Source organism: Grammomys surdaster, unplaced genomic scaffold (assembly GCF_004785775.1).
Source record: "Grammomys surdaster isolate TR1022 unplaced genomic scaffold, NIH_TR_1.0 1164, whole genome shotgun sequence".
Classification (NCBI taxonomy): domain Eukaryota; kingdom Metazoa; phylum Chordata; class Mammalia; order Rodentia; family Muridae; genus Grammomys; species Grammomys surdaster.
Genome location: NW_021605583.1, coordinates 6109957 through 6179448, shown reverse-complemented (window position 1 = coordinate 6179448; position 69492 = coordinate 6109957). Strand labels below are relative to the sequence as shown.

Here is a 69492-nt window from a genome sequence, read left to right as displayed (position 1 = left end):
TTCATTTCTACAGTGAGGATAAAGGGATACCCTCTGAGAATTTTAAAATGGAGAATGTGATGCTCAGATCTGCTCAGATATGAACAGCTAAGAGACATTTTAGAGGATGTCGAGAGCACTTTCCAGACAGAAGATGGTAGGTAAAGGGTTTGGGTGGGGAGCAAATGACAGGGCCTGGAGTTAGCGAGGCTAGGCCAGCCAGGCTATCGACGAGGGAAGAGGGGTCTCAGGGGTGTCTTCCAGTCCTGGCTCAGGCAACTAAGGGCAGAGTTCTTATTAATCCAGAGAAGTTGAGGTGAATGTTCTGTTTTAAACTTGCTAATTGAGGGGCCTGAAGATACTGAGGCATGTGGCAGATGAGTGGGTGTGTGGTCTATGGTGAAGGCAGTCAGTCCCAGGGGTGGCCAGCGGGAACCTTCAGGGAGAGCATGTGCCAGTGGGAAGAGCCTGGGAAACCTTGACGTCTGTGGACAAAGGAAGAGTGAGGCTTGAGGAAGAAGAGGTTGAGAAGCTTCCTTAAGGGAAAAGAACATGAGGGATTGCTCTTCCTCGTGCTCAAAGAAGAAAGCCTACAGAGAGAACTAGGGGCAGCAGCAACAGCAGCAGGAAAAGCAGAAAGATTTGAAATCTGCTCCTGGCTTTGGCAAGGAGAAGCCATTGGGGAGCTCTTTAGACTGTAGGTGCTAGAGCTGAGACCATGGCTCACTGATAGAGCATTTGCCTAACATGCACTCTGTCCTAGGTTCAGTCCTTGGTAGTGCAAGATGACAGCTTGTCCTGGGAGACATGTAAACAAGAAGGAGTAACATGGGCATAGAGGATACTGAAGAGGAAATGTATGGAGATGGGCCTAGGGCCAGACAGCCTGGGGAGGACAGGATTCGAGGAGGCTCAGAGAAGGGTCTTCTCTCCTAAGCCTTATCATATAGTTTCTAAGACCTTCTAAGCCTCTGTGGTGCTTTGAATGAGAATAGTCCCCATACACTCATATATTTGAATGCTTGGTCTTCAGTTGGTGGAACTGTTTGGGAAGGATTAGGAGGCGTGGCATTGTTGGAAAAGGTATGTACCTGGGAGCGGGCTTTGAGGTTTCAAAAGCCTAGGCTGTAAACAAGTCACTAATTTAATGCTTTCTTTCTTGTATAAGTTGCCTTGGTCAAGGTGTCTCTTCACAGCAATAGTAAGAAAAATAGTAACAAAAGTAAGGAAGGGGGCTGGAGAGATGGCTCCAATGGTTAAGGGCACTGTCTGCTCTTCCAGAGGTTGTAAGTTCAGTTCCCAGCAACCACTTCTGCTGTGTCTGAAGAGAGCGACAGTGTATTCATAGGCATAAAATCAATAATTCTTTAAAATAAAGAATGAAGCAGGGATCTTTTAAAAAAAAAGAAAAGTAAAGTAAGGAAGATAGCCTCATACAGAGTATCTATAAGCACCTCTGATGGGCACAGGGGGGGAGATTCAGGAGCCTTCCTGAGATGGGGATGGAGTGTGGAGAAGGCCTGAATGCCTCAGCAGAAGGGAGCAGATTCTAGAGATAATAGCCATAGAAGAGTAGGACCCCATCTCCAGCCAAGCAGCCCAAGGACCCAAGAACTGCCTTTTTAAATTCCTCTTGAAGCCTAACCACTTCCGAGCCACTGCCACCACCAATGGGGACTTTCCAGTTGGGATGTAGCCCAAACCAGGCTCCAGCTCTGATAGTCCAAGGTTGCCACCAGGAAGAAGAGTCATGGGAAGGGGTCAATCCTGCTTTGAATCCTTTCCCAGCCTCCTGAGGCTGATGGGTAGTTTCGGCATGGCTGCCCAGGCTACAAACCTGAAGCCGTCCTTCTACTTCTCCAGACCTTGCTTGACATGCACCTCAGCTACTGGTGCCCTTTGCAAAGCTGTTATTTGTACAGAAGCCCAAGGGATGGGGAGAAAGGGAAATCGTCCTTCCTTCTTCCTTTGTCCCTGCCACCACTTCTTGCAGGGGGATCTGCAGGCACACACCACTCCTTGTCACTCTTACTGCCATGTGGACTGACACAGTGGAGGCTGCTGCTTTTCCTGGTTCCTCAAGTGTCCCCGTTCAAGCTCTGAGCTCTAACAACTGCTAGAAACAGCCTGCCCTGTGCTTCCCACTACCCTCTTCCTGCTCCAGGAGATTCTGAACCCAAGCCCTTCCTCCCCATTTCCCCAAGTCAGCCCTCAAAGCCTCCCACTGAGCTCTGAACCCTCGCTGTCTGTAGCATATAAAAAATGGAGGCAGACAGCTGGTTCTGAGGAGTGCGCCCTCTGATCAGCTCCCAAGTGTGCAGCCTGACTTAAGGTTAAAGGGAAAGCTGGAGAGTAGGAAGCAGGCTCCTGAGGTAAGCAGGGGACTGGGAAGAGGATGAATGAGACTAGAGCAGAGGGTCCAGCCCTGACCTTGAACTCAGGTGACTGCCTATGAACAGGGCTTGTAATCTCCACCTTACAGATAAGGGGCGATGCAAAAAGAGAGCCTAACACGGGGCTTGACAAACAGTAGGTGCTTAGAACAAGTTCATCTATGGACTTGTCTGAGGCTCTTTGGGGGCTCTGAAAGAAGAGAGGTGCTGCAAGAGGCGGGGAACACCCAGGGGTAAGAATGCAGGTGTAGTCAGTCTCCCTCCATGCTAGAGCGCAGAGCCCTCCACAGCCACTGCTTTTCCAGCCTGGGAGTGACAGCTGGGAAAGGTATTCCTCACGGGCTGAAGGAAGTCTAGTAAGAAGGCCTGGTAATGGGAGAACTGCCTTTGGGGTTTCAGCCCCCACTCCAGCACATACAAGATCCCTAAAATTCATAATCCGATTTATATTCCTATTCCCTCCTCTGGACCTGTCACCATGGCAACGGTCTTCTCAGTTGCACTTCATCAGCTTCTCAGCAAATCTTTTTCTCTGCCCCCCAAATCAAACTCTCTTTTCTCATCCGCCATAGGTCTGCTCTTCTGGGGTGCAGGGTGCTCACCTGTCTCCCCTCTCAGCTCCCCCAGGCTCCTCTGTCCTTCCCCCTGTGCAGATCTCTTCTAGGGACTTTCTCTCACCTCTCCCTTCTCCAGTCTAAGACTGCAGCAGCCGGTTGGGGTCTTTGGTCAGACAAGAACTCTGTCCCTCCTGGACAGAGAAGAGAGTCTCAGAGGGCCAGCGGTTCGATCCCAGTGGGTTCTGGACAGAGGTCTGCTGCACTGGTGTGTGGGTAGAGGGTGCCTCTTTAAGTCGACTGGACTCTGACCAGAAGGAAGGACGTGGGGGAGGGGCAGGCCAGCAACACTGGACAGTTTTTGTTTCTATGTTTGGTCAAATCAACCTTCTTTTGAGGGTGTCCTGCAGGATAATCTCCCTGGTTCACCCTTGGAAACACTCAGCAATGCCTTTCAGCTAACACCAGTATGGGACACAGCCCCTAAACCTAACCAGTTCTGATTTCAATTAAGCAACTTCATCCCTTCATTGATCATATCTTATGGAAGTGGGGTAGATGGGGGGGGGCAGGTTGGGTACTATTGTCATGTCCCAGTACAGGGACCTTAAACATGAATTGCCTTCCCCAGGTCGTCTCTCTGTATTTCCCTGTCACTGTCCCTTAAAAACTTAACTGTCCCTCTAACCTTGTAACAGAGAAACGGGATCCTGTGTCATCATATAACCTGTAAATAAAGATTTGTTTGGACAGGCATGGTGGTCCACACTTGTAATCCCAGAACATTGGGAGGTAGAGGTAGGGGGATCAGGAGTTCAAGGTCACTCTCCAAACATGAGGTTTGAGGACAGCCTAGCTATATGAGGCCCTGACTGGGAGGGGTATAGTATTTCATTTCTCAGATATGGAGTTGGAGGGACGCTACATGTGACCCTGCCGTTCTCCTTTCCAGTGCTTCTGGGAAAGGTCCTCATCTACCACGGTTTTGACAGCTCTCTGGATGTGACTACGTCAGGCATCCCACATTCTGCATACTCGTACTCACTAACATCCCAGAGGTAGACCTGGGCCGACTTACTCGTATAGACACACTTCAGAAGCTAGACTTGTCTTAAACACGCCGTCTATCCTTTTCTCATCCTCTCTGTTTTCTTCACCATTGAGGAGCTTCTGTGTTCCAGCCACTTCATACCTGGCTCCTCTCTTCGTCTTCAGGATGCTTGATCAGATAATTATTACTCCATTTTCCAAGAAGACTCTGGAGCTCGGCGCGGGGGTAATTTACTCACGCTAGTCCGCCAAAGAGCTGAGACTCAGATCCAGATTTGGAACTCCCCAAAATGAGTGTGTTATTTTTTTATTTTTTAATTTTTTGCCACACGGTGCTGTCCTCACACGCCTCTTCCAAGTCAGAAGGCTTCTGAGCCTTTCTGATTCCTTGGTCTCAGAATAGACTTTGATCTTGGGCCTTCCTGCCTTAGTGTCTCCTGCATGTATCTTACTATTTTATAATGTGACATGAACTTGGTGTGCTACCTGTCTGTCTTCATCTCTATCAACTAAAATTCTTTTTGTCCCCTCTCTCATTAGATTTGAGAGCCGAGTGCTTTACTGATGAGTCGTTTCTGTGACCCAGCTATAAGCGTCTGATCATCCTGCCCCAGTGTTTTAGTGCTGGGATTATTACATACCTAGTTTATGGGTTGTTTGTTTTTTAACAGAGTCTTTGTAGCCTTGTCTGGCCTGCGTATGAGGCTATGCTTGAATTCACCAAGAGATCCGCCTGCTTCTGACTCCTCTGCTGGGATCAAAGGTGTGTGTCCCTGACCCCTCACGGACCTACCATGCTCAGTTTATGCCTTCCTGGGTAGGGAGCATGCGTGCTAAGCAGAAGAAGAGAACCAACTCCACAAAACTTGTCCTCTGACCTCCACATGGTCTTTATGAAATTTGTGCCTGCCCACAAACACACCCCAAAGTAGATTCCGCCCCCCAAACAGGGTCTTTCTATGTAGCCCTGGCTGCTTAGCCACTAACGGCTCCTTGACAAGCATGCCCACCACATCTGGATCCCCAGAATGCATCTTTTAAAAAGCATGCTTTTGCCGGGCGGTGGTGGCACACGCCTTTAATCCCAGCACTTGGGAGGCAGAGGCAGGTGGATTTCTGAGTTCGAGGCCAGCCTGGTCTACAGAGTGAGTTCCAGGACAGCCAGGGCTACACAGAGAAACCCTGGCTTGAAAAACCAATAATAATAATAATAATGATAATAATAATAATAATAATAATAATAAAAAGTATGCTTTGAGCTGGCTTTTAAAGCACACACCTTTAATCCCAGCACTTGGGGGAGGACTCTGAGTTGTCTACGTAGTGAGTTAGTTCTAGGTGCTAGAGAGATGGTTCTGTGGTGAAGAACACTTGTTGCTCTTGCAGAGGACCTGGTTTCTGTTCCCATTAGCCACATAGTGGCTCACAAACATTTGTAACTCAAGGTCAAGGGCATCTAATGCCCTCTTCTGACCTCTGTGGACATTTTACATACAGGTAGTACACATAACACGCATGCAGGCAAATATTCATATACATAATTTATTCTTTTATTTATACTTATTTGTTTTTATTTATTTATTTATTTTTGGTTTTTGGTTTTTTTTGGAGACAGGGTTTCTCTGTGTAGCCCTGGCTGTCCTGGAACTCACTCTGTAGACCAGGCTGGCCTCGAACTCAGAAATCCGCCTGTCTCTGCCTCCCAAGTGCAGGGATTAAAGGCGTGCGCCACCACTGCCAGGCAAAAATTAAAAAAAAAAAAAAAAACTTTGCATAGAGAATTCCAGGCCAGCCAGGGTTACAGAGAGAGAGAGAGAGAGAGAGAGAGAGAGAGAGAGGGAGAGAGAGAGAGAGAGAGAGAGAGAGAGAATGAATCTTGGAAAACAAAACCACACAAAAAGCCCGGTTTTGGGTAGTCTAGGACAGACAATCCTTGGGCTCACTGGCCAGCCAGCCCAGCCAATGACAGGTTCTTCCTGCATAAAACGAGGCAAGGGACTGGGGAGATGGCTTAGTGGTTAAGAGCACTTGTCGCTCTCACAGAGGATCTGGGTTGTTTTCAGCATTTACATCAGCTGTAGACTGAGTTTGCTGCCAGACTTGGGTACATGAGTTTTTTGTCTCAAAGGGCTTTGGGAGAGAAGGGTCGGTTCTCACTAAAGTTCAAATATGTGTAGGGCTATGAACTAAGACTCACACTGTATGACCCACAAGGTGGAGGGAGCTCAAGAAGTCCAGTTGGGTGGAGATCACTGGGAGCTCAGAGTTCAGCTCAGAGGAAGGGAAGGCAGACCCCTGCCTGCTCTTAAGTGGAATTACTGTCTCGGGCAGAAAGCTTCCCGTTGGTGGAAGTGTTCAAGATGGTTCTGGAGCATTGCTCGACAAAGATGTTGGTAGGAAGTTCAGCGTCAGAAAGGATTTGAACTGGAAGCTGGCTCTTGAGGTCTAGTCCCACTGACATCTGGGATTGTTTCTGGTTTTGTTCCTGGTACCTCCTGCCACTCTTTTATCCCTCTAAACCCACTGTATAAATGCTGCCTCGGTACTCAGCATCCTTTACTGTTTGGTCATTGTCCCCATCTTACCTTTAGGCTGGGCACCTAAGTTACCAATTGTTGGATAAAAATGTACTGGTCAGCCAGTATAGTGGTACACACCTATGGCACTCCAGAAGTAGAGGCAGGAAGATCTCAGGTTCAAGGCCAGTCTGGTCTATAGACAAATTTGAGGCTAGCCAGGGCTATATAGAGCAAGCTTCTGTCTCAAAAACAACCAAAGGCCATGAATCCCATGAATCCCAGCACGCAAGAGGCAGAGACAGGTGGGTCTCTGAATTTGAGGCCAACCTGGTCTTTGTAGAGAGATCCAGGACAGCAAGGGATACATAAAAGACCCTGTCTCAAGTACAACAGAACCTTACTGATCTCTGATACTCCCAGCCTGCCTGCTGCTCTTCCTATCAAGATAATTTCATCCCTCACCTGTCGTAGGAACACCTTGTCTTGCTCTTCAGGGCTCTTGTCGAACAGAATAGAGAGGACAGGAGCTAAGAGTTCAGATGAAACAGGCATGGGAAAGTAGCTTTGTCTTGGAATAATGTGGAAGAAAAAAAAAAGAAAAATTTGTTTTTATGCATGTGGGTGTTTTGCCTACATGTATGTCTGTCCACTACTTTGTGTGCAGTGCCCATACACACCAGAAGAGGGCGTAAGATCCTCTGGGGTTGCACTTATAGGTGAATGTGAACCATCATCTGTAATAGCCAGTTCTCATAACCACTGAGCCTTCTCTCCAGCCCCTAAAACTGGAATTCTTTTCTGTAATTATTAGTATTTGAGTTATGGGGGCCCCACATATGTACAGCTCACATGTCTCATAATTTTCATAGAATCACACATGGGGCCAGAGTGTGGGTGCCTCATTAAACAGCACCCTAACCCTGAAGATACTGCAGCTATGGTCCTGAGGCTGTGGGATGCTGCAGAAAGACAGAAGTGTCAGCCCATTCCTTTGCCTCATGCTGTATATTTTTCTTGATGTATTGTTGTTAAAGACATGGTGCCAGGCCGGGCGGTGGTGGCGCACGCCTTTAATCCCAGCACTTGGGAGGCAGAGGCAGGTGGATTTCTGAGTTTGAGGCCAGCCTGGTCTACAGAGAGAGTTCCAGGACAGCCAGGGCTACACAGAGAAACCCTGTCTTGAAAAACAAAAACAAACAACAAAAAAAAGAGGTATCACATAACCCGGGTTGGTTTTGATTGATACTGGCCTTGAACCCCTGATCCTGAATGTTGAGATTATAGGCTTGTGTCACCATGTTAGGCCTCTTAGAGCCTCTTTCTAACCTGGGACAGCAAGTTACAAATGTCCTAGGTGTTAAAATCCGGTTATTGGTCTTGACAGATCTTTATGTGGCCTGGGAAGATGTGTTTGTCTGAAGTCACAGAGCTGTTTAGGAACGGCTGGGACTCTGTCTCTGCCTGGCCCAGGGCTTCCTCTAGAATCCAGTGATGCCTTAAAATGAACTGGAGAGCTACAGGGATATAAATAGGCCCATGACAAGAGGGGTGCAAGTGCTGGGAGCCCTGGCACCCTACACTCTGGGAAGGATCCAGATAAGGAGGTCAAGGCTGCCATTGCAGCTCCACGGGGAAAGGAGCCAGGTGCAGGAAGACATCCAATGGAAAGTTGGAAGCCAGCTCTGCCATGGTGTCGTGGGATGGAGTCTGGATGGAGATCCAGAAGCCCGGGTCACCTCCCAGCTATCCCTTGCCAGCCATGTGATTTTTGCATAAGTCTTTCAGCACCCTGCAAACCCTCTCTCTTCGAAAGGACACTTTTTTTTTTTTTTTTTTTTTTTGAGACAGGGCTTCTCTGTATAGCCCTGGCTGTCCTGGAACTCACTCTGTAGACCAGGCTGGCCTCGAACTCAGAAATCCACCTGCCTCTGCCTCCCCAGTGCTGGGATTAAAGGTGTTCGCCACCACCGCCCGGCCAAAAGGACACTTCTATAGCGCTGTGCACAAGAGCAAATTAAGCGGTATGTAAGCATTTTCTGAGAGCGCTGCCTGCTCCCAGCACAATCCTAGGAAGGCTCCAGCCTTTAACACAAGGATTAAATAGCAGGAATTACGTTTCTAAGATGAAGTACTGGCGGAACAGTTGGGCAGCAGGCCAACAGAAGAGGAAAGCGGCTACAGCTTTCTCCGGGTCCCTGCCTCTGACAACCTCTCTTAGGTTTGTCTTTAGGTTTAGCTGTGCTGGGGATTGAACTCAGAGCCCTGAACACAATAGGCAGGCACTAGATCTTGGGTCACACCACAAGCTCTTCTCTTGGGTTTAAGAATGCCATAGTAAAATTGGGCATTGGTGGTACACAACTTTAATCCCAGCACTGAGGAGGTAGAGGCAGGGGGCTCTCTGAGTTCAAGGCCAGCCTGATCTACAGAGTGGGTTCCAGGACAGCCAGAGCTACACAGAGAAACTCTGTGGGGGATTGGAGGGAGAATGTTCTTATAGTCTGAGCTCTTGGGAGAATTGCTTGACTCTAGGAGTTTGAGGTTAGCCTGAACAACACAGTAAGACCCTATCTCAAAATTGCCAAGTGTGTTGGGGTTAGAGAGATGGCTCAGCAATTAAGAGCAGCACTGGCTGTTCTTCCAGAGGTCCTGAGTTCAATTCCCAGCAACCACATGGTGGCTCACAACCATCTGAATGGGATCCAATGTCTTCTTCTGGTGTGTCTGAAGACAGCTACAGTGTACTCACATACATAAAATAAATAAATATCTTTTTAAAAAGGAATCAAAAAGGAAAGAAGAAAAAAAGAAAAAAGAAAAAAAAAACTGCAGTCAGGTGTGATGGTGCATGCCCATAAGTATACCACTTTGGATGCTGAGGTAGGATTGTAGAAAGCTTTCGGCCAGCCTGGACTATATAGTGAATACCAGCTCAGTCAGGCCTGCATAATAACACGGCCTCTTTCCCCAAAACAACAGATGAAACCAACCAATAGTCAAGTCAACCCAAGCCTGTTACTGAATTGTTTCTTCAGAGTAATGAAGCACTTACAGACCTGTAGAGATGGCTCAGTGATTTCAGAGCACTGGCTGCTCTTCCAGAGGTCATGGGTTTAATTCCTAGCACCCGTGTGGAATCTTACAATATCTGTAACTCCAGTTGCAGGAGATCTGACGCCCTCTTCTGGTGTCCATGGGCACTGCACACAAAGTGGTGTTCAGACACACACAGGCAAAACACCCACAAGAACAAATACAATCTCAAGATAAATATAAATAATAATAGAGATGCGCTTGCAATTAAATTCACTCGATTCTCCTTCCTTCCTTCCTTTCTTTCTTTCTTTTTTTGTAAGGTTTTTCGAGACAGGGTTTCTCTGTGTAGCCCTGGCTGTCCTGGAACTCACTCTGTAGACCAGGCTGGCCTCCAACTCAGAAATTCGCCTGCCTCTGCCTCCCAAGTGCTGGGATTAAAGGCGTGCGCCACCACTGCCCGGCTTTTCTTTTTCTCTCTCTCTTTTTCTCTCTCTCTCTCTCTCTCTCTCTCTCTCTCTCTCTCTCTCTCTCTCTCTCTCTCTCTCCCTCTCAACGGAATACCCCGGGGCCATGCCTTTAGTCCCAGTATTCAGAAGGTAGAGGCAAGCCGGGCGGTGGTGGCACACGCCTTTAATTCCAGCACTTGGGAGGCAGAGGCAGGTGGATTTCTAAGTTCGAGAGTTCAAGGCCAGCCTGGTCTACAGAGTGAGTTCCAGGATAGCCAGGGCTACACAGAGAAACCCTGTCTCGAAAAACCAAACCAAAAAAAAAAAAAAAAGAAGGTAGTGGCAGGCAGATCTCTGTAAGTTACCCAGAGGAACTCTGTCCTGGGGTTTGCGGGTGAGGAATGCTTTTCTTTTGGGTTTTTTTTTTTTTTTAAAAAAAAAAAAAAAAACAAGAAACAGGTCTGGAAAGTGATTAGGCCAGGGTCTTTCAGGCCAGTCTTTCCTTGAGAAAATGTATTATTTCCTTGAAGAACATTGAGAGAGAGAGAGACCTCAGAAATCTCTCTGGTAGAACTCTCCGGCTGCGGTCTCCTTAGGCTTCTAGCCTGTGTGTACTATCTTCCTGAGGTTCACAGAAGTCTAGATGTTGCTTCCAGGTTAGACCTTGCTCAAGGATCTTTGCTGAGAGCAGTCTAAACCACCCTCATACTGAATTGTAATTATCAGCATACTGTCTGTCCCTAGCCAGACTGTTGGTTGTGTGAAGACAAGGACCATACCTGTCGTATCACCAACATAAATCTAGTGTCCAGTTCAGTGCTTGGAACATAGTAGGTTTTCAGTAAATATTTATCGGATGACTAAGAAGGAAGAGTTGGTCAGAAAAGGAGTCCTAAAAGAAAAGACTGAGTTATCAAAACTCACAACCAGAGCTGGATATGTTGGTAGAGGCCAGAACCCAGCTACTGGATAGGCTCAGATTCCAAGCTCAGGGCCTCCCTGGGCTAGAGTGAGTTCAAGGCTATCTCAGGCAACTTTAGGGAGAATCTTTTTCAAATTTTTAGAGTGAGAAGAGGGCTAGGGGTTTGGTTCCGTGGTAAAGTGTTGCCTAGCACTGAGAGACCCCAGGTTCAATCCCCAGCAATACAAACAACCCACTCTCAGAACTACTTGAAAGGGTGCGATGCCAGCCCTTCTAAACCCTTGGCCTTGCTGACCCGGGAGGCTTCTGCATAGTCTCAGCCTTACAGGGAGGCGGAAGTGACTGTGTGCTGCTAGAAACCGTCAAAGTGGAGACATTCAGAAGACAGACAACTTGGCTAGAAGGGAATGAAGGTGATGGGAAGCCGAAGAGATTGGAATCTGGCGCTGAATTTGCATTCGATGCTGAGGCTGGAAGGTCAGAGAAGGCCTGGGGCACAAAAGAGGAAGCAGCAAAAGTGGGGGGTGTTCTTCCTTCTGACCCCCTCTATTAGGTGGAGAACCTCGGAGGAGAGGCCTCTGGCTTCTGCTCTGTAGCGCTACATTTGAGTACCATAAGGCGAATCCTACCACGCAGATCCTGGAAGCGGCTGAAACCGCCCGATGAGTGGGGATAGCAGGGCAAAGATCGTGGGGACTTCGTCCACGTCCCGGAGGATACTTTTTTTTTTGCTAGTGGTGTTAAGCCAGATCTAACCACTAGGGGGCAATAAAAACAACCCTTAAGGTCAGTATCCCTCCAAGACGCCACCTCCTCTCACCTGAGGCCAAGATGGGCGGTGCCTCACCTGGCTTTCACCTAGCGCTGTGTTAACCACTTCCTGCCTAGTCTGAAGTATCTCCCCGAGGGAGAGTCATATTCTTAATGGAACTGGGGGCTAATTTTGATCGGAGGGAAGGTGGGTCCAGCCAGGGGGTGGGGGTGAAGTCATGGTTTCCAGAACTAAGACCCTTGTCCTTATCTTAGCTGGAGCCCAGAGATGCTAAAGTTCTCTGCTTCAGACGAGTAGGTCTCTTTTCTAAACAGTGAAACCCCTGCAGGTCACAAGAGCCAAGTGGGGTGGTCCCCGCGCTGGAACCCCTGGCTTTCTTTAGTGGAGACCGTTCGAGTAGCTTCAAAATCCAGACTTCTGCCTCTCTGCAGCCATTTATCTGTCAAGGGGCTTCAGCAAGAGGGAGGGAGGGAGGGAAGTAGCCTACCCGTGAGGGGAAGACGATAGGGGATGGGAGCGGGAGGTAGGCAGTGAAGCCAGGGTTCGAGCGCGGACCGCTTTCGGCAGCTTAGCCTGGAGTTCCTCCTGTTACTGGCAGCCTTTCAGGGCTCAGATCCGCCGAAGTTCCGGGATTGCGTTCCGGGCCTTAAGGTGTTAAACTGTGGGAGTAGGGTCCGGAGTTCCTGCCTTCCCTCCTTCGCGAATCATGTGTCACCACCCCCAAGTCCACCAGACTGGCACGCTAGGAGTTAAGTCTGCCCGCAATCTGCAAGACTGGAGCCGGAGAAGGAGGGGGGAGACGGGGGGGGAGGGGGAGAGCAAGGAGCTGGGGGGGGGAAGCAGACTGCAGGGAGACAGCGCCTGGAACCCCCTCCCCGGGGACCTGGCCCTGGGCCCCCAGCCCCAAAAGGGGCCCTGCCCTCCCCGGGGTCGCGCTCTCTCCCCCCGCCCTGCCCCCGCCCTCCAGCTTTGTGTCCCCAGGAGGGTGGGCTGCAGGATTTCCAGCCAAGCCTTGGCTGCCTGCTCAGTTTTTCCAAACCCTCCAGTCGGAGAAGGCGGGAGCCTTGTCAGGATAAGAGTCCCTCCCCCTCTGCCCCTGCCAGCCCCCTAGTCCAGCTTGGAGTTTCCTGTCCCCGCCGCTTTCCAAACTCCTTTCCCTTTCCGACCCTGGCCCCAGCGCCCCCTAGCCCCACCTCCCTTGGTTCCCAAGTTCCAAGTTCAAGTTGGAGGGGACCAGGTGGACTCCACAATCTTAGCGAGGCGCTGGTAAAGCCTCGCTCTGCGGGCCGACCCAGGGACCTGCGGGGCGCCGGCCTGACTCCCGGCCTGGGCCCGCCCCATCCCAGGACTCTGGCCACCAGGGAAGGTGGCTCTTGGGGTCTCCCGCTCCCGGAAGGAGGCGGTGCCGGGGACGTCGGCACAGCTGGGCGGTAAGGTCGGTTCGGCAGATGCCAGGCCCTAAGGCATACTTCGAGGAGGGGCAGTGTTCCCAGCGCTGGCACGGCTCTGTCCAGAGTCTATTATATAATAATCACCATCTATCAGGAAGCCAGGCTGCTGGAGAGAGTGGGTAAGCCAAGAGGCCCGGATCGGCGCCTCATCCAGGGCCCAGAAAGGTGTCTCCATCAAGACAGGCGCAGTGTGGGGCAAAGCCCAGTGGTCGGATGATGATGGTGGTGGCGATGGGAGGGGGATTCCAGGGGCTAGTGGCTAGTGAGGGACTCTGGGCAATCTGACTGCGGCCTCAAAAACCCCACCCTCAGAACTCTGACGGGCAGAGCCCCGAGCCAATGATTGAAGTTACTCTGGGGCTTGAGGTTAACCCTTTCTTGGGTCCTTAGTTGCTTTAGACTATAGCGTCCCTTCCACATAACGTCCCACGACCGGCGTCCACCTACTCGGGCTAGTGCACGCTGGAGAGGAGTGCCAGCATTATTTGTGCGTTTGGATCACTCCAGAAACAGGAAGACGGCTCATCTCAGAAAACACCTCTCCCCACTGTCCAAAAGTAAATTTTATTACTAAATGCGGTTGTGGCTACAGCTTCCAGAAACGGGTTCGAGCAGCGCTGTCACAGGGACGTCTCGTCAGGAACAGGCACCTTCATACACCCATGCCGCACTTTTACCGGTAAAAGCTGACAGGGACACTCGCTGGCACACCTGTGACATCCCTCGTGATGCGGACACACAGAAACACGACATCTCTCCCTAGTTGGCCAGTAGAGGGAGCCGCTCGATTCCAGCAAAGGGCCACCCGCTTTCCTTCCCTGCTCTCTGGCTCCAGGGTTCCACCCACAACAGCCCAAAGCTCGGCTCTGCATCCAGACCTGGAACCTACACTGAGGGAATGAGTCACAGCCACACCCAGGGGAGCGCTCCACAAGGCTGCTTCACGGGACATACCAAACACTCTTGCGTTTTATTGTGTACTACATTAGAGACCCCTGCCACCAGCCACTGCCACTAGACTTTTGGTTGTGAGCCTAGCCATCTCTCCAGCCTGCTGTCACCACTATAAATACTGATTTCTGGACCTAGTATGAAACAGGGCTTATGCCAAGAAGAATTAATGGTACATGCCTTTAATCCTAGCATTCAGGCGGCGGAGGCAAGTGCATTCCTGTGAGTTCGAGTCCAGCCTGTTCTACATAGAGAATTCCAGACTAGCCAGGGGCATATAGTGAGAACCTGTCACAATGAAACCCAAGTGTCTTGTCATTTGTGATGGCTGTCACGTGGAAGGCTGATCCACATAGTAACTTTGAGAGTCACTTTGTTTGTTGGTCCACTGCCTGTGGTCAGCAGTATACCCTAGGGACCCTAAAGAGAGAAGAAAACTAAACCCAGATTTATGGTCCTACTCTCCAAAGTATGGGGATCACAGACATCAGCTTCTCTGGGCTTAAGTTTCTTTTCCTTTAAATGAAGATAAGCCTATTTCATAGAATTGGGGTGACTAAACCCTTAACCTAGCACAGTGCTTGATACAAGAGTTAGTACACACTTGGGGATTGTGTGTTGAGTGTGTTAAAATGATGATGAGGGGCTGGAGGAGTGGCTCACAGTAAGGAGCGCTTGCTGCTCTTGAAGAGGGCCGAGGCTCAGTCCTAGAACCCACATGACAGCTCACAACTGTGGACACCAGGCACACATATGGGTGCATACAAACACATAGGAACACACACACACAAACACACATACATATAAAACAAAAAATAGTTCTATTAAAAAAAAAACATAGTCCCTGAGCATAGTGGTCCATTCCTTTAATCTCAGCACTTGGGAGGCAGAGGCGGGTAGATCTGTGCATTCAAAGCCTGGTCTACAGAGTGAGTTCCAGGACAGCCAGGGCTACAGAGATCCTATCTACAAACAAACAAACAAACAAACAAAAGTCAACCCTAAAACATGGACATTTGTAATTACTCATGAAAGTGCTGTGTAAGTCATGTTATCATACACACAAGTTATAGAGTCATGTTCTAACTTCAGAGCTCGAGTTTATTTTTTTATCTTATTATTTATTTTATTATTTTAGACAGAAGCTCTTAGTTGCCCGATTTGAGCTCAGGCTCCATATGTAGCTGAAGATGATCTTGAACCCCTGATCCTCTAGCCTGTACTTCCTGTCACACTGAGGTCTTCTTCATTCAGTGCTTATGCCCATGCCCCCCATCTGGACCTCCCAGGTCTTGCCCAGTGCCCAGCTCCTGGACTCATCCACTCATTCAGTCAACATTCCCTGAAGCCCTACTGTGAAACCTGGCCAACACTAGAATCATTCCTGCAAGGAACACAGAGAGACTGGAAGCACTGGTTGATTTCATTCTAGGTGAAGGGGCACTGGGATAGAAAAGTGTCCTGGGATAAGAAGACTTGAATTCTAGTCCTAGGTTCACAATTCTAGTTGTGCAACTCAGTAATTCCTTAAGTCACACAAGCCTCACTTTTCTCATTTATGTAATGGGGCTATAACTCTTCCTTGTAAGTCGGTGGTAACCATAGAGATAATATATGCGATGCTTTTAAAAACTGCTTAGAATTTTTTTTTTCTTCCATGGGTCTGACATCCTATAGGATGGTGTTTGTGTGTGAGCTGTGAATGTGTGTGTGAGGTGAGGGAGAGTTTGAGAAGACAAAGGTCTCACTTCCTCAAACATTTTCTTAGCATCCAATTTGCACTGTTGAAGGTTTAATTGAAAAAAAAAAATCAGTCTATGTCCTCAGTGGGAGGGGGGAATGCTCTTGGTGCAGAATGGATGTAGGTGGGTACAATAAAGAGGGGGAACGAGAAGTGTGTGGTGTGTGTGTGTGTGTCCAGGCAACTCCCACTCTTTCCAATCCGTGCAGATAGCACGGTAGGTTTGTCAGATCTCTCCCTAGCTTACGAGGCTGTGGGTGCTACTCCTCCCTAGTCCTTAGGAAAGGGGGAGGGTGGCTCGAAGTACCCTTCCCCGCCCAGGGCCAACTGTCTCCTGCTAGCCGGTCGGGCGCCTTACCGAGTCAGACCACTGGGAGGCTGGGGGAGCCGGGTTGGGCGAGGAGTCGGGCGAGATGGGGGAGCTCTTATTTTGACAGGGGCCTCTCCCGGCTCTGGTATGAAGGCAGAAGGAGGCAGCCAGAGAGCCCCGATGCTTATTCAGGCTGGGGAGAGGAGCCGAGTGGAGGGGCGAGCGAGGCTCCGGCAGCGCAGGGGATCCCGGGGAGGCGGCGGCGCGCGGCGGAGCCAGTGGCCGGACATGCCCCGGATCCGGGGCCGCTGCAGCACCGCCGCCGCCCGGAGCCAGCCGGCCGGACGCCCGCACGCCTGGGTCCCCTGGCGCCGCGCCGCCCGGGGGCTGCGATCTGGACCCTCGGCATCCGACCAACAATAAGCGCCTAGACAGCCCCCTCCCCGCCCCGCGCCCGCCGTCCCCGCGGGCCTCGGGGAAAGTGAAAGGAGGAGGCGAAGGAAGGAAGGAAGGAAGGAAGGGAGGAGGAGGAGGAGCAGGAGCGGCAGCAGCCGGAGCCGGGAGGTTTGGGCCGAGACCCCAGCCCGGAGCCCCGGCACGGCGGTGCGCTAGCTCTCCCGCTGCTGCCGGCGCCCAGGACCATGCTCCGCGGTTGGGAGGCAGGAACCCAGGCAACCAGCGCCTCCCGGATACCTGCTCGCGGGCCGGGCTGGTATTAAGATCAAGGCGTCCAGGATCAAAAAGACCACCGCCTGCCCGCCTTCTCCGCGTCTCCACCGTCCTGCTGCGGGAGGATTCCAGTCCACCCAACGACCCTGACCTGGTTATGGCGTCTAGCTCCGGCCTGGCGTGAGGACCCCCGACCGGTGCGAGGTGAGGGTTGGTTTGGGGTACAGGGCTAAAGTCATGCCAGGCCAGCTGGAGCGCGCCAAGCGAGATCCAGTTTAAATTGGGGAGGGGAAGCGCAGTCTGATTGTCTCTTGCGTTCTAGCTCGCACCCCAGGCTGTTTAGGAAGCGGGGGGACTCCTCTAGGGTCATCAGAGGCTATTCCTAGGTCCTCAACCAAGCTGGCACTCTCGGAGCACTGCGAGAAGGGCTTAGTGGCAGCCGGGAGACCCTACCACCTTAGCGCAGAGAACAAGGCCGGCCTTGGGCCAGCTGGAGCAGGGAACTCTGCCCTGGGGGCTTCTGGGAGATGTAGTCCCCTTCTCAGACTCACTAACTCTTAGGTCCTAGCACCCTTACACTCCTCCCCTGTTCGTGGAGCCTCCTGGGGGAGGAGGGTTGGGACAAGAGTGAGAGGTTGGGTCCTCTGCCCCCAGGCACTGCCTTTGAGCCAGAGGAGCCTCCCCTGCCAAGGATCCTGAGTGATGTGGGCTTGGCTGGGGGTGGGGCAGTCACACAGTTCCTTGGAGGTTTCTCTGCCAAGGAAAGGTGGCTCCTGTCTTGATCCAAAGGAGCCCCTGGGAGGGACATATGAAGAAGAGAAGTAAGACTCAGGCCTTCTGCATAGCCGGACTGTGGTCCTACTCCAAGGGCTACTGGAATTTGGTTTCAGAGGATACATAGGTCCAGCGTCCTTCCCCCTCACCCCCCTCTTCCCTCAAAGTCTTGGAGTCAGGAGTGTCTCTCTGGAGCAATGAAGCAAGGATTAGCTTCTGTCTGTCTGTCCAGCTTCCTTCCTTCCGGGTTTTTCTGACACCACCTTCCTCCCTCCTCCTTCTGTTCTGTCTTCTGCTTGGTGTGTGTGGTGTGTGTGTGTGTGTGAGTGTGTGTGAGTGTGTTTGTGTTTTCATGTCTTGTCTGGGGAAACCTCTGCTTTAGGAGAGTGTCTTTTCTAAGAGAAGAAGACTTGGTGTTTGCCTGAGCTCTGGAAAAGGTGTCTGGGAGGGTCTGCGGCCCCCTTGATCTTTGCTCCACCTCTTTCCCTCCCACGGAACTGCTTGGTGTTCTGTTTTCCCTGGGAATGTTGTCTGTATCATAGCTGCTACACCACCACCTATGCCAATACCTACACTTCCTTCCCTCCACCCCCCAGCCTCTCCAGGGGTCAGTGTCTTCCTGAGGACATTTCCCCTGCTATTCCCCAGCATGGACTTGGGGTTGCCTTCTCTGGCCAAGATCTGTGATCTCATGGCTCTAAGGGAAGTGTATGTGTGCTCAAAGCTCTCAGGCCCCACAGTTGGGAACCTCAGGATAGGGTGAGAACGGTAGAGGAAGGTAAGAAACAGGAAGGGAAGCAGAACTCTGGTACGAGGAAGGAAAACACTTTCAAGTGAGCACCTATCTGGCCTCAAAGGACCAGGGTTCTGGCTGCATGCGTCCCTGAGAGAGTTTCTTTTCTAAACCATATCACCCATTCTTGGGGTGGAGGGGGGTTCATGAAGGGAGAAGTGAAGACCCAAGAAGGGCTGGTGGTTCACAGAAATCTGGGGTTAAAGCATCCGTGCTAATTGGACCTTAGTGATCTTTCACGTTCAAAGTACACAGAGCACTCACGACTCTGGTTAGCAAGTTCCTGGTACCTGGATTCAGCAGAAGCCTTAGGCCGCTGGGTTCAGCTTCAGCAACCAAAGAGGCCAGTAGCCTGCTGGACAGAGACCTAATGGGTGGCAGAGTGACAGTGTCCACTCGGCAAGAGTCAGAACACCTGGTACCTGCTTTAGATGAAAGGAAGTGTTACAAAGTGGGGGTGGCTGCTTTGGTGGGGGGGGAAGCAGCTAGGACCGTGCTCCACAGAGTCCTGGAGTCAGGTCGGGGTACAGCACCACCACCACCACACTAGAGTTGTAGGCACCAGAAACTCTGGTATAAGTAGGGGGAGTCAGCAGTCAACCCTGCAGCCTCTCTCCTCCAGGGAACCTTAGATAAGTTGCTGAGGGCACCCTCACCCTGCCTCTGGTGTTGCCTCAGGCTGAGGTTTTGTCCCAGAGCCCTGGGGCAGCTCTAGGGAGCCAGAGTGTCTGTGTCCAGTCTTCCCAGGATCAAAGGAAGCCCGGTAGGGGGTGGGGGTGGGGACTGATGCCGTGTTTACTTTCCCTGAGCTTCTCCATTGCTGATAGTGAGGTACCTGAAGGGCCCAGGCACCCAAGGATGACAGGGAAATGGCATCCCTTGCTTCCTTGTACTGAGGCCCTGGGCACTGCCCGGGTACTGACCTGGTGGGGGGAGGGGATAGAGGGGGATGGCACCGTGGGAAAGTGGGCAGACGTGGGAGCAAAGCGGTACAGGCTGGGTGCCCCAGGCAGGGAGCCTTTGCCAGGCCCGCTCTCCCTGGGGTGGGGCTGGCTGTTCCAGGGACTGGCTCAACCTGTTGAACGCCTGGCTGCCGTAGCTTGGCATCTGTGCCCCTGCTTGCCAGCCCCAACAGCTGCCCACCCATAGCCACACTGTCTATACTGCCCTCAGGGATCTGAGGAAAGAGGCTCAGATTAGTCCAGGGAGCTTAGTAGGGACTCCTTCCAGGACTGGGCATCTCTTCCAGGGATTGCTAAATTTTCCCAAGTCTGGACCTCTGAGTTCCCCAGCTGGGGCTGGAGGGCTGGGTGGCCAGGACCAGGAGCTGAGGGGGATCGGTGGAGATGGCCATAGCCATGAAGAGCTACTTGAGGCATGTCACTTGGATGGGTGGCCCTGAAGGCAGCCTGGAGTTACAGCCTGGAATTTCCTGCCGGTGCCAGGGCCAGGCCTCCAAAGCCCCACCCCCAGCCTGGCCTGACCTCCCCTCCCTCCGTCCCTCCCTCCCTCCCTCCCTCCTTCCCCTCCCTCCCTCCCTCTGTCTACTTTCCCTGGAGGTTGGAGGAGGGGCAGTGAGAACATTCTGGCTACCAGGGAAAGGTGACTTCCTGGGTGTGGGGGGTACTCATGGAAAACTGAGGTGATTGCTCATGAAGACTTCTAGGGGAGATGTTCCCTTAGCCAGTCCTGAATGTGGGGACATTTGTCCTTCATTGTCTCTCGACTCTTACTACATAGGGAAACAGAGCCAAGGGGCTCTTCTGGAGAAAAGGGATATACTCTCCTTGGTCTATGTGTAGGTAAGGGGTGTGGTGGCTTCTAACTTTCAGTCTTGAAAGGGCTCCCTTTGCCTCCCAACTTCTCCTGTCAGTGGCAGAGCCACTGGAGGCCTTTCCTGCGCCCTGCGTCCAGCAGGGAGGGCCCTCCCTTCTTGGTTCTAGGCCAGCTGCTGGTCCTAACTTGGTAGCCCTTTCCAGGTCCCCTTCTTCACTGGCTAAACCTCCTCTCCTCTGTCTGGCCCTTTTCTCCTCCTTGTCCTGGTAGCTCCAAATTGGTCTCTGTCCCCCACCCCCACCCCCACGCCCCGCTTCAGGAATGGCCCTGAATCCAGCATTTCCAGCATTTCGAAACCAGGATTGTTTTGAAATCCTGAGTGCTTCCCCGCCGCCCCCTCTGACACCCCTCCCCACTTACGGCGGCTCGCTATCCTCAAGTCTGACTTTTCACTGGGCTGCACTTTGAGGTACTCCCTCTGAGATTGTGTGCTTGCTTGCACAGGGATACAAACTGCACTACTCTGTACGCAGTGGCTCTGCCTGTGTCCCTTAGTGGAGTGGGTGTGTCTGTGTTAGTATTCTGTGTGACTGGCTGATGGCTGGCTGTTTCCTGAGCCGTTCTTTGATTGCCTCTGAATTTGCCCCTCTCACGGGTCTGAAGGAAAGTTTGGGCTATTTTAGGAGGTACCTTGAAAGTGCATCTGCTTGTCTGTCACTTGTGTGTGTCTGGGGGTTCTTTCTGAGGAGTGCACTGGAGGTGTGTCTCTGATGTGTGCTTACCGCTTCGCTTCTGTTCCGACTCCTCCTCCACCCTGGGAACGTGTCTGGGGGAGGGGGGCGGTGTAGTCACAGGTCTGCAGCTCCCTGGGACGTGGAGTCCTCTGCCCTTTGATAGGGCGGCTTCCTGGAGTGAGGCCCAAACTTCTGGCAGCTCTGATGCCTTGGAGAGTGGTGGGGTTGGGGAGACGCCTGGATAAGCTGTTGCCAGGGCCTGGTCCTCTCTTTCTCTGGCCTTGTATGCTCAGTGGTACCAGGCAACCCTGTGTCCTGAGGGTGTAGTGATGGCTGATAGAGGGAGCCTAGGGACTAAAGGGACACTTCTGCAGTCACCCTCATTGGAGGCGAGGAACAGTCAGTTACAATTTACCTTGGAGTGTGGTGGTTTCAGGTTCAGAAAACTTGACTTCTCCACTAACAAGTTAGTTGCTTAACCAAACAAGCTCAAAATCTAAGCCCAAGCAAAAGGCAGAGGGGCCTGGAGTGCAGGCATTTGGGGTGGACCATTGCAGCCTTGGTCCAGGGAAGTCTTACTGATGTCTTTCTCATTTCCTTCCTGTGCCAGTGAGGTTCTGCATGGGGTTGAGGGGGCAGCTATGAATGTTTTGGTTTTTGTTTCTTCTAGCTAAAGCCTGATAGTATACTGGTAGTATGTTTATGGTGGTTGGCGATATTCACTCACTGGGATGCTCTGATTCCTTGCTAGGACTCAGTTTCCTATCTTGGGATCTTAGGCAGTAACTGAATACTTTTCTGCACATTACAGGCAAAGATCAGTGAGGAGACAGTGGGTGTTTCTGTGAATGAGGGGCCTGAGAAGACCTCTTTCCCGGGAGGTGGGCATAGGCTAGGTTTCTTTCCCTGAAGTGTCCTTTGGTCCCCAGTACAGTGGGAGGAAGGCAGTAGTAGAGACCCATATTGATACAGCCCTCAGTGACCCAGCAGGAGGACGGCCTTGGCAAGGCATTTTCACTTTGTTTCTCAATCTCTGTCTCTGAGACATGCACACGGGCACGTCACTGCAGACACCTCTGGGAGTTGAGTCTAGAAAAGTCACCTAGATGGTGGTAGGGCAGGGCGGTAAAGATAGGAAGACAACATGTTGGTGGGCACACGGTGCTTGGTGCTTGCTGTCTCCTTCCTGTCTTTGGAAGCTGGGTGCAGTCAGGGTCCCCTTCTAACAACCCTATCTTGAGCCAAGAGCGACACAGGCTGCAGAGGGTTAAGCCTGGTTGGCAGGGACACCCCCCCCCCCCAGTGCAGCAAGAAGAGGGAGGAGGGGTGGTTAGCAGCTTGCTCTAGTTGGCGTCTCTCCCAGAATTCTTCGGAAAAGAACTCCCCTTTGACCCCCAGTACAAACTGAGCCCAGCCACCAGCCTCCCTCCCTCCTGCTGTGGGAGCTTCACCCAGGGCTACTAAACTGCTAAACCTTCCTCGCCCCAGGCCCTGGGACTCAGACCAGGTGCCCAGGATTCTTTTGTCTTTAGGAGACCAGGGTTAGAGCCAAGGAAACTACATAGATACATAGGATCTTAACCCCTTACCCCTGCCACAAGTTAACTTGGGGGATGACTGGTTCTGGAGGCTGGGTTGTTGGGCTTTAGCCACCCCTCCCCCCAGGTCCTCAGGCCAGGTCGTGGGAGTCCTTCACCCTCCCTCTCTCTGTGGGGCCAAGCTCTCAGGGAACTAAGTCTGAGGTCTTCCAGTGCCTTCTTCTTCCTGCTTCCAGGACAGGGAGGGGGAGTGGTGTGGTGGGCAGCTGGGTCAGGCCTGGCTCCTGGCCAGTCCACAGAAGTCCGTGGGGGGGGGGGTTGTCTGAGTAACTCTGAGACTTCCTGGAGCTGTAGGTTGTCTGTAAATTGTACATGATGGTGGCTGGGGAGGGGGCTGGGGTTGGGGTTCTGGGAGGATCAGGGGCTTAGACTGCCGGCCAGGGACTTTTAGCTGTAACCATTTCTCCACAGGGAGCCCCCATCCCAGACCACACCCCTGAGCCTGAACCTGACACATTCCTCAGAGGTGAGCGGGTCCATGTGTTTTGAGCTGCTTTTTTGGCCTTCCCATCCTGTCTGCAGTGGCCGCATCATCCTGGCTTAGTCTCCTGCTTGGCTCTTTCTGTCAGCTCCCTCCTCCTGGCTTTCTGCCCCTACTTGCATTCTCCTCTGTCTCTGGGTGGGGAATACTGCTGGTGTGTGTGTGTGTGTGTGTGTGTGTGTGTGTGTACACGCGCGCATGTCCCAGACAGGGAAGGGTTAAAGGTGGGTGCCACCGAAAGTTCTAGGCCTACTCTAAGCCTCTTCTCCTGATGGGAGGCGGGAGACTCAGAACTGTGTCCACCTGGAGGGCAAGGTAGATTTTATGGCTGTCCTAATTTCTTGTCCTCCCTCTTTGGCTTTGGCTTCTAGAGGTTGAGTCAAATCCAGGGTGCCCACTGGCCGGTCCACTGGCCACCAGCCACCACCGTAAGTTTGGCTTCTGCTGCCCTGGTTCCACAGGCGTGTGCACACACACACACACACACACACACACACACACACGCATGCACATAGCTTCCCTCCTCCCTCTCTCCTTACTTAGCAACAGTTCTACATTCACAACAAACACTCGTGTAGGCTCCTGTCTGACTAGGGAAAGCCTGAGGAAGGGAAGTGGGGAAGGGGGGAGGTGCTTCTTTTTCCTGGACAGCCCTCTGGAGGGAGAACTTCTAGCTCTTTCACCTAATCCCCCCCTACCCCCTTACCCCCAACTTTCCCTGCTAGAGGCCACTATCTTCCCAGAGGAAGCTGTCCTGCTTCTAACTTGAGCCGTGGAAAAAAATGGGAAGAGGAGAGAAGGGACAGGTGGGGGGGTCAGACTCCTGCCTTCTCTGAAAAGTCCCACTTGACCTTTGACTCCCACCTGGGGCTTGGGGGTGGGGGTGGCAGGACTTCTCATATACCTGGGCATCTCAGCAGAAGCCTGTGCTAGAGCACTAGAAACGGACCATGCTGACTTGTTAGGGACCTGGATAGGTGAGGAGGTAACGGACTGGGGGTGGGAGGAGCTAGAGAGGCCCTAGAACTTTGCTCTTTGAGATTTCAGACCTGGCTCAGCAGGGCACCTGTATAGAGGCCACAGGGTTCTGGACTCCCTTTGATCTCTTCCCCAGGCAGGAACTGTGTGGCCTTTAGTGCAGGACCTGGTACCCATCAGGCCTAGGAGGAGGGTGAGAGGGTGCATGAGATAAAGGCCAGGCTTGAATGCTGTGAGGAGCTGACAGCATGCTGCATCTGCACAGGGCAATGGCTAAGAACCCAATGCTGTAGTGTTGAGCTTCCAATCCTGATCTTTTTTTTTTTTTTTTTTTTTGGTTTTTCGAGACAGGGTTTCTCTATGTAGCCCTGGCTGTCCTGTAGACTCACTCTGTAGACCAGGCTAGCCTCGAACTCTTGAACTCAGAAATCCACCTGCCTCTGCCTCCTAAGTGCTGGGATTAAAGGCGTGCGCCACCACCGCCTGGCTCCAATCCTGATCTTGTAATGGTGGGCTGTGTATTTTGGGCGAGCTATGTAATTCTTCTTACCTGCAAAGAGGAAATAAATAGAAGGGCTTTCTAGGCCAGCCATGGGAATTCCAGCAACTGAGAGGTAGAGGCAGGAGGATCACTTCAAGTTTGAGGCCATTCTGGATTACAGAGTAATATCCAGACAAATAGACAAACAAACCAGCAAACCCCAAACACCCCAAGATTATAAAAATAAAGGCTTTTCTAAGACTGGCTGTGCTGGTAGGAGCCTGCCTGTAGTTCCAACTATTTTAGTGGCTAAGGGAGGAGCCCCTGTTCTCAGGAGTTCAAGGCCAGCCTAAGTAACACAGCAAGACCTTATCTCAAAAAATAATAAGGTAAGGGTATACTAGGGCTGTAGTTCAGTTGATAGAATGCTTGCTTTCATCATGTACAGAACTCCACGTTCAAGCCTAGGATGGCATAAGCTGGACATAAAACAGGCTGGAGGTGCATGCCTGTCACCCCAGCTCTCTGAAGGTAGAACCAGGAAGACCGTGAGTCCAAGGTCCTTCTCAGCTGCATAATAAACTGGAAGGCTATCCCGAGATACAGGAGACCCTGAAAAAGGCTGAGAGCACCTTAGCACTTACACACACTCCCAGGCAAAGGCAGGAAGACTGCTGCACGTTTGAGGCCAGCCTTGTCCTCACAGTGAGAGCCTGTCTCAAGAAGAAAACTTTTTAGATGGTGATGTCATTTGCCTAGCAGACTCAAGGCCCTGGGTTCTGTCCCAGGACTAGGGAAAAATAAAAACAAACCCCAAACTTTTTATAGAATTGTTCTGAAGGTTAAATTGGGTAAAATATATAATGTCTGCAGAGGCTTGGCAGACACTAGAGATGCCCCTGGCTCTATTATTAAGCTGAGCTCTTTGCAGGAGCAGGGGCTTTGGTCTAAGGGAGAGGGTTTAGTTAGGGCTTAGAGAAAGACCCCATCCAGGTCTTTAAACTCTGATGCCTATCCAGAAACACCTTGTTTTTGTATTCTGAGGCAAGGTCTCACTGTGCAGACCAGGCTGGCCTTGAACTCACAGAGCTCTGCTTGCCTCTGTGTTTTGGTATTAAAGTCGTCAGGTACCACAGCTGCAAGACAAACCTTGTTGCCTCAGTTTCCCCACTTTTGCTGCTGGCCGCTACTGTGATTGCAAGTTTTGGAGTTGTCCTGGACCTAGAGAAGGACTTGAGTTTCCAAGGACCACCCCCCCCCCCCTTCCTTTGTCCTTGCTCTTCGATTCTGGGCCCAGCCCTACTCCCTCCCCCAGCCTGTTTGCTAGCTTTAGCTTTGGAGCCTTCCTATCATCCAACCCCCGCTGCTCTCTGTTCTGTCACCAGATTGGAGGAAACACTCTGTCCTTAAATGGCTTCAATGGCCTCCTTCTTTCCGTCCCGGTCTAGGAGTCAGGGACCTTCCTTGGGAAGAAATAAGGCAGCGTGGGGCCGTGAGGTGGATGGTAGTGGTTACAGCTACCACAGGTCTTAGGGTACCATCTTGAACCTTTTCTGAATATGGAAGGGCAGTGCCTGAGAGACGAGTTGAGCATGCCCGACATTTCGTAAAGGCGGGGAGGGCCATCCTCAAGTCTATAAGGAGAGCAGGGGCATGTTAGCACCCCTGGTATCCAGTAGGATACCCTTGTAATCCTTCTCTAAGAGTGTTGAAGAAAGTCCCGTGTGTCTCAGGGCAGGGGGGAGGGGATGTGAATACCAGGGGCAGCCAGAGCCCCTGAGCTAGGACTAGGATGGTAGGGGATGGAGCTTGGGAACTTCTGGGTGAGGAGCCATGGAGGAGATGGCAGGCTGGGTCGCCCACAGGAGAATCTATGTTGACAGGTGGTTAGGATCGTCTGTGGATTCGGGAATAACAGGGCTCCTGGGTCTGAGGCCTGGGCTTGCCTACCAGGTCCCTCCATGGTCTTGAACTAGGAGGGATGGACAAGAGCCCCATGCTGTGCTGCCTTCCTGGGACAGAGAGACCAGAACTTCTCATTTTCTGTGGGCTCTGGAGGTGAGGGCTCCTCTGCCTACACCATGGTACTTAACTGGTGAGCTGGTCATGCCTCCTGTGCCCAGCCTCTGGGCCTGTTCCTTGGGCAGGCTGGGGCTATTTTTGGGATTGGGCTGGGGCTCTGGGGCTGGTTTCAGATGTTCCAATGTGAACAGGAGAAAGCAGGGACAGATGGCTGGAGGGTTCTGATCAGTGGGTCCTGCTGGGAACAGGTTTATTTTTAGGACCTTGTTAACCCTTTTGGGGCTTTGTGGGGCCACCCTGAGAGGTATTGTCCTTTCTGGTTAAGAAGAGAACGGGCTTCTTCCTCGGGCCTCCAAGTACTCCAGGACTGTTTATCAGCTGCCCTTTCTGTCTAAGACCTCTTTAGAGAGAACCATGGCTCTACACTGCATGTATTTTCCAAAGGAGTCAGATTTGGGGGCTGTAGATTCCTGGAAGAGAAGACCCCTTCACTTACCTCCTGGGTAAGACCTGAGGCGGAGGGAGCTTCGGATGGCTACTCTCTGCATCCACACTCTGGATTGGAGAAAGTCAGAGGACTCAGGAGTGCTCAGGGATGCCTGTCAGTAGAGTGAACAAGCTTCTTCACAGAGTGCAGAGAAAGCCATGCCTTGGTGTAACAACACAAGTACAATGCCCATGGGCCCTGCCCACCTGAGTATTCACAAGGCAACTGTCTAGATGGTGCTTCTCACTGCAAATGGACCTTTGTGACATGCCACTTGCTTGGGTACTATGTTAGGAAAGGGAGAGTGCCCAAGGGACTTGGTTGAGGGCTAATGTGTCATAGACATTTTTCGGTAGTTTCTGGTAATGGACCTCACTTGGTGATTTTTGCCTGTGAGTAAACGGAGGGATGAAGATGGACAGGGTTCTGCAGTTTAGGAGAGGCAGGATGGGCATCCTATATGCCCGACTACAGAGCTGATTCTTACTCTGTTGTAACCCCATGCATGCCAGGATGCACGGTCAAGGGTACAGTAGGCACCGGAACTTGTCAGGAGAAGGTTTATGGAGTGGATGTGAGAAAGGAGGCCTTAGGGCAGGGGACCCTGCCTGTCACTGCTGTCTCGGTCCTGTAAGCCCTTCTTGCAGTGAGGGTGCCAGGAATGACACTAGAAACCCAGTTTGGCCTTCCTGTCTGCCCTGCAGGAGATCACAGGCACACATCCTGTCTCATCACCCCACCCCCACTAGCCCTGGCCCACAAGCCCCTGCTTCCTGGAGGGTCATGGCTATCTGCGTGTCAACGTAGACTGGACCTACATGGCTACTCAGGTGCTGCTGGTGCCAAGAGCTTGGGCCAGGCAGGCAGGGATGGATAGGTCTGCCTCTGGCAGCACCTGGGGGAGAGGACAGAGTGCGGCAGGCAGGCTTTGGGCGAGGTCCCGCCCGTGGTACGCAGACTGTGCCAGTAGCCTGCCCGCACTCCACTCCTCCCACAATGGGCCCATTGTTTCCAGTAGCCAGGCAGTTTGGAGGAGGTTCCTCAGTCACCCATGCCCCCCTAAATAGGGGCCAGATTAACCCCTTGGGAGACGCTGACCAGGTAAAGGCCCCCAGGAAGCTACCTGGCTCCTTTTTTTCCCCTGTTGGAGGAGTGCAGTTTGAGAAGTCACTCCTTACCCACGTGGGTACAGCAACAGGCCACCTCCTGAAATCGGGGTCTCCTATTAGGGAGAGGTAGCACCTAGACCCTCCCCCACCCCCACTCTGGTACAGGTGCCAGGGGGCAGGAAGTGCCAGTAGGGTGGCAGTGGAGCCCAGATATATTTGGGCGGTGGGGCTAATTCGAGCCACCACCGTTGGCTCTGCTGGCTCCTGTGCGGCCTTTCCTTCCTGTGAAACCAGAGCTGGGTTGGGCCTAGCTCAGGATTTCGGTGGATTTAAAGAGGCAGCCCATCTCTGCCAGCCTGGCTTCCTCTCCCCCTCCCCAGGTGGGGTCTGAGGCGGAGAGAGGCCTGGAGGCCTTTGAGCACCTCCTTTGCCCTGGGCTAACCCCTGGCCCGGGCCTCAGTCAGGGTACTAGGCACTTCTCTCTCCCAGAGCCTTGGGCGGGTGGGGTGGGCGGGGGTGGGCTGTGGTTTCCTGTGTTGGCTGTTTGTGCCTGGCCCAGAGTGCCCGCTGCCTGCCTGGGCTTCCTGCCCTGTCTTGTTTCCTAGTGCTCTGCCCCCTCCCCACCCCTCTCCCTAGGGGGAGGGAGTAACTAGGGATTGTGCATCAGTCTTTTGGGGGCACCCTTCTGCTAGGGCATGATTGCTTCCTGAGGTCTGGACTCATTGGGAACGGCTGACAGAGCCAAAAGAAGTGAGGTAGCCTTAGGCCTGGCCATCTGTCCCCACAGGCTCCAGAGGGACAGTGGTCCAGCAAGAGTAGAACTAATGTCCCACAGGCATTCTCTTTGAAGAGCCTGCATTGCAAAGGTCTAGGATCAGCAGACTTCATGGTCCTGTGGGGTTAGGATTGTGTGACCTTACCCTGGGGCTATAGGTGTGCCGGGCTGGAAACTCCCAGGTGAAGCCTCCCAAGCAAAACTGGTTTATTTGCATGGACTCCTGGGAGGGGAGTTGTTGCTAAGAACCAGGGCAGGGGGGGATCCCACCCCCCAAGCTTGGAAGTCCCCACCTAGAGGGTCCCCACTAAAATAACACCTTGGGGCCTTAAGCAGATTTTTTTTAAGCTAGGGGTCTGAATCCTGGACATCCCTACCTATATGAGTCACCACCTCAGAGGAACAATGTTACAAGGGACCTTTTGAGGACCAGGGGACAGACACCAGGAGAAAGGGGAATTGGGACATTCATTATCTTGGGAACTGAATCTCTTTCGGCCAGAGCCCAAGGACCCTGTCCCTGTGTATCTCACATTTTCTTTTCTGGAAGTCTCTGTTCACTGCGTGTGGGGGGCATGACCCTCTAAGCATTTCTCACCGTTCCTCTGTTTCCCTGGTCTCACTGAGATTGTACATAGGTCCTCTGATGACGTATTGGCTCTACTGGTAACATCATTGGCCCTGGAGTGAAATGTATTTTGGTTGTTGTCATCATAGTTGTTATATGTGTGCATGTGTGATAACATCTTACTACATAGCCCTAGATGGCCTGGAATCTGATATGTAGCCTGGGATGGTCCTCAGATCAGAAAGCCAGTCTTATTTCTACCTCCTGATTGATGGGATTGAAGGCGTAAGCCACCATACCCAAGCATAAATATTTTTGTAGAGAGAGTCTTCTTCTGGAATCTATTGTCTAGCTTGTGCTGATCTTGAATCCACAGAAATCTTCCTGCCTCAGCTTCCTGAGTGCTGAGACTCTAGGCCTGAGCCACCATTCCTGGTTTCCCTGAGATCATTGTGGGCAGGGCCTGAGATTCATGGGCTGGCCGGTCTGGTCAAGCAGTCTCCCAACGTGGAAACAGGCAGATTGCCTGGGGATGTGGATGCTTGCCCAACTGGGGGACAGTTGTGTTGAACAGGGCTGACACAAACCACCTGGAGGCTCTGGCCATGGAGCCAGCCTTCCTTGTCTCCCCCCTCCCACTGGGATTGTTCTCACTAACCCTCAACCTGTGGCCTACCCTTATCTTATACAGTGGAGGCCAGGGACAGCCACTTCGGGCTTTTTGTTTCAGAAGCTGCTTAAGTATCCCGAAGCTGGCCTGGGTCCTATCTCAGCCTCCCGAGTGCTGGGATCATAGACGTATGCCCATTGCGCCCTGAGTCTGGCTTCTTTGTGTCAGCTACTTTACTCCAGGCACATTCTCCTGGGTTTGCCTTTAGCCTTTCTTTCACTCAGGTGACTTGCACCTGCTCCCTGTTTGTGAGCACACGTCACCCTTCCCAGTCTAAGAGCCTGGAGTTCCCATAGCCCAGCCATCCTGACACGTCAGATCTCTAGGGCCTTGGCGCGAGGAGGCTCCTTACTTATTCAGTGCATAAGCACTTTCCTGCCGACCATCGGTCTCTTGAGGTCACACAATTCAGGTGTCTTCTGGGACTGAGCATAGAGGAAGAGGGGTCTTTGGGAGCTGGGGCCAAGTCCTGAAGGGCAGACAGGGAAATGCTAGACGGGAAAGCCCTGACTCATCCGTGCTTACCTCAGCTCGCCTTGCAGCTGGATGGGAGCAGGAGGCGGAGTCCTAGGGGGCGCTTTTCACTGGAGCCACTGAAGAGGACCAATTTCCTAACAGCCCCTCCCTGGATTATTATAGTTATGGCCCTCCCCCTCCCATCCATAGCTCTTTTGGGGGTAAAGTTTTCAGACCAAATCTTGCTAGGTAGTTTAGGCTGTTCTGGAACTCACAGGTTGGGCTTGAATTTGTCATCTTCCTGCCTCAGCCTCCCAAGTGCTAGGATTACAGCAATGAGTCACTATCGCAAGGTTAGAGCTCCAGTTTCGGAGACCCCTTAACAGAAAGTACTAGATGGCCAGTTCCCATCCCCCGTAACAGGTGTTAAGTTCTGGGGGCTCACATGGGAAAAGCCCACTGATTTGATTTAGACTGAGATGAACAGTCAGGGTTCCAAGGTACCTGGAATGGGGGTCCTGGATCGCCCATGCTGTCACGTGACCCAAGAGCACACAACTTTTCCCAGACCTCAGTTCCTCGTGAAATTGGGCAGGTGGCTTTGAGAATCAACCAGGGGTGGAGGTGAGAGTTGACCAGGGTGATTTCCCCAGGAGTCCTCAGTGAGTTCTGCCTCTCTGTTCTTCCCTGGTTGTGGTGTGTGTGTGTGTCTGTGTGTGGGGGGTGCTGTGCTGCAAACTAGGCCCTGGACTTTGGAATCTTTTTCAGAGACAGAGTTGGAGTGGGGGAGCCCAAGTGTTCTACAGGGGTTAAGGTTAGACGCCCACAATGTACCTGGTAGGGCTCCCCTTACTTGAAGGTCCCAGCCCAGCTTCCAGCAGCTGAGCAGGGAGCAGGAGTGTGTATGGGTGTGTCTAGCTGGACCTGTCACGGGAAGAGGCTCTAGGGCTCAAGACTCCTCCCCTTCCCTCCCCCACCTTTTACCGGGATCTCTGCTGGGGGCGGGGAAAGGGGACAGAGCAGGGGGCGGTTGGGTGAGGCGTCTGTGTTTGTGTAAGTCAGCTTGTTGGTGTATCTATGGCCCTCTGTGTATTCTTTGTGACTGTCGGGCTCAACTTTCTGTGGCTCCCTTGTGTCTGGGTCTCAGTCTTCACATCTGTTCAATGAGTCCGCCGGCTATCCCTCCGCCGGGTGGCCGGAATGTCTGTGTGCCCCAGGCGGCTCGGCGGCTCCGGCTGGTTCGCGCTGCCCCAGTCCCTCGGGCACACCTCCGCCGGCTGGCCGTGAGCGTCTCTATAGTTTCCTGGGCTCCGTGCGTGTCTTTGTCTCCCTGTCCACGTGTGAGCTGTAAGTGTGCGTGTGAGTCAGAGTTCGGGTGCTCGTGGGTCTCTCAAGTCCCAGCTCTGTGCGCCCAGTCTGCCCGGCCCGCTAGCGCCCGGCCAGTCCCTGGAGGACTGTGTCTGTCCATGTGTCTGTCTGCGCGCCCTCCAGTGGACCCGGGAGATCCACGCTGCAGCCCTGTCCGCCTTCCTCAACCTCGCTCGCTGCCTCGCTGGCTCTCTCGCTCCTAGCTCGCTCTGTTTCTACACTCGGGCTTTGCCGAAGGGGGCGGGGTGGGGGGGTGCAAGGGAGGGGGGAGGGGAGGCTCCTGCATTCTTGCGGTCGGGGAGGAATCTGAGCCAGCGTTACTGGTCTCCAAAAGAGCCCAGCTGCAGCCCCGGGGCCCCGCCAGGCCTCTCGCTGCCCGCCCGGGCCTGCCGGGATGGGCACGGGCTAGGCCTGGAGCTGGGGGCGGGGCAGGGCAGTGCGCCCACCCCGGCCCCTGGGAGGCTGCAGCGCCCGGGGACAGGGCGCAGTGCTGGGGCGGGGCGTGAGGGATTCCCGAATCCTGGGTGAGGGGCGTGTCTCGGAGCGGGAGTCCCCCCAGTGGGCCAGAGCAGACCTCGCAGCCGCCCCACGCGTCACTTTTGCGATCGAGCCTATTAGTGAATTCTGACTCTCCAGCCCTTGGAGGGGGGGGTGTCTAGGGTGGGGGGCTTGCTCGATCCTGCAAGCTCCCTGAGGACAAGGTGTGGAAGGAATGGGGACTGGACTGGTCCTTAGGATTGAGAAGTCCTCTCTTTCCAATCCTACCCTACCCTATCCAGTTCCTTAGTCCCGGGGCTCTGGGTTGTCCCCTTCCCTCCCCTTCATACACCCCCTCCCTAAGTCACAAGTTTTCTCTTTGGGGCTTGTTGCTGCAGTCCCTGCTCCAGTACCGAGTACCTGGCTGGGCCCTGGGCACGCACAGGGGTCGTAGCCCCACTGTGTGTGGGAGCCATGAGGATCCTGGCTAACAAGACAAGGTGTGTGGGTGTCACGGAGGGTGGGATATGTGTGTCTGGAGAGTGGGGAAGGGAAGGGCCCATGGTGATGGGGCCAAACTATGGAGTTGTGCTGGTTTGGAGAGGAGCCCCTTGGGCACCTGGCTTCCTGGCCACCAGTGGGTTGAAGGGAAGTAGAGTGGTAAAGTCTGGCCCCAGGCAGGAGCTGGCAGCCAGCCTTAGCGCCTGGGCCCAGGGGCCAGAGGAGACTGGCAACTAGCTTTGCCTGCTTCTGGTCCCTTCTTCCCTCCTAAAACCGAAAGAGCAGACCCTCATCCTACCCTAGTGTAGGGGGGTATGATGGCTCCCTCCAGCCTCAGTCTAGTCGGGGAGTAGGAGCTAGAGTGGGGGTGGTGCCTGCCTCCCTCCTCCCCAGGAGAAGCGGGCAGACAGGGCCAGGCGGCGGCAGCAGGACAGCAGGGCTGAAATAAATCTGAGCTGGTGTGGAATGAGGGGGGATAAATATCCTCTCCCGTGATGTGATCTTTCCAGCGGCTATTAATAGGTCTCCGGGGAGGGGGAGGCGGTGGGGGGAGCAGGCTGGAGCTTAAAGGGCCCGCAGCCTAGGCTGCAGGAATCCTTGGCTTCAAGCTGTACTCTTGTCTACTTGACATACCAGTCCCCCCGCCCCTCAATCCCTGCCTGCTGACAGGGCCTACTGGCCCACCCTTTTCAGGCCTTCCCCCTTAGGCTCTGGGGAGTCTTCTGGACCTGTGGGTACCACTCTCGGTTGTGCTTTCCCTAGTCCCCTAGGGAATAGGGCACAGGCTTGAGCAGTGACTCACAGGTCCTTTGGCCCTTCTCAGCTAGTTGTTAGGGCATAGTTGAGGTCTGGGGCCTTGGAAAGGTGTCTTAGACTCTAGTAGGTGCTAAGAATTCATCAACTGCTAGGCAGAAAGGCTGCTAAGGAGCTGGTAGACACTGGGGCTGAAGGTAGATAGATTCCGCCAAGTCAAAGCCCTGGGTTTCCATTTGAATTGAGCCTAGAAGATAAGGAAAGCTGTTCCATCTCCTCTCCCCGAGGTGGATCGAGCTTTGCTCTTATCTGAGGAACCACCCAGACGTAGGGAAGAGCAGGTGGGCTCAAGATAGCACCTAACCACCCCCTGCATCGTTAGGTGGGGCGAGAGAGCTAAAGTCCAGGCATGCCTAACTCCTTGCAGGATTAATCTTTCCCATTTTGCCTCCTTTTCCCCAGGTTACCCCACCCCAGGAGGAGAGAGGCTCCAGGGAGTCCTCCGCTGTCCCCTCGAGGCCACTGCCCCCCTGCCCCAGCCAAGCCAATGCACCCAGAAAATAAATTGACCAATCATGGCAAGACAGGGAATGGAGGGGCCCAATCCCAGCACCAGAATGTGAACCAAGGACCCACCTGCAACCTGGGCTCCAAGGGCGTGGGGGCGGGGAGCCATGGCGCCAAGGCCAGCCAGATCTCACCTAGCAACTCAAGTCTGAAGAACCCCCAGGCAGGAGTGTCTCCTTTCACCTCGCTCAAGGGCAAGGTGAAGCGTGAGCGGAGTGTGTCTGTGGACTCTGGAGAGCAGCGGGAGGCGGGAACTCCATCCCTGGACTCAGAGGCCAAAGGTACTGTATCCTCTCACGTCCAGACTTTAACATCATCTCCATCCCGAGACCCAAACTGGTCAGAGACCATCCCCTGCGTGGTTCTCATCCTGTATTCCTGTCCAACGTGTTTGTAGTGCCTCTTTTTCTTACCTCTACCCAGCCGTCAACCAGTTCATTCCAGAGTGGGGTTGGCTAGGGCCGGACAGCAGAGTGATCTGATCGTATGTCTGTAGATCCCACATTGGGAGAGGGAGATGTCTGGGGTGAAGATCAGCCCCCCACCCCCATCATCCCTGAAGCCTCCTGATGTCCTGGCTGGTGGGAACCTTTGGGAACATGCACTGGGGCCTGGAAGAGTCACAGTGGCTCCTCCCTGCACCCCCCCCCCCAGCCCTAATTAGAACCAGTTGTGGTTGGGATTATGCTGTACTGGGTGGGGGGAAGGGGAGACAGGCAGGCAGGGTTGGAGAAAGAAATCAGAAACAAATGGTGGTGTGGTGGGGGCCAAGGACTGGCAAAGTGCCCACCGTGGTCTGGGCAGTGCCCTTTAGGGTGGGGCACTCTGGAGAATGGTCTGGGAGGGCCTCTGCATGTGGAAGGGCCGGGCTACAATGCCACACGTTCTTACTCTTCCTGCCTGTATCCCGCCTGGGCAGAGGTGGCACCCCGGAGCAAACGGAGGTGTGTGTTGGAGAGGAAGCAGCCGTACAGTGGGGACGAATGGTGCTCTGGGCCAGACAGTGAGGAGGACGACAAGCCCATTGGGGCCGCCCACAGTGAGTGCCCATTGGTTCTGTGCCTTATGGTGCCCTTGCCGGGCTTGTGTGTGTGTGTGTGTATGTGTGTCCCCGTCCGTCCTAAAGGAACCTCCTTACCTAGGGCTTTAGGGGATTGTTCAAGAAATGGCAAGGACCAGGAGCCCAGGCTCTTCTTCAGTCCTGCTTTTGACTTTTTCCCTTTCTATAGTGTGTGTACTGCTCACATTGTCACCCCCTCCCCTCCCTCTGTCCCTTCCTCTCTCCCTCCCTCTCCTCTAAGGTCTCTCAGGTAATTCCTTTCCTGGACAACTCACCTACATGTCAAACAGATTTCATGGCCTATGCTGCCACCTACTGGTCAGTGGAGGATGGGCAGGGAAGGTCCTGCTTCTCTGGGAATCTGTTAGCTTGGCTTTGCAGAGCCTCGCTAAACTAAGCCTAGGTGTGAACTGATGCTTCACTGTGTCCCTGGTTCCTTTCTCCGATCTCTAAATGACTGATGCTCTGAAAATGCTCATGGTGCATTTCTAGGATGAGATGTGGGTGTCAATTAATGGCCGTCCCTCTCATTCCAGTCCATCTTTCTGTGCCTGAGACCTGAGATATCTCCTTGGTGCTTCCAACCTAAGCGCGTAAGAAACTAGCCAGAGAAGGTTAAATTGTGGGCTGTTGTTGTTCTTGGAGACAAAAATCTCACTGTGTAGCCCTGGCTAGTCTGAAACTCACTCTGTAGACCAGACTAGCCTGGAACTCACAAGAGATCCATCTGCCTCTGCTTCCCCAGTGCTGGCCCTAAAGATATCTGCCATTGTGTCTGGTGAAATTGTGTGCTGCTTAAGGCAGGAATTAAGGAAAGGAGAAAGAAAAATACACTTCCTACTGAGTCCTCACAGCTGCCTATGATGAATGTGTTGTGATGGCTGTCACAGCCGAGGAAGCAGTCAGCAAGTGGGGAGTGAGTGGACCCTACTGGGGAGTGTCCAGTAAGAAGACTCCACAACTGGCTGGGACTGCAAAGGCCCCATATGACTAACTAGTGCTGTATGAGCTATCTCAGTCTCTGTTTGGATGCTTGGGCCATAGAATCTTTTACTGCTTCTTGGGATCCTAACCCTCTTGTCACCCCAAATTTGTTTCTGTAACGTTAGCCTGTATCATTGTAGAAGCTTTGAAAGATACAAAGCGACAGATAAGAAATTCATAACATCCCATAACCAGCCTCTTAGGTGGAATGCTGTTCAGTGGAAACCAGGTTTCATGTAGTATAGGCTAGCCTCAAGCTTGCTATACAGATGAGGCAGGCCTTGAACTCCTGTACCTCCCAAGTGCTGGGATTATAGTCTTGTTGACACCATGGTGTTCAGGAGCGGTCAATCGTGCAGTTGAATTCTTCACACACAGCAAGGCAGACTGATGTAGCTGCCACTAGGACAGGCTCAGAGACCAGGCGCCTTCTCTTACATCTCAGGGGCTACAAACCTGAGAAAGGAGTTCTGGTTTCTCATCTATAGAAATGATCTTGATCATATAGGTTTGGCACAAGGACAAAGTGAGTGCAAACATATGACATACTGTGAAGAGTGGTAGCTTGTATTGCTGTTATGGTACTAGAAAGTTCCTTCTTGGGATAAACTCTGCTTCCCTCTCCATAGCTTGTAGGAGTCCACTGTGTGTTCCGATTTATACTGTAGGCCTCTAGAGGCTGCCACCTTGGCCAAGTTCTTGTGTTTTCTGGAAGTTCTGGCATGTGCTGCCTGTAGTCCGGGGGCTTTGACTTGTGTCTCTTAGTACGAGCATCTCCCTGTCACCTAAACCCACTGCTGTCCAGTCGTGGATCTTATCCACGTGAGAACGGAATGTCAGGCTTGTGACCGTGGAGCGAAATTTGTCTTGCTGCTGAGGAATATTCTGGGAATGTTCCGAGTATGTCGGTCGTTGCTGTTGTGAAATATATATTTGGTCTTCTCCTGTTTCCTGGCCTCCTGCTCTAAATCCCTGGGCATGTCCAAAGGGATGTGTGTTCTTTGTTGTTGTTCTGTTTTGTTTGATGCTGTGTTGACTGGTGTGTCTGGCAGCCCTGTAGCTTCTAGATGGAGTCTGGTGACTGGTGAGGTGAAAGGTTTGGGCTCTCGGTCCCACACGCCAACCTCGTCAAGGGAGTGGGGCTGAAGGTTGAATTGATCACCTGAGGCTAGTGGTTTGATTAAATATGACTAATGATTAATCTGTAAAAATCCAAAAAAGAGGGCTGGGGAGATGGCTCAGTTGGGAAAAACTTGTCTTGCAAGATTTCAGATTCCCAGAACCCGCACAGGAAGCCGGATACAGTGGTGCCTGCCTGTAGTGAGCCCAGCAGCGGCGACGCTCAAAGCAGAGGCAGGCAGCTTCTCCGGAAGCTTCACTGACCAGCTAATGTGGTGTGAATGATAAAGTCTGAGGGCCACCATTCACTGTTCTCTTCTGACCTCCATATGTGCCCTGTGCCCTTAAACTGTGTGTGTGCACACCTGTCCCTCCCCTGCAAAATCCGAAAGGACTGTTTCCTGCTCAGAGAGGGCACAGAAGCAAATGCCCTTTCTCACATGCCTTGCAAACTGTGTTCATCATACCTGTATCCATCTGTAGTGTCATTTTCATTTAGTGTGTGTGTGTGTATATGCACATGTATATGCATATTGTTGATGGGGACACGTCCATATGATTCTTGGTGATCAGGGTTGACTGAAGTCTTGTGTTAATCATTTTGTGAAAGCCTTCCTGACTCTTGCTGAAACTGATGTTTTGCTTTGTGGCTTAGTAACTATGTTTTGTATGTGTATATATGCACATGTGGTGTGTATGAGTGTGTGTGTGTGTGTGTGTGTGTGTATACTACATGGTGCATGGGTACGGTGGTCAGAAGTGGGGGTGTCAGTTCCTCCTTCTACAGTGTGGGTCATGGGCCCTCGGTGGTTGTCAGGGTTGACAACAGGTGCCCTTCCTGCTGAGCCCTCCTAGGCTCCTGTAGTGTCCTTCTGATAAACAGAAGCAAGGTATTCCTTCCAGCTGCTCTAGCATCTAGAAGAATCTAGAAAATCCCAATTTGGAGGTCCATCACAGGCAGACCAACCCGGACCTTGGCATTGGCAGTGAGGAGTGGGGTAGTTTTGTGGGCCTGAGTTTCTCAACTTGTGGGAAAAGACATACCAGAATTCAACTAACTTAGAGGCCACCCTGCCAGGCCCACTGCTGCAGGGAATGCTGACTGGTTGTTGATGGGGACACCTCTGTATGATTCTTGGTGATCAGGGGTGACTGAAGTCTTGCGGTGATCATTTTGTGAAAGCCTTCCTGACTCTTGTTGAACCAGATGCTTTGCTTTGAGGCTTAGTAACTATGTTTTTTTTTTTTTTAAAGACTTGTCCTCTGGCAGGGCACATGGGTGCTGAGTAGTGTTTCCATTTTGTAGGTGAAGAAACTGAGGCTTAGACAAATGCTATGTTTTGTGAAATCACAGTTAGTGAATCGTGGGGTAGGATGAAAATCTGTCTGTGGTTTGAATCATCAGTTACTACGTCCTCCCTGCCTTTGCCGGGTCATTAGACAGTATATTTACACACATACACACACACATACAGAGAGAGAGAGAAAGGTGGGGAAGCGAGCATAGTGTGTTCTAGAGCAGAACAGAGCAGAGCTGTGGGGTCTCGGCCATGTTTTCTCTTTCCTCTCTGTATGGTCATCGTTCTGCATTCTGGCCATCTTGGGCAAAGGTTCGTATAGGGCAGGTGCACTGGAAAGTCAGGCTGGTAAACACAGAGACCGTGGGGACAAATGACCCTCTGGGCCGGGGCTTGAGGCAGTGAGTGTCCCAGGGCAGGAGCTGACCCTCCTTTCCACGTCTGGGCGGCTCACCTGCTGTCCTTCTCTCTCCTCCTGCAGACTGTAATGTGGCAGACCCAGCCATGGTGACCCCACAGTTGGGTCCTGGCCAAACTGCCCAACTGCCCCTCAGTGACAGCAGTGCACCAGGCCCCCAACATGGCCCCCCTCCAGGCCTTCGGCCAGACGTTCCTGGGGGTGGCGGTGGGGGCGTCCCAGGAAAGCCCCCGTCACAGTTCGTCTATGTCTTCACCACCCATCTGGCCAACACGTAAGTCTTTGGGAGAGATGAGGGGTGAGGGGATTTCGTCTACCCACGCCCGGCCTGAGCGTATGGCGGGGGCGGCGCACATATAGGGGGGCCTATATGTGCGCCTTTGACAAGGTTGGTGGGTGATGGCGGGCCTGCTTTTGCCCGTCTCTGAGCTGCCCGTGACTGCTCCTCTCTGCAGGGCTGCAGAGGCAGTGCTGCAGGGCCGGGCAGAGTCCATCCTCGCCTACCACCAGCAGAATGTGCCCCGGGCCAAGCTGGATCAGGTGAGTGTGGTGGCCTGCCTGGCTCTGAGATAGGTTGGGATGTCCCCCTTATCTGTCTTATTCTTTACCTTTGTCTTCCTGCAGGCCCCTAAAGTGCCACCCACCCCAGAACCACTACCCCTGAATACGCCATCAGCAGGTACACCACAGTCCCAGCCACCTCCATTGCCACCGCCACCCTCAGCCCCTGGCAGTGCCCCTCCTGCTCTGCCCCCGGAGGGGCCTCCTGAAGACACCAATCAGGACCTGGCCCCCAACTCAGTGGGAGCTGCCAGCACGGGTGGTGGCACTGGAGGCACCCACCCTAACACCCCAACGGCTACCACTGCTAACAACCCTCTGCCTCCTGGAGGAGACCCTGGCAGTGCCCCTGGTCCAACCCTATTGGGGGAGGCCACGCCCACTGGAAATGGGCAGAGGAACCTGGTGGGCTCCGAGGGCCTGTCCAAAGAGCAGCTGGAGCACCGCGAGCGCTCCCTCCAGACCCTGCGAGACATCGAGAGGCTGCTGCTCCGTAGTGGGGAGACTGAACCCTTCCTCAAGGGGCCCCCTGGAGGAGCTGGTGAGGGAGGCCCACCGGCACAAGCGCCCTCTGCCGCTCAGCAGCAGCCTCCCTCCGCCCCTCCTGGGGGGTTGAAGAAGTACGAGGAGCCTCTGCAGTCAATGATTTCACAGACACAGAGCCTAGGAGGCCCCCCGCTGGAGCATGAAGTGCCGGGGCACCCTCAGGGTGGGGACATGGGACAGCAGATGAACATGATGATGCAGCGGCTGGGCCAGGACAGTCTGACGCCCGAGCAGGTGGCCTGGCGCAAACTGCAGGAAGAGTACTACGAGGAGAAGCGGCGGAAAGAGGAGCAGATTGGATTGCACGGGGGCCGCCCTCTGCAGGACATGGTGGGAATGGGAGGCATGATGGGGAGGGGGCCCCCACCTCCTTACCACAGCAAACCCGGGGATCAGTGGCCACCCGGAATGGGTGCACAGCTCCGAGGACCTATGGATGTCCAAGACCCCATGCAGCTCCGACCTGGACCTCCCTTCCCCGGCCCCCGTTTCCCAGGCAACCAGATGCAAAGGGTGCCTGGATTTGGAGGTATGCAGAGTATGCCCCTGGAAGTACCCGTGAACGCCATGCAGAGACCTGTGAGGCCAGGTATGGCCTGGAATGAAGACTTGCCCCCTATTGGGGGACCCAGCAATTTCGCCCAGAATGTCGTGCCCTATCCAGGCGGGCAGGGCGAGGCAGAGCGATTCATGACCCCTCGTGTCCGGGAGGAGCTTCTGAGGCACCAGTTGCTAGAGAAACGGTCCATGGGCATGCAGCGTCCCCTGGGCATGGCAGGTAGTGGCATGGGACAGAGCATGGACATGGAACGGATGATTCAGGCACATCGACAGATGGACGCGACCATGTTCCCGGGACAGATGACCGGAGGAGATGGGCTGGCTGGCACTCCCATGGGCATAGAGTTCGGTGGAGGCCGCGGCCTCCTGAGCCCTCCGATGGGACAGTCTGGGCTGCGGGAGGTCGACCCGCCGATGGGGCCCGGCAACCTCAACATGAACATGAACGTGAACATGAACATGAACATGAATCTGAACGTGCAGATGACACCGCAGCAGCAGATGCTGATGTCACAGAAGATGCGAGGCCCAGGAGACATGATGGGTCCCCAGGGCCTCAGTCCTGAAGAGATGGCTCGGGTTCGGGCCCAGAACAGTAGTGCCATGATGGGGGGTCCCCAGAAGATGCTCATGCCGTCACAGTTTCCCAACCAGGGCCAGCAGGGATTCTCTGGGGGTCAGGGACCCTACCAAGCCATGCCCCAGGACATGGGCAACACTCCAGACATGTTCAGCCCTGATCAGAGTTCAGTGCCCATGGGCACCGTGGGTACCGCCCGGCTCAGCCATATGCCTCTGCCCCCTGCATCCAATCCTCCTGGGTCTGTTCACTCAGCCCCCAACAGGGGGCTAGGCAGGCGGCCTTCAGATCTCTCCATCAGTATTAACCAGATGGGCTCACCAGGCATGGGGCATCTGAAGTCACCAACCCTTAGCCAGGTGCACTCCCCCCTGGTCACCTCACCATCTGCCAACCTCAAGTCACCCCAGACTCCCTCACAGATGGTCCCTTTGCCTTCTGCCAACCCACCAGGGCCACTCAAGTCACCCCAGGTCCTCAGCTCTTCCCTCAGTGTACGCTCACCCACTGGCTCACCCAGCAGGCTCAAGTCTCCCTCCATGGCGGTGCCTTCTCCGGGCTGGGTCGCTTCTCCCAAGACAGCCATGCCTAGTCCTGGGGTCTCCCAGAATAAGCAGCCACCTCTCAACATAAACTCTTCCTCTACCCTGGGCAACATGGAACAGGGTGAGTGACTTAGGTGGACTTGGGTGGGAGCCGTGGTGGCGGGTAGGTTCCTGCAGGGACTGTGGTGACAGTTTTGCCAGAGCCTTTTACACAGAGCTCCGCTTGGTACTTGGTCTCTCCCCACTGCGGGGACTGCTTAGAGATGTGTGGGCCATAGGGACCACAGGAGCCCGCGGTCAGTGGGATAGGAGTGTGTCTGAAGTGAGGTGGAGATTTGGGGCAAGTTAACCTGGCCAGTGACCCCTGCTGTCTTTCTCTGTCTCCACTTCTGTAGGTGCCCTCCCACCCAGCGGCCCCCGGAACAGCTCCTCGGCTCCTCCTGCCAACCCTTCCAGCGGCCTCATGAATCCCAGCCTACCCTTCACATCCTCCCCAGACCCTGCGCCTTCCCAGAACCCTCTGTCACTGATGATGTCTCAGATGTCCAAGTATGCCATGCCCAGCTCGACCCCGCTTTACCACAATGCCATCAAGACCATTGCCACCTCAGACGACGAGCTGCTGCCCGACCGGCCGCTGCTTCCCCCACCCCCACCCCCGCAGGGCTCCGGGCCAGGTGCGAGGAGGGAAAACTCTCTCTGGGAGTGGCAACAGTGGGATTTGCTTAGGAATTGCCCCTGTGGACGTGCAGGCTTCTGCTAGCTTCCACAGTCTCTGGTCATGGGGTGGTGTGAGCTCTGGGGCCTGTTAACAACAATTACTTCCCATCACTTAGTGAAACCCAGCCCAGAGCCCTTTAGTGGGCTGGGGAAGGACTGGGAGGCTCCTTTCCAGGTCGGGTGGCGTAGCCTCTAATGCCCCATTCTTTCCCCCCCACAGGTATCAGCAATAACCAGCCCAACCAGATGCACATGAACCCTGCTGCTGCCCAGAGCCCCATGGGCATGAACATGCCAGGCCAGCAGCCCCTGTCCCATGAGCCTCCACCTACGATGTTGCCCTCCCCCACCCCTCTGGGGTCCAACATTCCACTGCACCCCAATGCCCAGGGGACTGGGGGCCCTTCTCAGAACTCAATGATGATGGCCCCAGGAGGCCCAGACTCCCTAAATACCCCCTGCGGCCCTGTCCCCAACTCTTCCCAGATGATGTCCTTTCCTCCTCGGCTGCAGCAACCCCATGGTGCCATGGCCCCCTCCGGGGCTGGGGGACCTGGCCTGCAGCAGCACTATTCTTCAGGCATAGTCCTGCCCCCTGAGGACCTGCCCAACCAGCCACCTGGTCCCATACCCCCCCAGCAGCACCTGTTGGGCAAAGGCATGGCTGGCCGCATGGGCGACACATACCCACCCGGGGTGCTCCCTGGGGTGGCATCGGTACTGAATGACCCAGAGCTGAGTGAGGTGATCCGGCCCACCCCTACCGGCATTCCTGAGTTCGACTTATCCAGGATCATCCCCTCCGAGAAACCAAGCAGCACCCTCCAGTACTTCCCCAAGAGCGAGAACCAGCCCCCCAAGGCCCAGCCCCCCAATCTGCATCTCATGAACCTGCAGAACATGATGGCAGAGCAGACCCCGTCTCGGCCCCCCAACCTCCCAGGCCAACAGGGGGTCCAGCGGGGGCTCAGCATGTCCATGTGCCACCCTGGACAGATGTCCTTGCTGGGCAGGACAGGTGTGCCCCCACAGCAGGGCATGGTGCCCCACGGCCTGCACCAGGGGGTCATGTCACCTCCACAAGGCCTCATGACCCAGCAGAATTTTATGCTGATGAAGCAGAGGGGTGGCGGGGGCGAGGTCTACACCCAGCCTCCCCACATGCTCTCCCCACAGGGCTCCCTCATGGGCCCCCCACCCCAGCAGAACCTCATGGTGTCCCACCCTCTGCGGCAGCGCAGTGTGTCTCTGGACAGCCAGATGGGCTACCTCCCAACGCCGGGCGGCATGGCCAATCTACCCTTCTAGCAGGCCCCTCGGTCTGGGGCTGGGGATACTGAAAATACGTTAACTCTAAAAAGTTTTGTTTTTACTCCAGTGTTGGGATGGATGGCCTGGGTCCAGGGGTAGGGTGGAGGGGTGGGAACGGGCTTGTGTGGGGAGTGGTGTTTGTGGAAACGCGATGTGCTGGCAGCTTAGGGGGAAGCGGCAAGTGTTGGGTGAGGAGTTGGAATTGGGGTTTGTTCCATTTCTGCCACCAGGACTGCTCCTCCCCTGCCCCCCGTATTCCTATGGAGCTTCTATTTCCCTTTGTCTTTGCACCTCCCCGCTTTCAGCTATGTTTTGGGGGTCCTCGGGGAGAGAGGAGGACTGTCAAACCTGGCCAGGGCTTCAGGTCCGTTTCTCTCTTCCCGGTCTCTCTGCTTTTTACCCCGTTTTCCTTCTGCCTCATTTCCCCTCTCCTGACGCGGCTGACCTCCTCTCGCGCGCCCCCTGCAGGCAGATGGCCAGGAGGGCAGGTGCCAGCGGAGCTGTAAATAGAGCTGCGCTTCTGTGCCGGTTTGTGCCGGTTTGTGCGTGTGCCGTATTTCTGTGTTTTGATAGAAGTCACACACAAGAAAAAAAGATTAAGAAGAAGAAAAAAAAAACCTTCCCCTTCTTTCAAATGATCACACCCTCCATTCCCCTGGACCCAGAGACATCCAGTCCTACGCACCCTCCATACGTCCCACCTATAAAACGAGGTCAGACCATCTTAGGCTTCTGTTTGGTGAGCCCCTGAGGGCCGAGAATTTCCCCCTTCCCTCTACGATGGCCGCCTGTCTGCTGCTGAGTGATTTCCGGAGAGCAGGTGTGCACATGTACATGTGTTTACCCACACCAGTGACATAGGGCCCCCAGCCTGGGTGCCTCTGCTGCTACAACTTAGCCAGAACTTGAAGCCCTTTGTCCCCATTCTAGGATAAAGGAGAGAAGGAAGGGGCAGCGTGTGGCCCCTTAGAATGGAGCTATGGAGGGGTTAGCATGCTGGGACCCTGGCTACAGTAGCCTTGGGCCAGGTAACCCCTCAGGGCTTGGACTCTTCCAGAAACCACCACTTGCTTCTCACCAAAGAAGGAAGGAACAGAGTTGGCCCTCCAGCCTCCGCCTCTAGCACGGAGTGAGGGGAGGCCGTGTCGGGGAGAACATCCTGCTGCCTCCCCTGCCTGCCTACTCTCTGGCAAGGTCCTTCTGTCCAGGGCTCAGGGCCATGTACCAGATCTGTCTATGCCCACCAGGCCCAGCCACTGCCTCCCCTCTGACTTCCCAGGAGAGCCCCTCACCCGCCACTGGTCAGACCTAAGCCATACAGGAATGGGTGTTTTGTCTCCTTTGGCTCCAGGAGTAAACTACTTCTGCTTCCCTCACGTCCTTTCCTGCCTTGTAAGGTGGCGGGCAGCTCCCTGGCTAAGGCCTTTCCTGTCCTGCCTCCAGGGCCAAGGGCCATTCTAGACAGGGTGTCTTTTACCAGAGCCCTGTCTCCAGCCTTTCTGACCTGCAGGGCCTGGTTTTGCCTTGGCAGCTGTAATACAAAGGGAATTTGTGCCCACTTCTCCCAGTCTGGTGCTGTCCACCGTCAGCCGGGTCAGGCACCAAGCCCCCTCCAGAGCTGGCTGCAGGCCCTTGGCTTCCCCTGCCCCTCCCAGGGATCCGAGCCAAGGTCTCTTGTGTTGAGAGGTGGGTGGAAACCTGTCCTTGCTGCCAGACACTGCCCCTCCCTGCTTCCATCTGGGCCTTGTGCCCCCACCCATATCCCCACCCTAGCCTGCCCTGCTCCAAGGAGAGGGCTCAGGCCACAAAGGGCCTGATGCCCCCTTCTGGTGCCCTCTCGTCTCCCACCTCCACTAGCTTCCCAAGGTGATCTCCACAGGCCAGCCTTCTCCCCTCCATCCATGGCCACACCCCAGCCATTTTGTACCATTATATAAATATATATATAAAATATAAATATATAAATACAATATGTGAAGACATCTTCCTGGTTTTTATTTTGAAACACTTTTTAGGCTTGTTCCGGGGGTCTCTGTGCTGCCTGTACTGTATTGACCTGTTTTATAGGTGCCTTTTTATTAAAAAGAGAAAATTCAAAAAAATGCCATCTCTTGCATTTTTATTTCTTGTGTCTGGTTTTGCCTCTACCCAGCTGGCTGCTGGGAACAGAAAAGGGGATCCCCAGGTGTCTCCACCATTCTGCAATGAGGATATAGTCTCTGAAGCTGTAGCATTGATTTCCCCAGCGGGGGTCCCCCAGGGAGCTTGTGTGGTTGGCTTGAGTGGCACCAGGCAACTCTGCTTCCCACCCCCACCCCTCCCAGATCAGTGGCTAGGAGGAAGCAGAGCTCAGAATTGCCTGCTAGCTTCCCCTAAGCAGGCGTGGAGCAGCTTCCTCTGGTTCCATCTGAGTAGTACCCTCCCAGGGGCAAGGTACTGCTTCCTGGAGCTTGGGGACTTGTCTGCCCAGGTTGGCTTCTTACATTGCCTCTACCTAATGAGGACAGGAACCTCTGTCTTCATTCTCTTAGCTAGGTGTCCCCTCTCCTGAGGCTAAGACTACTTTTCTATCTTACTTTCCCCAGGCAAGTTGGCCTCCTTCCCCATCAGTGCCCAGGATCCACTAGGGCCCTGGGTCTCCTCTCCCTTCCAGTCTGGAAGCTTTGGTCCATGGGTAGTGAAAACAGCCGGGTCTGATTTGTACTCATTCTTCTTTGGAGCCTGGAAAAGATGTCTTTCCATTTTTTCCACTGGGCCTCTTTCCTGCTGGCTTGCCCTTTACTCCTCTTAGGATACTGGCTAGCTTCCAGGACCTTCTGGAACTTGCCCTCAGTCTGTAATCCAAGATCCAGTAATGTGGGGCTGATCCAATGCTGGTTTGGTTGGAGCCAGACAGCTACCTAAAGTAGATCTGTTTCAGCTTTCTGCTTGGTTAAGAGAAAGGCACAGTTGACAGTCTGGCATGGAGTCTGTATTTAGGAGACAGGCACATTAAGGCCACAGTCTGCCGCCAGCTGGCTATCCATCCCTCAGTGGTACAGGAGTACTGGGTGGCTGTGGCAGTCTTTAAGAGGATGGAATACATTCTGGGAGGAGAGTCTGGGCTCAATCAGGAGGAAGATGGGACTGTGGGCCACAGGCAGAGGTGGTTTTCCCTATGGCCAGGAAGAAATAGAACTGAGTCTTGGCTTTAGCTCATTAGGATGGGGGGTGTGTGGAGTTCTCTTCCTCTAACGTGATACAGGTGGTCTGGATATTGCTTGCTTTGCCTTTGGGCTGCTTTCCACTCCTGTGGCTCTAGTCTAGCCCGAGGGCTGGCAGAAGAACTTTAGGGACATTCTAGAGAGAGTTCGTCTAGCTGTCCCATCTGGGGACACTAACCCCAGCTCATGTTGGACGGGTTTCCACCACCACTTTATCCTCCCAAGGAAAACAGAAACGGAGGTGGGTGCTGAGACTTCTGGGATCTAGAAGGTAGTGAGTGAGGTAGCATTCTCTGACTCAGAGAGACTACTCTTACGCCAGCTGGGAAAGAGTTGGCAAAGGGAGGCCGGGCCAGCACAGCCCAGCTTGGTCAGAAGCCGAGACAGGTCACTGCGGAACTTTACACCGGCGAAGGTGTAGAGCATGGGATTAAGACAGCAGTGGGCCAGGCCCAGGAATTCACATAAGGTGATGGCCACAGAGAGATAGCCACTCAGCTCGCAGCTGCTGTTCACAGCCTTCAGCCTCTCCAGCGTATCTAGGAAGATGACAATATGGTAGGGCGACCAGCAGAGAAAGAAAATGCTTGTCACTAAGATGGCCACCCTGACTGCCTTCTGCCGCTGAGGGCGCCGCTGGGCCTGCAGTAGTCTGTGTACCACCCCCACGTAACACCAGCCCATCACGAGCATCGGTAGCAGGAAGCCCCCGATGTGGTAGAGGAAACGGGAGGTGAACCAGGCTTTCGTTTCCGCTTCGTTTTCTTGGGAAAAGGTACACTGTGGTAAGGAGTCATTGTTATGAGGTTGGCCAACCTTGGCAAAGAGGAGTTCCGGCAAGGCAAACAGGAAACCGGCCAGCCAAATGGCCGTGCAGGTGATGTGGATGGAGAGGAGGCGACGGCGGCGGTAGGCGTGGATGGCATGGACGATGGCCAGGTAACGGTCTACAGCTATGCAGGCCAGCAGCAGGCTGCTGCAGTAAAAATTGATCTTGTGCAGAGCGATCACAATTTTGCAGAGGAAGGTCCCTAGGACCCAACCCACAGAGCCCTCAGCCACTGCAAAAGGCAGGATGAGGACTAAGAGAAGGTCTGCCACTGCGAGGTGGAACAGGAAGGTCTCGGTTGAACTCCGGGTGTGCCGGTGCCTCTCCAAGATCACCAGCACCAGGACGTTTCCCATCATCCCCAGGAGGAAGATGAGGCTGTAGGCCACAGGCATGAACACTGCCTTGAAGGAAGTCAGTAGGGGTCCCTCCACCGTAGAGCAGAAGTTACTGTCCTGTAGGGGGATCTCTGTGCTGTTACTGTAGATGGCCAGTTCCTTGTACTGCGAGGACAAAGAGGAAGAAAAATGAGAACGCAGGCCATATCGCTTCTCTCTGAGAGCAAGCTACCTGTGATGTTTCCTGACCTTCCAGGCGAACTGCTTTTTGTCTGCCCTGTTCCATTTCCCCTTGGCCTGTCCTAAACAAATCATGCCATTTTCCCCTTCCTTCCTTCCTTCTACTTATTTATTTTAGACAGGATCTCCCTCTATAGCCCTGGCTAGCCTGGAATTTACTATGTAGACCAGGCTGACCTCAGATTTGAGTGGTCTCTGTTTGCTGAGTGCTGAGATTAAAGGGACAGGCCCCCCCCCATGCCCTGGTTCTTAAATTTAATGTTTTCTTCTAATTTTTTAGTAGTGCTGGAGATGTAACCTGGGGGAGGGCGGGACAGGGGGGCGGGGCTTAGGAGTGCTAAGCAAGTATTTCACCACTGAGTCACGTCCCTGGTCTGAAACGGAAACTTCAGGGTTTTTTGTTTGTTTTGTTTTTGTTTTTGTATGCAGACGGGACCAGTAATCACCCACAAAGTGGTAGCGTGTTCTTAGAGGTGGAAGGCTTAGGGATTGCAGTCAGGACTGACCTGATCGTAACAAGAAGTCAATATTCCAATTCTGTAAGGACAGTGGGTAGTACAGCTAAGATCCCGCTGGGGGTGGGGAGTGTGGAATGGTTGGGTGCTGATGTGGCTTGCTTACTTCCTCTTAATTTCTCTCCGTCTTCCTGTCTTGATTATTGCTGAAACTGAGGAAACGGCCTCCTATCTGGTTTAATCCACACAAGTATGTACTCTTACTCTTATTTTACAGACGTGTCTTGCTCGAAAAAGAGGTTTGCTTAAAGGCACATGTGCCTGTCTTCAGAGTCAATCAATATCTCTACATTGCGGGACGCTACCCGAACTTCCCTCCAAAGGCTGCAGGGAAAAGGGGCGGAGCCTAAGTTTCCAGCTACTTCCCAAGCAGAGGGCAAACTCCCAAGGCACAGGAACCCGGCAGCAGAGGCAAATATGAGTCACACATAAGGAGACCAGGCTCGGGGAAGGGAGGAAGCACGTTCTGAGTGGAAATGAAGGGGGCGTGCCTGTTTTATATCTCCGGAAGTTCCTACCTCCGCATCCTCCCATCTGTCACTGCCCTCCATCGCCCCAGCTCTCAGGTTGTTTGCCTGCTAACCACAGAGGAAGACAGGGTGCCTGTTTTCATACCTTTCACTCACAGCTGCCCTGCACCTGCGTTTCCTCAGCTCCCAACTCTGGTCTTCCTGCCCTGCCCTGATCAACCTCCACCCTGGGCAATACAAAACCAATTACACCCTCCCTGGGCAATACAAAACCAATTACACCCGGATCCAAAAGACAGTGGTATAAATGATGGGCCCCAGGGAGGTAAGAGACAGTGGGGTGTTCTGTCCTCTAGGCTCTGGCAGTCTAGTCTCTGTGCTGACCAGGTTGGTTCACTGGTTACCTTCTTGCCACTGCGCACACTGATTGTAGGTGACACACTCACTTCCCCTGATGGGTAAACTGATTCCCCATCTCGGTCTTTTGATCCCTAGGGCAGGTGGCTTTTTCAGAGGGGACGGGAACACATGGTACAATGGCAACAGTATTGACCACCTCTACAGTGTCCTGTCATCTGCCATCACCTCACCTCATCCTGTCCCTCTAGGGGTCCTTTACTTTCATTCTTTAAAAATTGGACTTTTTTTTTTTTTAAGATTTATTTATTTCATGTATGTGAGTATACTGTTGTTATCTTCAGACACACCAGAAGAGGGCATCAGATCCCCATTATAGATGGTTGTGAGCCACCATGTGGTTGCTGGGAATTGAACTCAGGACCTCTGGAAGAGCAGTCCATGCTCTTAACCGCTGAGCCATCCCTCCAGCCCAAAATTGGACTTTAAAACTTTTTATTTTACGTGTATGAGTGTTTTGCCCGCGTGTATGTATGTGTGCCATGTGACTGCCTAGTGCTCACGGAGGTCAGAAGAAGGCACTTGGTTCCCTTGGAACTGGAGTTACAGATGATATAAGTCACCATGTGGGTGCTAGGAATTGAACCCCAGTCCTCTGCAAGAGTAGAAGTGCTCTCAACCGCGGAGCCATTGCTCCGGCCTTCTGGGTCCTTTACTTACTATCTCGTCTGTTCTTTTCCACTTCTTATGCAGTGGACCCGGTGAGTGTCCTCATACTCAGACCCCAGCCCCTCACTTCTCAGAAGACTGAGGTGGGAGGATGGTATATGCCCACGATTTGAGTTCCATTGTCAGTATAGCCAGACTCAGTCTCAAAACCAAACAAACCAAATCTACACCTACACGGTCAAATAACTACACCTACGCAGGTATTGTAGATCCAGTGCCCTGCTCAGAGTCCTTTAATGGATCCCAGTAACCTGTAAGAAATAAGTGTCTTGCTGGGCAGTGGTGGCACACGCCTTTAATCCCAGCACTTGGGAGGCAGAGACAGGCGGATTTCTGAGTTCAAGGCCAGCCTGGTCTACAGAGTGAGTTCCAGGACAGCTAGGGCTATACAGAGAAACCCTGTCTTGAAAAAACAAAACAAAACAAAACAAAACGGAAATAGGTGTCTTTTGTCTTGCTTTCCTGATATCATATACAATAGTAAAACCGTTTTTTGTTTTTTTTTTTTTTCAAAACAGGGTTTCTCTGTATAGCCCTAGCTGGCCTGGAACTCACTCTGTAGATCAGGCTGGCCTGGAACTCAGAAATCTGCCTGCCTTTGCCTCCCAAGTGTGCCACCACTGCCTGGCTAGTAAAACCATTTATAAAAAGCCATTTTTGATGATAATGTCCACTAGCAGAAAAATGGGTCAAGTCAAGTTTCACACAGCAGGATTCAACACATACTTGGAAGGAAATGAAGTTTATGGTGTGTCTGTCCTCTTAGGGAAAGACATTTAACTCACATGGCTTAATTTCAGAACTAACAATAGGGTATCCATACAGCAAAATGGCCCGGGGTGGTAGGTATACCACAGCAGAAGTTGTTATGGAATATAATGAGGAGCCCATACCAAGGTGTCCCCTGAGAAACCATGCCATGCAACAGATCTGGTATGAAAGACGTTTAGTGGTGGAAGGAAGGGGAGCGAGGGCCTGGAGGAGGGGTAGAGACAGACAGAAGGGAGCAGAGCCATGAGGGCAGAGAAGGGGAGAGAGAGAAGGACAAGAAAGGGTGGGGGGTGGGGGGGGGAGGGAGAGATCAACCGGGAACAGGAGGGAACAGAGAGAAAGAGAGCCAAGCAGTCCTTTTCTAAGCCATCCACACCTCAGCGGCAGGTAATGGCAGCAGATGGTTGTTGTAAGCCATTGCTAGGTCCTGGGGATGAGCCGAGCCGAGCTAACAGGAGTCCCTAGGTTAAGATCTTGCAGCTCCTTTTCTCGCCTTTAAACTAGGGTTCTTCACTTTTGATTCTATGGTGAAAACCAACCAACTAAGCAAGCAAACATAGGCAATGGCTAGGCATAGTGGCTCAGGTTGTTATCCTAACACGGGAGAGAAGGGCCAGAGGATCAAGGGATCAAAGATAGTTTCATCTACATGAGTTGCAGACTGGCCTGTGCTGGTTAGATCCCTGTAACTAACAAACAAAAAAGGGGCTGTACATTTTTTTGTTTGTTTTTGTTTTTTGAGACAGGGTTTCTCTGTGTAGCCCTGGCTGTCCTGGAACTCACTCTGTAGACCAGGCTGGCCTTGAACTCAGAAATCCACCTGCCTCTGCCTCCCAAGTGGTGGGATTAAAGGCGTGCGCCACCACCACCCGGCTTGGGGCTGTACATTTTTGTGGTAGAGCCCTTGCCTAGTGTGTACAAAGACAGAGCCTATGTGTGAGAGAATGGTCCCACAACTCGTTTGAAAACAATGGACCTGTTGGATAGTGTCTCAATGCCCCAGATAGAAGGCCTTTGCATTTTCTCTAAAGTAGGGCTGGGGGTATAGCTCAGCAGGTAGATGCTTGCCTGGCATATACAGGGCCCAGAATTTGAGCCTCAACCCTGCAAAAATAAAAAATAAGCAAATGTCTCCCAAATGCACACTCCTTTGATGTGCCACATCTTACTACAGGTTCATTGCACCAGACATGCTATACCTCAGGTATGCATGCTACCAGCTGCCTGTCCCCAGCAGCCCAGGCAGCTTCCTGTCACCTTTGTTTAAGCTCTTCCTTTTATTCAAGCCTGCATCTCTAAGCTCTTGACTTCCTTCAAGGCCCCCAAGTTGACCCCATCTTCCTACATCCTTCTTGGCTCCTTCTGCTTGGAATTCCAAGCTGTCTGCGGCTCAGCAGGGATCTACACCTTTGCATCTATCTGTAAATTCTGCCTCTGGGGTCTAACTTGGGTATTCTCTATCCCTTTAGGGAGTTGTTTCCAGTAGAATAGAGTAGAGCTATTTGACTCTTGACTCTGCAGTAGGAGATGGAGGGGCAGCTGTGGGGTGAACTGTCCCCGTGCAGAGCACAGGCATCAGGCAGATGGTGGAGATGTGATGTTGACTCACCTTTGTAGCAGCTGAACCGTCCAGGGGAGCATGTGAGTCTAGCCAGCCCTTCTGGGCCCAGAGCCCTTCCATGATAATGGCTCAAGTTTTTATCCTACAAAGAATCTAGGCTGATGGGCTTCTTTTCCACTTAAAGTTCTAGCAGTGTGACATTCCCACAGGAACAGGTAAGGGGGCGAGGGTCTGTCTCTTCCTCCATGCCAACAGGTATTGTTTTGGCAAAGTCCTCAGAGGAGGGGAAGGTGGGAGGAAGCTAGTCTGGTATGTATCAACAGAAGGTGTCAAACAAACGTTTTTGGAGTTCTGACAGTGTTAAAACCACTTCCCATACACAGGTGCTTGGGAACTCCTCTCCGTCAAACCGTAGAGAGAGGCCTTAGGTAAGGTTGGTTCTGGCCTGGTGGAAAGATGCTGTCAAAGAGCACTGGTCTAGCTAATGCACTGGGAAGAGTGCATTGTTAGTAATAAGATGAATGGCCCACTCGTTCTTGGCTATAAAAGACATCAGAAACCCTCATGTGTACCCCCACTGTGATGGGCAACACACATTCTATATAAACATAGACACACGCCCAGATGGGACCATACTGCCACGCTGCACAGGCAGGTACTCAAACAGCACAGTCAGCTTCCAAGCAAGCTGTAGGAATGCATACCCCACGGGAGAGTATGCTGCCTGGAACGATACCAGACAGAAGCTAGGAATGTGTTTAGAAAGCACTGTGAGCTCTGAGGCAGGGGGATGGGAAACTGGTCCTGTTGTGTGTAAGGGTGAGGAGAAGAGATAAGAGATACAAAATGCTCTTCCTTTGATGGGAACCACACAGGCTCCTCTTCCCTCTACACAGGAGTGGGGTTTCTCCCTGGACAAGCAAAGTCTCTAAACCCCATGTATTTTTTTTTTCCTAAGTAACGAAGTTCCTTTGTTGCCTCAAGCTGTCTAGCAGGGAGTCTGCTAGGGTTTGCTCACTGGATTTCACTGGGAGCAGGCTGGGGAACATGCCTCAAGGATGTACTCTGGAGTTTCTTCTAGCACTCATGGGGAACACCAATGATGCAGAATCCTCCATAAGCAGAGACCAGGGGCCCATGTTCACCAAGTAGAATTATTGCAGCGGCAAGTTAGCGAGCTGGGCTGGGGTGTAGCCGGTAGTCTCTGTTAGCTGGGAAGCTGAGTCGGACGAATCATTTGAGCCCATGAGTTTGAAACCAGCCTAGTTAGCATACATAGACCCTGACTCAAACACCACACACATACACAGAGTGACAGACAGACAGACAGACAGACAGACAGACACGCACAAGTGCGCGCGCACACACACATATCTTGGGTGTCCAGGCTGTTATTGTCTTTTTCTAGATAAGATGAACCCTTCAGCAGGTCAGTTGGCTCTGTTGAGAGGTTTGGAAAATCCTGCCCTGCAAAGGCATTTCCAGAATGCAGGAAATAGGAAGAAGCCTGAAGTCCATTTGGAACTGTCGTCAAGAGCTGGGAAGGGCCTTTGGTTAGAAGGAGACAGCTGGAATCTAATGTGAGCCTCAGGTATAGACCAAGAGAAATGGGCAGAAGCTACCAAGTGGCTTCAGTCTATGGGGGGACAACTCTCCAGCAGTGGGACGTCTTTGAGCTCAAGTGCAAGGGCAGAGTTCCTGCTTCAGGAAAGTCGGGACCCTGACTATCCATTCTGCTGGTCACTGATGTTCTGGTTGTCTGTCATGCCCCGCGTGGACAGATTCGAGCTGCTTCTTAGCATGGTCTTGGCTCCCCTCCCACAGTACTCTTTGCTTCTTTAGCCCACAGGACTACTCCATTCCCCAGACTTGAGAAGCCTACAGGGCTTCCTGTGCATGTTCCAGGGCATGTTCTCGCTGGCTCTCTGTAGAGCAGTATTACAAGCTAGACAAGCTATTGTGATTGTGATTGTGTGTGTGTGTGTGTAGACCAGAGGTAGATATTAGGTGTATTCTTCCTTTTTTAAAAGATTTTATTTATTTATTTTATATACATGATGAATACGCTGTAGCTGTCTTCAGACACACCAGAAGAGGGCATCAGATCCCATTACAGATGGTTGTGAGCCACCCTGTGGTTGCTGGGAATTGAACTCAGGACCTCTGGAAGAGCAGTCAGTGCTCTTAACCACTGAGCCATCTCTCCAGCCCAGGTATCTACTTCTATTAATCTCCACCTTATCTTTTGAGACAAGGTCATTGAACCTTAAACTCACTGATTATCTACACTTGCTGACCAGTGAGTGCCAGGACCCACCTCCCACCCCGCCCCACCCTGCTTTAAAAGAAATTCTTTATTTTACTTTCACTTTATGTGTACAGGTGTTTGTGCCCGCATGCATGAGCCTGCACATGCCAGAAGAGAGTGTTAGATCCCATGGAACTGCAGTTATATCAGGTTATACCATGTAGGTGCTAGGAATTGAACTCAGGACCTCTAAAAGAGGATCCGGTACTCTTAACTGCTGAGCCATTCCTCCAGAACCTCCAGGGATCCTCTTGTATCTGAACTTGAAAGCATAACTACTTAATTTTGTTTTGTGTGTTTTTAAAAAATAGATGTGGATTTAAAAAAAACATGTATTTATTTTATGTATAAATATTTTATGAGCACACTGTCACTATCTTCAGACATACCAGAAGAGGGCATCAGATCCCATTACAGATAGTTGTGAGTCACCATGTGGTTGCTGGGAATTGAACTCAGGACCACTGGAAGTGCAATCAGTGCTCTTAACCACTGACCCATCTCTCTAACCCTTACTTTGTATTTTCTTTTCTTTCTTTCTTTCTTTCTTTTTTTTTTTTTTTTTTGTCTTTTGAGACAGGGTTTCTCTGAGTAGCCCTGGCTGTCCTGGAACTCACTCTGTAGACCAGGCTAGCCTCGAACTCTTGAACTCAGAAATCCGCCTGCCTCCGCCTCCCAAGTGCTGGGATTAAAGGCATGCGCCACCACCACCCGGCAATTTTTGTATTTTCAAGACAGAGTTTCTCTGTGTAGCCCTGGCTGTCCTGAAATTCACTCTGTAGACCAGGATGGCCTCAAATTCAGAGATCCACCTGCCTCTGCCTCTGGAGTGCTGGGATTAAAGTTGTACACAGGCACCACCTGGCCCTTACTCGTTGTTTTAAGACAGTGTCATGTCCCTAAGCTGCCCAGGCCAGCTTTGAACTAACTCTGTAGCCAATGTCTTGAATTTTCAATCCTCCTGCCTTAGCCTCCTGAGTAGCTGGGATTAGAAGCTTGTGTTTCCAGGTCCTGCTGAGCTTATGTTTCCTTTTATGTGAGACATAACCCTGTGTGAGTATTTCCAGTCACTAGTTGGGATCTGGGAGTGGGCGAGCAGGCTATCTCCCATTTCAGCCTTCAGTAGTTCACAGCGGGCACAGTCGATAGGAGTGAGACTGGGTCATGGGTGTGTAGATCTGTTCTTCTCAACACTCTTCTTTCAGAAGGCCCCATTCCCCAGAGACACTTGAGGATTCTGGTTTGCCATGTGCCCTGTGTCCTTCTTTTCCACCAAAGAAGCAAGCCTACCAGATCCTCTTCCATCTCCGCCTGAGGGTGTGGCCATGAGGAGTATGCAGTGCTTTTGATATTTAGTATTTTTTCAAAAGATTTAATTTTACCCCCCCCCCTCTCTCTGTGTGTGTGTGTGTGTGTGTGTGTGTGTGTTCTTGGAGTCTAGAAGAGACCATCAGACTAAATGTGGGTGTTAGAAACCGAACTTGGAAGAATAGCAAGTGCTCTTAGCCACTGAACCATCTCTCCAGCCTCAGTGTTTAGTATTTTTAAAAACAGGATATCACTGTGTAGCCCAGGTTAGCCTGGAGTTCAAGCTAGCCCTAAATATTCTGACCCTTCTGCTTCATTTTCTTACATACTTAGGTTGTTGCCATCATGTTTGGCTCTGGGGGAGACACGGAAGAACTACTACCTCTTTGTCACATCTTTAGGTTTAAAGTGAGTTCAGCTTGAGAACCAATGTCTGTCTACACTGTGAACATGGGGTCATATAGTCAAGGTACATGCACATGTGTCTCCCAGTAACCTCTTAGAACTGACTCTTGAGATAACACTTGCTTTTAAAAAAAATGATATTTATCGCTGTGTGCACATTTAAAAAGATCAGCGGAAAACTTAGGTTGTTGGTTCTGTCTTTTCACCATATGAGACTTGAGATTAAACTCAGGTCGTCAGGCTTGGCAGCAAGCACCTTTACCCACTGAGCCATCTTGCTGGACCTTCTGGGACAGTACAGATGTGAAATACTTTGTCTTTCATTCCCAGAAGAAACTCATTCCTGTATTCTAACTTTGCATCCCAAATACCTGTTGCTTTTTATGTGTCTATCAAAGGAATGGGACCAGGCAGACTGTGTCTCTTGTGTAGGGGTGTGTTCCAAGTGTAGTCTGTGGGATCTGACTGACAGAACCTAGATTCCCCCTAATGCAACCCCTCGAAGGCTGGCTTCAGGTTTCCCCTCATTTCTGAGCCCTCTAACCACCCTCAGTTGAGGCTTCCTCTACCCGGGGCTTCTGTGGGACTTTTCACGTGGTTAGAAAGGGGGGACCCTCCCCTCCACCAAGGTAAAGCCCAGAAACAGCTTAAGCGAGTTTTGGTTCTTCTTTTTTACTCCCTTGCTGAACGGAGACACTTGTGTGTGGACAGACTGTGACCTGTGATGCTCTGGTCACACTGAGTTCATGGCTCTTAGTCGTCATCTATGAGGAAGGGTCATAGAAGGGAAACTTAGAGCAACTTCACCTCGTTCTATGTCAGCCTCACCTCCTGAGGGCCGGGTTCCAGACATGCCCCGCTGAGGACCTCTGATATGAGGTGTGACACGATCCTGGAGGACAGAATCTCCTCCAGGTCCACATGGACCCACCTTGTCAGAGTGGGGTGACTTCTGGGCATACCTACTCTAGGTGCCAGGGTTCTTCTTCCTGGCTCTTAGCCATCAAGAAGTTTTGTTCAGATCTTGCACTCGTGCCGGGCGGTGGTGGCGCACGCCTTTAATCCCAGCACTTGGGAGGCAGAGGCAGGCGGATTTCTGAGTTCGAGAGTTCGAGGCTAGCCTGGTCTACAGAGTGAGTTCCAGGACAGCCAGAGCTATACAGAGAAACCCTGTCTCGAAAAACAAAAACAAAAAAAACCCCAAAAAAACAGATCTTGCACTCGTAAGGATTAGCTGCCTGCCGTAAGCCAGCAGGTGTGTGAGTGGTCAAAGGTGATCTTTGAGTTCAAGGGACAAAAGGGCCTCGGTGGGTAAAGGTGCTTGTTATACAAGCCTGCCGACTGATGGCCTGAGCTTCTTGCTTGTTCCCTGGAACCCATGATAGAAAGAGAGAATTCTGAAACATTGTTCTCTGACCTCCACACAGAGGTCACTGCACCTTGTACACACACACACACACACACACACACACACACACACACACCACACAAAAATAATATAATAATAACAGTAATTAAAATTCATTGATAAAAATGATGGGCGGGGAATAGAAGAGCATACCTTTAATCTCAGCACTTGAGAATCAGAGGCAGACAGATCTCTACGAGTTCAAGGCCAGCCTGATCTACAGAGCAAGTTCCTGGACAGGGAGGACTACTTAGAAAGATCCTGTCTCAGATGACAGTGGTGGCATACACCTTTAATCCCAGCACTCGGGAGGTAGAGGCAGGCAGATCTCTAAGTTTTAATCCAGCCTGGTCTACAGAATGAGTTTCCAGATAGGCAGGGCTACACAAAGAAACCCTGTTTCAAAAAGGCAAATAAAAAAAAAATCCTGTCTCAAAATTAGTTAAGTCATTAAAAATAATAAAAAAAGAGTAGCTAGTGAGACTCTTAATGGGCACCTGCCATCAAGCCTAAAAGCTGAGTGAAGTCCCTGGAACACAGATGCTGGAAAGAAAGAACTGAGCCCCACAAGTTGTCCTCTGTTGACTATAAATAAACAAATGTAAAAACAAAAAACAGGACTGGAGAGATGGCTCAGCGATTAAGAGCACTAATTGCTCTCCCAGATGTCCTGAGTTCAATTCCCAGCAACCACATGGGTGGCTCACAACCATCTGTAATGGGACCGGATGCCCTCTTCTGGTATCTAAAGACAATGACAGTGTACTCATATACATAAAATAAATAAATCTTTAAAAAGAACAAAAAACAAAAAACAAAAAACAACCCAAAAAACTTAGGACAAAGGAATGGTTGACTTATTAAGACTGTTGTTTCATAACTCAAAAGTTGGGAATGTTAAACCTATTGATCTGGAGAAGTGGACCAGTGACCAGCTGGGTCAAAGACAAGGAGTGAGGGGTGGGAAATAAAGTCACTGGGAGAAGCTCAGCAGACTCCTGAGAAAAATGTAAGACCACAGGGATTTATAATGCCAGCTCCCAAAAGACGCAGGCAAGAGGACTATGAGTTCTAAGCCAGATTTAGGCTACATAGAGACTCTTGTTTCAAACAAACAAGCCAACAAACACCCCCCTTCCCTCCAAATCTTTTCAAGACAACAACAGAAAGCATTAAACCAAGCCTGCAGTCCTTCCAAGTGTCTTCCACAAGGCAGGAAGTGCTCCTTGGGAGAGCTGGGGATGCAGGGGGCCTCGATTTCCAATTCCAGTATGACAGACAGACAGACAGACAGACAGTCAGACAGACAGACAGACAGTCAGACAGAGCAAAACAGAAACTTGATAAGCCACTAATACTAAACTTTTCTGCCGGTTCTGTTGTTTCCAGGACATGTATGCTATGACAGATTAGGGCAATGTGCCAAGGCCAGTCACAGCCTTTTGGAAGGTGAGCGGGGCTAAAAGGAGGATCAGTGTTTCAGAGTGACAACCACCCTTGAAGAGAGTGGGAGGTAGGTGAAGAAAGAATGTGCCTGATTGAAGGACTCCAGGGACAGGGTTATCTTAGAACCCCCAGACTCCTAGCTAGACCCTAAATGATGTCTGGGCATATAGCTCAGGGCCTTGGGTTTGATATGTGTCATGAAAAAAGTTGCCATGCTTCTCTCCTTGAAATGTAGGTTTGCTTCATGTCATGAGCACGTCCTGCTGTCCCTCTGGTCCCCACTACCACCTGTCTCTAGTAGGTCACGCAGTGATGTGAGGCGTGCAGTCAGGGGAAACTCTTGAGGTTTCTCAGAAGCCAGGAATGGCCAGGTCTCCAGGTGGTTACAAAGGCATTCAAGTGGGTCAGAGCTGATGGTCAGCTTGAGGGCAGAAGATACCAGCTAACCAAATCCGGGGCAGCCGGAGGCAGGGGTGAGGAGAAGGGAGGGAGCACACTCCCTTGGAGAATGGTTAGGTTTTAAAGGGGTCTGGCCTAGACCCTGACTAGGTTCAGCTGGCATCATGGGATGGCACTTGGGCAGTCCTGGGGATTCTGCACTTAGAAGGGCTTCATACTTTGTTTAATGCTTTCTGTTGTCTTGAAAAAAAATTTGGGTTTGTTTGTTGGCTTGTTTGTTTGAAACAGAGTCTCTATGTAGCCTAAATCTGACTTCAAACTCATAGTCCTCTTGCCTGAGCCTTTTGGGTGCTGGCATTATAAGTCTCTGAGATTTAAACATTTTTTTTTTCCAATAAGAGGCCCTAACTTTTGATCTTGCTTTGGTCCTGCAAACCTACAGCAGGTCCTGGGGCTGAACTGTAGAGGTTGGACCTGCTGTGATGAGGCTGGACCTGCTGTGATGAGCCCCAGCACCACAGGCCAGACACTTCTCAGCTTGAGACCAGGCTGAAGGAGCTTCTCTCAGCAAGCCCAGGGACACAGTGGGAAGAGTTATAAAGCAGACCACAGATGCTGGTGAGCTGGCAGAGAAGGGGAACACCTCAAGGTGTGCTTAGGGCAGGAGAGCTGATAGGGGTCAGGGTTTGGAGTTTTCATGGCCTAGCCCCAGAAAGCAGCTCATAGAGAAGAAGACCATGATGAAGGTTCCAAGTCCTCTGCTTCCCATAACCCACAGCCCTGGGGTTTTCCACTTGAAGTGCTCCTAACAGCGTCCTTTGGTCATCCAATAGCAAGCAAGTTAAATGAGCTACTGTGCTTAACTGGAAGACACTGGGCAGGTGACAGAGGCAGAGAGGGTGCTGGGCATCATCATCATCCTCTCTCTCTCTCTCTCTCTCTCTCTCTCTCTCTCTCTCTCTCTCTCCCTCTCTCTCAAACTCCCACCTAAGAAACTCTTCCAAGAATACCTTATCTCTAGAGATGACAGTCCCTTCCAGGACAAAGCAGCATGCTCCTAGACCTTTTTAGGAGTAATACAGCTTAGCATCCCCTGCTGCGTGACTTTGGTCACTGGGAACCTCTTCCTTGCCACCATCTGGTCTCCCACTTTCTTCATCTATACAAAATCACTGTCTAAAAGCTTCCAGCCAGGGATTAGTTCCCTTTTGTCTAGACCGTCCGCTGTTTGAGGGCAAAGATTAGGTTCTCAGCTTCTCCATCCAACACAGATGGATACTGTGTTATGCCTTAATGATAAAATTATACAGCAAGATGGACAATTACATATACATTGTTTGAGACAAGGGCTCAGTGTATCCTAGGCTAGCTGAGGATGAGTTTGAATTCCCAAGCCTCTTCCTTCCCTCTTTCTCATGCTAGGATTATAGGCGTGTACCACCATACTAAGTATGTGTGCGGAGGAAGAGCCTAGTGTCATGCATGTTTGGCAAGCAATCTACCAACTGAGTACCCGACCAACCCCTCCTCTCCCCACTAACAACTACACACTGACCGATTGACTAGCACTGCCGGCAAGCCGACATCAAGAAAACTTGCAGCCGGGCAGTGGTGACGCACACGTTTAATCTTAGCACTTGGCAGGTAGAAGCAGGTGAGTTTGAGGCCAGCCTGGGCTACAGAGTTCCAGGACAGCCAATGCTTCACAGAGAAACCCAGTCTCAAAAAAACAAATAAAACCAAAACAAAATAAGCAAACAAAAAAACCCCTTCTTGCCATTGTAACCCAAAGAGACAAAGAGAAGCTTCTCTATTTAAGAAGGAAGAGGCAGAGCTGTGTACCCAGTCATACAACAAGGGAGGGATGCAAGACCCATGTCTCCCACCTCCCTTTGGCATCTATTAAGAGCAACAGATACGGCAAACAATACGAGTCTAAAGAGTGCAGGTACCCGTGCGTTTGTCCATGTTCTATAATCCTTGTGGGGAGATTCCCAAGCTGTCCCCTCTCCCTTGACATAGTATATTTAAAATTCCAAGCAGGACCCGAGCAACAAGGAGCCGCATGACTCTACTCACCAGGTCATCTATGTTATAGGTGATGGAATCCATGTCCAAGGTTAGTGGGTAGTTCATAGCTGCAGTTCTTCGTCACCAGGCTGGTCGCTGTCTGATGCTGAGAAGGTCTGTGTCGGTGCCTATGGAGAGGTGGCAGGCGTCAGCCGGGAGCTTAAACAAATGAGCCATGTGCGGTCTCCTGGGGCCAGGGAGGGCTTGCTGCTTACCTCTCAACTCATCTCTCTCTCTCTCTCTTTTTTTTTTCCACTGGGTCTTTTCTGGTGTGTGTGTGTGTGTGTGTGTTTTCCCCTTTCTTTTCTTTTTTTTTTTTTTTTTAAGAAAAAGGGAAACTCCCCCCTGCAGAATCAGTACTAGCCAAGCATTTCAGCATCTTTCCTGGCAATCATGGTCTGAACTGGGCCAAAGGTCTGGTGTGAAGGCAGCCCCTCCCTTCTGCTCCCTGGACCTCTGTGAGGGATGCAGATAGACTTGGGAAACTCCTCATAGAAAGGGGTTAGAAAAGAGTACGTCCAGCCTCCTGTAGACACTCGCTTACCTCATCACTAAGGTGACCAACCACCCCAGTTTGCCCAGACCAAAAGAAAGTCCCCTGCCCTGGGAAACCCCTCAGTCCCAGGTGAACCAGGGCACCTGATCCATCTGTGACTGCCATCCTTTTGCCCAGCTATGGAGGAGGAACTCTGCCCCCTCCCTCTTTCCAGCTCAAGTTTGAAAGAGTTAAATTAGAAATTTTCAAAGGGAACAACCCTAAGATAATACTAGAAGAAGAAAAAAAAAGTGAAACGAAATTACCAGACAAGAGCGCAATATAAACACAGCCACAGAGCCATCTCTGACTCAGAAAAAAAGGTGTTTCACCACAAATAAACTTGTAGACACCTGGTTAGAAAGGACATGGGTGGCCACATAGGCCACCCCCCACACCTCCAATTTCACACGAGAGGGCTCTGAAGCCCAGAGACAGAAACTGACTTACCCAGGATCCCTTGCCTTGCACCCAAGCGTCCTGACTGCACGTTTGTCATCCTCTGCTCCGGTCATAGCTGCTCTGCAGGTTCACCGTGCCCGCGCTCTGCCCCTGCTCTGTCCCATCCTGAGAGTTGCTTCTTTCATGAAGACCTGTGGTGGACATTGATCCATTTCCCCTCCAGGTCTTGTCCTGGTGGGCTTTCTTCCATGGGAGGGCATTTCCTGACTTAGTTCACGATAGTGTAAGATTGTGCCCAAAGGCACTACATATGGTGCGCTATTTGTGTGTGTGTGTGTGTGTGTGTGAGAGAGAGAGAGAGAGAGAGAGACAGAGAGACAGAGAGACAGAGATACAGACAGAGACAGGGAGATAGACAGACAGAGACATAGAGACAGACAGAGACACAGAGACAGACAGAGACATAGAGACAGACAGAGACAGAGAGACAGACAGAGACAGAGAGACAGACAGAGACAGAGAGACAGACAGAGACAGAGAGACAAGAGATACAGAGACAGAGATACAGAGATAGAAAGACAGACAGAGATAGAGAGAAAGACAGAGACAGACAGAGGCAGAGAGACACAGAGACAGAGACAGACAGACAGAAACACAGAGACACAGAGAGACAGAGACAGAGAGACAGACAGACAGAGAGAGAAGCAGAGAGACAGAGAGAGACAGAGAGACAGAGACAGAGAGACAGACAGACAGAGACAGAGAGAGAAGCAAAGAGAGAGAGAGAGAGAGAGAGAGAGAGAGAGAGAGAGAGAGGGCCTATGGAGATGAGAGAACAACTTGCGGGAGTTGGTTCTCTCCTACAACTTGGGAATGTGAGACCTGGGGATCAAACTCAGGTGGTCAGGCTTGGTGGCAAGTGTCTTTCCCTGTTGAGTCATCTTGGTGGCCCCAAAAACTGCTCTTAAGGAGGAAGAAGGCCAGGACAAGGGGCTGGAGTCCCCTCTAGCACATCTAGTCCTGTATTGCTCAGGGATACACGGCCTCAATGCTTGCTGGGTCTGGAGCTGACTAAGCACCGTTCATCCTTCCAGCTCTACGCCACTTCATCTTGCCCAGCAACAGACACACGTCAGCTTCTGCTGCTCTGAGCGCACTGCTCAGGAAAGACAAAGCATGAGAATCTCCTAGGAGTAGAAAGGGACTTCGAAAGACAAGCCAGTCACTCCTCAGTCTACCCGCCCCTCGTCCCCAGGCAATGCAAAATAAGAGACCAGAGCATCCTCATCAAACAGTCAAGGGGGAGAAAGTTGCTTCATGAAATCAAGTTTCCTCAGATGTGAGGGTGAATGTCTGTCACCCAAGCACTTGGGAGGATGACACAGGAAGATTTTGAGTTTGAGGCTACAGCGGTCTATGTGATGAGACCCGTCCATAAAGTAAAACGCAAAGGGGAAAGGTAGGTCATGTCTCAGAGTGGGATGATTTAGTGTTTAGAATTAGAAACCGACTCCTCATGTTGAGTCAAAATGTATCTTCTATGACATCCCCAGCTGTCCCCGCTGGGCCTCAGACAGAACCCTGTAGCATGTCTCCCAAGTGACCTCTGGGTACAGACATCATGTGCCTGTGAATCTCATGTGTCCCAACCCACATCCTAATGTCTTCAACTATAATTCAAAGAACTGGTTTCTGGGTGCCTTATCAGCCTGTGCTTTGACCTTAGGTGATTTCCTGTCAGTGGTCCAGAAAGCCAGTGACAAGGACAAACTATGGAAAAGGGAGTTTCCTTGTTCAGGGACACTGAATATATTTAGTTGCAATTAGCGTGACCTTTTCTGTAGGCGCCTTTTACTCTCGGCAGCACGCTTAATGTTGATGGTTCTAAGCCACCACTGGATTTTATGAAGGGAAACCTGTCATCTGTGGATGTGATGACAACATGAAAAAGCCATCCCTCGGACTAGCCAGGTCCTGATAGGATGACTCTTGGCAGGATAAAATCAAAACCAGCCTCTTACTTCATAGAGCTAGACACTTCCGAGGTCGGAGAAGACATTATGGAAACATTAGGGAGGTGTGTGTGTGTGTGTGTGTGATGAGGATGGAGGACTGCATGAAAAAGTGTGTGGAAAGAATTGTACCACTCGCGACACACTGTGGCGGACACTCAGCACTGGGTGTGGTGATGCGGATGGAGATGAGGAGGTGGGCGGAGCCTGGGATTGATCTGGGGCTGTCTCTTCCCTGATTCTCTATCGCTGTACTTTTCTCAGGCTGTGTGGTAGACTCAGAGGGAGTGTCAGGAGGGTTCAGAACTCTTCCTTTCCTTTTCCTTTTCTTTCCTGCCTCAAGAAACACGTGGTAGGAGAGAGCCAACTCCCAAAAGTTGTCCTCTGACATCCACATAAGTGCTGTTGCACACACACACACACACCACACACACACACACACCAGAATGTAATTGTGATGACTAATCTTGGTTGTCAACTTGACAGAACTTGGAAGAAGGAACCACATCAGATGTACCTGTAAGCAAGTCTGTGGAACATTCTCTCTTTCTCTTTCTTTCAGATTTATTTTTATTATTTTATGTGTATGAGTGCTTTGCCTAGATATTAATCTGTGCACCACACACGTGCCTGTTGCCTGAGGAGGTGCTGAGCCTCCAAGCTGGGAAGCAAACCTGGGCCCTTTGCAAGGACAAGTGTCCTTAATCATGGAGCCAACTTCCCAGCATCCTCCTTTCCTATCTATCTGTCTATCTATCTATCTATCTTTTTTCAGGATTTTTTCTTTTTTTTTCCTTTTTTTTTGTTTGTTTGTTTTTGTTTTTTTCGAGACAGGGTTTCTCTGTATAGCTCTGGCTGTCCTGGAACTCACTCTGTAGACCAGGCTGGCCTCGAACTCAGAAATCTGCCTGCCTCTGCCTCCCAAGTGCTGGGATTAAAGGCGTGCGCCACCGCGCCACCACTGCCTGGCCCAAGGGGCATTTTCTTGACTGCTGATTGATGTGGGAGACCCAGTCCACTGTGGGCAGTGCCAGCGATGGTGGGCGGTGCCAGCGGTGGTGGGCGGTGCCAGCGTTGGTGGGCGGTGCCAGCGATGGGCAAATGGTCCTATGAACTGTCTACGAAGGCAGCTGAACCCGAGCCTGGAAGCAAGTCAGCAAGCAGCATTCTTTCCTGATTTTTATTTCAGTTCCTTCCTCGAGGTTTTCACTCTGGGCTTCTCTGAATGACGGGCGGTGACATGGAGATATAAGTCAAATAAACCCTTCCCCCCATTTTATCACAGCACCAGAGAAACAAACTAATACAGTAATAAAAATAAATAAGATATATAGGTAGGTAAATAAAGAGATGGGACCCAAAGTGGTGTGGAGGAGCTTCTATCTGCAATCTTTTAAAAACATTTTATTTATGTATGTGAGTATTCTGTCGTTGTCTTCAGACATACTAGAAGATTGCTGGGAATTGAACTCAGGACCTTTGGGAGAGCAATTAGTGCTCTTAAGCACTGAGACATCTCTCCAGCCCCTCTATCTGCAATCTTAACAGACAATAGAGTGCTGAGGCAGGAGGATTTCTGTGATTTTAAGGCCATCCTAGATGACCTGAATGTTCACTGCAAGACACTGCCTCATAAGCCCAAGCCCAAAACAGAAGCAGAGGTGGAGCAGAGGGAGGTTTAGGCTACAGTGACACTCTCTCTAAGCATCTAAACCATCACACAGATGGCCTCCTCTGCCACGAGGCTCTGCCATAAACTGCTGCCACGCCCCGAAACAGTGACATTAGCTGGTGATGAACTAATACCTCGAAAACTGTGAGCCAAAATAAACCTTTGTAAGCTGATGGTTGCAGATAGTTGCTATGGTAACTGAAGTCTTCAAGCTCATAGGACCAGACTAGCTTCCTCAGGATGGAGAAGGTGGTGGCTATGCAGTGGCCTCGACTTAAAAGATGTGAAGGCAGAGGTTTCAACTCTATGTTACAGTCAGCTGGGGTGGGATGCTTCCAGGTAGGACAACCAAGATTATGTTTCAGTTTGCAGCTTGTGTGTGATTCCCAATTTCTACCCTGTGGACAGCTTTCCCGAGGCTGAATTACTCTTCCCCAAGCTTCTCACTGAAATGACCAGTGGTGGCTCTGCCAGAGCTGGATTTGTGTCTGGCTTAGGTGACTGCTTAAGCTCCAGCTCAGGTGGATTTTTCTCAGTAATTATGCTTTGCTGTTAATAGGTTGTATTACATTTCCATTTGTTCTGGCTATTAGTTATAATCACTTGTATCCACAGAAAAAATTAACTTGTTCCACAGAGGTTTAGGGTATGGCTGGAGGGAATAGGTCCCCTCTGCCTCAGCCTTTTATTAACCGGGAGTGTTCTTCTCTGTTCCTGGGTAGAGACCTCCTTGTTTTCCCTCTGGGTCTCTTTCAATGGTGACCAATAACACTTCCCAGCTCATTAACTTCAGAAACAGGAGGGTCCCTCTAAGTCTGTAAGGAAAATTATAGATTTTAACAGCATTCGATGCATTACACAGTCCTGTGGTTCTCAAATTTAGCTTTTCTCGATCTTTATACTTCACTGTATCTGTCTGTCTGTCTGTCTGTCTGTCTTTTTTTTTTAATTTTTATTTTCCAGATAGGCTCTCATCATGTAAAGGAGACTGGCTTTGAATTCACAGAGATCCACTTGCCTCTGGCTCCCAAGTACTGGGATAACAGCTATGTGACACCATACCCAACTCGCTCTTCCCCCCCCTCTAGTCCCAGGGGTCAAACCAGGGACCTCCCATAAGCTAGGCCAGTATATTGAGCTGCTGCCCGAGCCCCAAACATTCACGGTGCATCCAAAATTGTCAAAACATCTGTGTAGAAGTTATTGGCATGGTCCCTGCCATATTTAAGGGCTGGAAAGTAGAGAAACAGTCCCTTCCCTCCTCCTCCCTTTCCTCCTCCTTTTTCTTTTCTTCTTCTCAAGATTGTAATGGGAAAGGTTTAGAGAGCCAGAGTCTGAAGGCAGCTCCATAGGTATCAAACCTGATTCCACACAAGGCCTCATGATCAGAGAATTTGCAAAAGATTTGTACTTTCCTGACTGTCTCAGGGGAAAACTATGGCTAACCCCTCCAGGGGCTGTTTCTTAGTGCTGTGTTCCACGAATGGAGCTAGATTCTTTACACTCTGACCTCCTTTCATCCTCTGAACAGCCTTTAAGTGTAATAATTATTCCACTACATTGCAGACATGGAAACAAAGATTCAGACAGCAGTAGGAAGCAGTATGAAGGTTAAGAGCTCACTCGGGCACCAGGACCCAAAAGCACACTACAGTCAACACAGGAAGTGGGCGGTAAAGGTTGTCATTGCTGGGAGCCGACTCCCACACACACAGCTCTTCTGCCTTTAGGTATCAGGTAGTAAGTAGTTTGCAGGGAGGAAACAGGCCAGGTGTCGGGTAGGCACGCCAAGGTTACCATAAGGTTACAGGAACTATGTGTGTATCTGATGAGTACCAAAATGAGTACTGGCCAGGGAAGAGACAAAATTGGGGGCAGTGTGTCTAACAGGGAGGGCAGGAAAGACATGTGGACACGTTTGTATATGCATTTATACATGTGTGGAGAATATTTTCAATGGTGCCACGTCTAAGTAGCATGACTAAGTGGAACAGGGTAGAAGGTTCTTGGAGTGAAGGTCCAGTCAGCCATCTCTCTCAGGAGGGCTGTGTGTGATTGTGCTGTGTAAGGCTGTGAGACTGATGGAAAGGTTGTGGATGTAGCACCTAAAGGCCCAGATGGAGATCTCAGCACTTTTCATCAAGGAATGAAAGGGCTTTGTCCAATGTTCTAAGATGCTCTAAATAACAGATTCTCCTCAGACAGCAGTTCTCGAACTTGACACAGTGGCCTGAAGGTGTAAACACTGAAGTGGTAAACACGATGTCTGGGCTCAAGCCCAGTGGCTGACTCTGGCCTTAGAATCATGGTCTAGCCTATGTCCAACTGAACTGTTGTCCTGAGAACACTCAGAACGCTGGTGCCCTAGGCCAAAGAATCTCTTTACTTAGACACACCAGTCAGTCCCCCTGTTCTGACACAACTAGTATGTCACACTGGGGCTCCCAGCCCTTCCCCACAGAGCACTCAGCATGTCCACACAAAGGGCACATTATATAATGAAGACCTTTCTGGAACAAGGACAGCACCTCCCAAAACTAGCAAGATCTACCAGTTTCTTTCCTCAAAAAGAGCTTCCCCAGGGACCACTCTGGAACAGCTGAGATTTCCATCATGCCTCACAGACTTGGCTGCCTCTGCCTCTGGTACT

The 69492-nt window shown here is 51.8% G+C and overlaps 2 protein-coding genes across 6 annotated transcripts; one reads left to right on the top strand and one right to left on the bottom strand.

Moving 5' to 3' along the window:
* Nucleotides 1–16744: 16744 nt before the first annotated feature.
* On the top strand, nucleotides 16745–45968 carry Bcl9l (BCL9 like). Of its 4 annotated transcripts, XM_028783825.1 has the most exons (10): nucleotides 16745–16997; nucleotides 22880–22934; nucleotides 32739–32840; nucleotides 34057–34442; nucleotides 35081–35200; nucleotides 39104–39314; nucleotides 39496–39580; nucleotides 39665–41954; nucleotides 42229–42510; nucleotides 42774–45968. In XM_028783825.1, exons 3-10 carry the CDS (start codon nucleotides 32815–32817, stop codon nucleotides 43859–43861), a joined length of 4488 nt encoding a protein of 1495 aa, XP_028639658.1. In that variant the 5' UTR covers nucleotides 16745–16997; nucleotides 22880–22934; nucleotides 32739–32814; the 3' UTR covers nucleotides 43862–45968. The 4 variants fall into 4 exon arrangements, with proteins under 4 accessions (XP_028639658.1, XP_028639659.1, XP_028639661.1 ...); XM_028783826.1 differs by lacking the exon at nucleotides 22880–22934; XM_028783828.1 differs by lacking the exon at nucleotides 32739–32840.
* Nucleotides 45967–63280, bottom strand: Cxcr5 (C-X-C motif chemokine receptor 5). 2 transcript variants are annotated; one of them, XM_028783830.1, is made up of 3 exons: nucleotides 63207–63280; nucleotides 62231–62349; nucleotides 45967–48399 (listed from the first exon to the last, which is right to left on the bottom strand). In XM_028783830.1, the coding sequence occupies exons 2-3, from the start codon at nucleotides 62285–62287 to the stop codon at nucleotides 47332–47334; spliced, it is 1125 nt and encodes a 374-aa protein (XP_028639663.1). In that variant the 5' UTR covers nucleotides 62288–62349; nucleotides 63207–63280; the 3' UTR covers nucleotides 45967–47331. The 2 variants fall into 2 exon arrangements, with proteins under 2 accessions (XP_028639663.1, XP_028639662.1); XM_028783829.1 differs by lacking the exon at nucleotides 63207–63280 and having other exon boundaries at nucleotides 62231–62418.
* Between the last annotated feature and the right edge of the window lie 6212 nt (nucleotides 63281–69492).

Excerpts from the sequence above, each read along its gene's own strand:
- Bcl9l (XM_028783826.1), top strand. The coding sequence starts at position 32,815 with ATGAGGATCCTGGCTAACAAGACAAG. Across the intron at positions 32,841-34,056 it reads ATCCTGGCTAACAAGACAAG|GTTACCCCACCCCAGGAGGA; the intron begins GTGTGTGGGTGT and ends CCTTTTCCCCAG. Across the intron at positions 41,955-42,228 it reads CCTGGGCAACATGGAACAGG|GTGCCCTCCCACCCAGCGGC; the intron begins GTGAGTGACTTA and ends CCACTTCTGTAG.
- Cxcr5 (XM_028783830.1), bottom strand. The coding sequence starts at position 62,287 with ATGAACTACCCACTAACCTTGGACATGGATTCCATCACCTATAACATA. Across the intron at positions 48,400-62,230 it reads CCTATAACATAGATGACCTG|TACAAGGAACTGGCCATCTA; the intron begins GTGAGTAGAGTC and ends TTGTCCTCGCAG.